The 72,089-nt window shown below is 37.6% G+C and overlaps 2 protein-coding genes and 2 long non-coding RNA genes across 4 annotated transcripts; all 4 read left to right on the top strand.

Annotated features, from left to right (window-relative positions):
• The first annotated feature begins 44,276 nt into the window (after positions 1–44,276).
• LOC103441352 (zinc finger protein WIP3-like) lies at positions 44,277–47,941 on the top strand. Its single transcript, XM_008380031.4, has 2 exons — positions 44,277–44,935; positions 46,910–47,941. The coding sequence occupies exons 1-2, from the start codon at positions 44,426–44,428 to the stop codon at positions 47,336–47,338; spliced, it is 939 nt and encodes a 312-aa protein (XP_008378253.1). The 5' UTR covers positions 44,277–44,425; the 3' UTR covers positions 47,339–47,941.
• Positions 47,942–54,900: 6,959 nt separating this feature from the next.
• LOC139194211 (protein ANTAGONIST OF LIKE HETEROCHROMATIN PROTEIN 1-like) lies at positions 54,901–56,823 on the top strand. The gene is made up of 4 exons (XM_070818589.1): positions 54,901–54,943; positions 55,319–55,830; positions 55,925–56,150; positions 56,245–56,823. The coding sequence occupies exons 2-4, from the start codon at positions 55,321–55,323 to the stop codon at positions 56,700–56,702; spliced, it is 1,194 nt and encodes a 397-aa protein (XP_070674690.1). The 5' UTR covers positions 54,901–54,943; positions 55,319–55,320; the 3' UTR covers positions 56,703–56,823.
• Positions 56,824–57,040: 217 nt separating this feature from the next.
• On the top strand, positions 57,041–58,014 carry LOC139194210 (uncharacterized). Its single transcript, XR_011578972.1, has 2 exons — positions 57,041–57,239; positions 57,337–58,014. It is a non-coding gene; the product is annotated as an uncharacterized lncRNA (long non-coding RNA).
• Positions 58,015–61,776: 3,762 nt separating this feature from the next.
• LOC139194209 (uncharacterized) lies at positions 61,777–64,162 on the top strand. The gene is made up of 2 exons (XR_011578971.1): positions 61,777–62,114; positions 63,357–64,162. It is a non-coding gene; the product is annotated as an uncharacterized lncRNA (long non-coding RNA).
• Positions 64,163–72,089: the final 7,927 nt, after the last annotated feature.

The following is a 72,089-nucleotide window of genomic DNA, read 5'->3' as shown; positions in this document are numbered from 1 at the left end:
GGAGGAAGTGCCACCGAAGACGTCAATGATGCCAGCGCCTGTGCCACATCGGGTCCTCCTAATGCAACCTTGGGAGGGTCCACTATTGCTAGAGCGGTCCTCACAGTAGGAGGTGGTGGAGGAGGTACGGGGGACCCATTGCTCGCAACCCTCTAAGTAAATATAAGGCGAGACATCTACAAAATTATAAGAGAAATAAAATGAAAATTTAAAATTTAACTATTATAGGTAAGCAAATTTAAAACTAAATGTGAAATTACAAAATAACATTATATAACATGAAGGTACAAATTTAAATTAATCCACTACAACCGTAACCTATTCTCCTAGAAACCTAACCTAATCACGCCACTAAAAACCATCCCCAACCTTAATTTGATTATATAACTATAATTTAGAAAATTAAACTAAATATAATTTTAATTATATAACTATAATTTAATTATCCAACATTCCCCTTGTTTGTACCATACTTGACCAATCCCGAAATAACTGAGTACCGGTCAATGTTATACCGTCAAGGACCCAGAAGAGTTTCCCTCCAACCAAGAGGCCAATCACAGCGCGACACGTGTCGACATCAGAAGCCAATCATAGCGCGACACGTGTCAACATCAGAAGCTAATCACAACACGACACGTGTCAATGTCAGAATGAAACTAGAAACTCTCTTCTATAAATAGAGATCATTCTCTCACAATATTTCCTAATGTCATTTGTACTAAATCATTCACTAGTACTCACTAAATGAGAGCTTGAACCTATGTACTTGTGTAAACCCTTCACAATTAATGAGAACTCCTCTACTCCGTGGACGTAGCCAATCTGGGTGAACCACATACATCTTGTGTTTGCTTCCCTGTCCCTATCTATTTACATACTTATCCACACTAGTGACCGGAGCAATCTAGCAAAGGTCACAACCTTAACATTTTCTGTTGTACCTAAGTCCTCACTGATTTTGTGCATCAACATTTGGCGCCGTCTGTGGAAACGACACTTATTCCCACTATCTTCAGCTTTGTCAAGCTGGTTTCCACCATTCGTACACTCTCTTTTGACCAAGCATCCCTCTCCAACATGGGGAGTGAAGGAAGCCACAGCACACAGAATGACACCCCTCTTGCACCTGGTGCGAAGCAACGAAAGAAAGAAGGAAAGAGGGTTGTTCTTCAAGCTAAAGTCGATGAGCTAGAAGCTCAAAACAACAAGATAGCAATGAAGAATGAGGTCCTCCAGGAGCAGTATAAGAAGCTCTTTGAAATGCCCCATGAAACTATGCGTACTCAAACACGTGAGCTTGTTGCCCCTGTGGACATCAACCATCATCTAGGTGCCCCCAACACGGAGGGTCATCTTCCTTCAACATGGGTATCTCTGATGAAGAGCAAACTAATCATCAAAACATTGATCAACATGAGACTTCTCTCAACCCAGCTGCTTCGACCCGAAGCAGGAGAAATTGAGGAAGACACCTCCTTGCAGAAGGGTTGGAAGGATCGAAAGCTATTTATCGTGACTGCCGAGACTTCCTAAAGCAACATCGAGAGAATCCCATCCACATATGATCGAAGATCAATGACCCAAGGGTTTCTAAAAGACTTGGTCCCCTCCCACGACCCAGGCCAACTACCAATCTAGGGAAGGAACGACATGTCTTAGAGGAACATGAAGGTACAAGAGACTTTGAGGTATTCCGACAGACTCGCCCTAGAAGTCAGTACGGCGAGTCCAAGGAAAAATCACACGCCCTTGCTCAAACTTTCCTACTTCCAAGAGGTGATGGAGACTTACGAAAGAAAATCCCAGTGGTACATGACTCCACTCAAGACCCTTTTGTCCTACAGCTCCTTGAGGAAGTAAATAAGTTAAAGGCCGAACGTCAGGCCAAGATACTTGACTGGAACCAACCCAAGCCTGGCCCTTTCACAAGGAGGATCCTCGACACCTCTCTTCAAGCGAAGACAAAACAAAAACTTGGTTTACAACTCTATGCTGGAAGGGAAGACCCAATTGAACACATTAACCTCTTTGAGTCCACTATGGCATATCGGATGCACACCGACGAAGAGTGATGTCTTCTCTTCCCCTCCACCCTTTCTGGCGGAGCTCTAAACTAGTATTGCAGTCTTCCACCTGAGACAGTAGACTCATTTGAGGAACTGAGGAAACTATTTGTCTCTCAACACATCTTCCAGACCGATCGCTTGCATTCTGTAAATGACTTGTACATTATTCGCCAGAAGCCGGACGAGTCACTACGAGAGTATACTGGTCGTTTCAGCCATGAGTATTCTCGCTGTGGTGAAGCAGATGACAAGACCGCTCTCAAGGCCTTCACGGTAGGCCTACGTGATTGTTTCTTCAAGTACATGATCAATGCCAACACTTGGAAGACTTACTCTAAGGTGATGGCACAGGCTTACAACCATGCCTCCGTCAAGGCAAGGATATATCAAGGGAAACCCCCTACAACCACCCCTTATCAGCAAGTAAGGAGTGAAAGCCATATCCAACCAAATGAGAAGACCTCAACCTTCCAAACGGTAGCGGTGCCTCCTCATGCCTTACTTAATACTTTGCCAAGTCAACAGACATATCAATCTCAAGGCAAAAGGAACGATTTCCATCCTCACCAGTCTCATTTTAGTAAAAGGAGTAAGAGACACTACCGCGATAACCAAGGGTATCGCCATGATAATCCCCGACCCCCAGGCAGTCAACACAGTGGGTTAAGCACGTGTCAGGATAGCCCCTACCCTGAGGTATGAGGCATACATACCTTTGAACGCCACATGCGTGGCCATTTACCCCTGCATAGCACACTTGATACCGAAGCCAAAGTCGAAGCACCCGGATTACAAGCCCACGAAGAACACGGGCACGTTTTGCTGCTACCACAAGCATAATGGCCATGACGGCGAGAAGTGTATCACCCTTCATGATCATATTGAAGCTTTGGCACGTGAAGGAAAATTTGATTAATTCCTCCTTCACCCTCTAAGGGGTAACCGTAACCAACGCCAGGTAAATGTGATATATTCCATAAGCGGTGGCACACCCATATCTAAATCTTCCAACAGGGCCATAAAAATAGTGAACGAGCTTTAAGGTCTGGTCACCAAGTGTTTCACGTGGAAGACATCAGGGGAGGTAAGTATCAAAAGCCTAACTAGGATCCAAAATGTTTCTACCCTGAGGAAGAAAAAGGTATCATTTACCTCACAACGACCCACTGTTAGACACGGGGGCTCGGTCAATATCATGTTTGCTGAAGCTTTCAGGGCACTTAATGTAGCTGAACACTTGCTCGACCGCTCGATTTCCCCTCTGATAAGCTTCTCCGGTGATATCGTGCAACCTTTGGGGAGCATACACTTACCTTTCACCATTGGTATAAGCCCTTAAACAGCTATTATTACCATTAACTTCCTGGTGGTTAATTGCCCAATAGCATACAATGTCATCTTCAGACGTACATGCATCAATGATCTTAAGGCCATCGTATCCACATATATGTTGTTGATGAAATTTCCAACCCTCTATGGCAATGGTTACATTAGAGAGGATCAACTTAGTGCACGATCATGTTACAACACTTTGGTCAAGCAACAGCACCTGCCTGTGCCCAAGGAAACCCTTTCTATACATGACCAAGTCATAAAGACCAGCCCAGACGAAGCCAACTTGGATCTTCACTGTGGCAACATTCAACCCGACGATCCTCGAGATGACTCTTTCACCCAGTAAGCACAACCCGCTGAAGAGTTGGAGAATGTCTCTATCTCAAAAGATTATCAGGATCGCATGGTGAAGATTGGTACCACCTTATCACCAGGCATTCGGTTGGCATTGATCTTATTTTTGCAAGAGAACACTGAGGTCTTCGCCTGGTCATACGAGGACATGCCAAGCATCTCTCCCGATATAATCTGTCATCGCTTAAGTATTGACCCTAAAACCAAGCCAGTAAGACAAAAGCGAAGATCTTATGACGTTGAACGGTACGAGGCAATGAAGGCAGAAGTTGAAAAACTCAAAGGTATAGGCTTCGTCCGCGAAGTCAATTATCCAACGTTGGTAGCAAATGTTGTCCGTGTTAAGAAGAATCCGACCAAGGAAAGTCTCCTACTCCAAAAGGTCTTGTGGAGAATGTGTGTCAATTACACCGACCTAAACAAAGAATGCCCGAATGATAGCTTTCTTCTTCCTCTCATAGAAAGACTTATAGACTCTACGGCAGGGTGTGAACTTCTGAGCTTCATGGATGCTTACTCAGGATACAACCAAATCTTCATGAACCCTTCGGACCAAGAACACATAGCCTTCACTACTGACAGGGGACTATATTGCTATAAAGTCATGCCCTTCGGCCTAAAGAATGCAGGAGCGACTTATCAGAGACTGGTCAATTCAATGTTCGCCGAACAGATTGGGAAGAACATGGAAGTTTACGTTGATAATATGCTAGTCAAAAGCAAACATGTTGACCAACACATCACCAACCTATTTGAAACTTTCACCATTCTGAAGAGGTATTGAATGAGGTTGAACCCCAATAAATGTGCCTTCGGCGTAGGCTCTGGCAAATTCTTGGGCTTCATGATAAGCCAACGAGGCATTGAGGCTAATCTCGATAAGATCAAAGTAATCATCGACATGAAGGAACCGGTAACTTCAAAAGACATCCAGAGCTTTACTGGCAAGGTGGCAGCCTTAACTAGGTTTATCTCTAAGGCCACCGACAGATGTGCTCCTTTCTTCAAAGCACTTAAGGGAAGTAAGAAGTACATTACATAGACTGATGAATGTGCTGAGGCATTCAAGAACCTCAAAGATTACATGAGTAAAGCCCTTTTCCTCTCTAAACCTGAGGTCGGTGACACTTTCATTATCTATCTGTCGGTATCAGCTTCAGCAGTAAGTTCCGTTCTTATTCCAAATGATGGTAATGTCGAACGACCTGTCTACTACACTAGTAAGGCCTTACAAGATGCGGAGACACGATACTCCAACATTGAGAAATTGGCTCTAGAATTGGTCATATCTGCTCGAAAACTTCACCCTTACTTCTAAGCATACTCCATCATCGTGCTTACCAATCATCCTCTTCGACAGATACTCCAAAGTCCTGACACTTCCAGGTGAATGATCAAATAGGAGATAGCATTGGGTGAGTTTGACATCTCATACCAACCAAAACCAGCTGAGAAGGGCCAAGTAGTGGCAGACTTCATCGCCGACTTCACATATCATGTTGACATTGTTTTTACGCCTAAAGAAGTGGTTTCATTACCCTCGGAAGCTTAGAAAATATAACCAACAGCCTCAAAATGGAGTTTATATGTTGATGGCTCGTCTAACCAACAGGGTTGTGAAGTAAGACTAGTCCTTACGACCCCTGACAAAGTGGCGATGAAGTATGCTCTTCGTTTCAAATTCAAGGCGTCGAACAATGAAACCGAATATGAAGCCCTCCTAGCAGGCTTACGTTTGGCCAAACACCTTGGGGTTAAACGAATTGATATCTTCAATGACTCCCAATTGGTTGTTAACTAGGTCACCAACAACTTTGACACTAAGGATAACTCCATGGCACCATATCTGGCACAAACACAATTATTGCTCAAGCACTTCCACTTCCAGATCACCAAAATTCCTCGAGCGGCAAACAGTCATGCAAATGCTTTGGCTCGCCTCACCTCAACGGTGGAAGACAAAATTGGGAGAAAAATTCAGATCGAATTGTTGGCAGCACCAAGCACCATGGCTGCGGAAGTGTGCTACTTACAACAAGGAGATAGTTGGATTACCTCGATTTATAGATTCCTTGCTCATGGCACCCTTCCAAATGACAAAGTCCAAGCTAAGCAAATTCGATACAAGGTTACCCATTACTTGATCATTAATGACCAACTCTACAAGCGGGGTTTTAACCTACTATACCCAAGATGCCTTACGCCCGCAGAGGCGGAAACTGTCCTTTAGGAAATACATGAAGAAGTCTGCGGAGATCATGCTAGATCTCGATCCCTAGCACACAAGGCTTTTCGCCAAGGATATTACTAGCCAACACTCCACCAAGATGCCATCAGAATATCCCGCTCATGTGATAAGTGTCAACGCTACGCAACTATTCCTCACTCCCATCCCGAGCCGCTCACTCCTATGATCTGCCCTTGGCCCTTTGCCCAATGAGGACTTGATTTGATCGACCCAATGCCTGCAGGGAAGGGCAAGGTTCGCTATGCAATCGTTGCAGTTGACTACTTCACAAAGTGGGCCGAAGTAGAACCCTTGGCAACCATTACTGAGGCAAAAATAGAAGACTTTGTATAGAAGAACATCATTTGCAGATTCGGCATTCCCAATGCGATAGTCACTGACAACGGGCGACAATTCGACAATAATAAGATCAGGATGTTCTGCTCTAAGTTCAACATCAACTTATGCTTTGCCTCCCCAGCTCATCCCCAGTCTAATGGACAAGTTGAAGCCATCAATAAAATAATCAAGCGAACTTTGAAAACCAGCTTGGACAAGGCTAAAAGTTGTTGGCCAGAATTTATACCCCAAGTTCTTTGGTCATATCGCACTTCGTATCGGACATCAACAGGAGAAACCCCATTCTCACTTGTCTTTGGTACAGAGGCAGTTGTCCCAATTGAGCTTGAGCAAGCAACGTTCCGAGTTCAGAACTACATGCAAAGCGAAAATGACAAACAACTTACCCTCAACTTAGATTTAGTCGAGGAATACAGAAACCAGGCTCACTTAAGGAATGTCGCCTACAAGCAACACATCTCCAACTACTATGACTCAAGGGTCAAACCTTGTTCTTTCAAAGTGGGGGATTGGGTATTGAAGAAAAGATTACTTTGCAACAGAGTCCCGAGTGAAGGAACACTTAGTCCAAACTGGGATGGACTGTTTGAAGTTGTTGGCATCAGTTGCCCTGGCTCCTACAAGCTTAGAAGCTCCGATGGCAAGACCCTTGGCCATCCATGGAACGCTAATCACTTGAAGTACTATTACAAATAAACTCATATTGTACAAGTGTTAAGCTTCAGTCGTTCGACATCTTATGTAACGAAGACTATTTGGCATGAATTCAATAAAGAGGTGATTTAGACAACTTGATTCTAATCCTCTTACATTCCTAGCAATGAAACACTCGGGTTTAAAGCATCAACATGAATGCTTCCAACATGAAACAAAGCCTAAGTATATGTCAACAAGACTATACAAATAAACGAACAGCTTCACAGTATATTCGTTCAATCATACATTCCAACACATTCATACATAAGCCAAATGTGCTTTGAAAGGGTTCAACATATTTTGTGTCATTCGACACTTGTTACAATGTGCCTAGACACCTTGCCCTTATTCTCACCAACCAAGTGATGAAATGTGAAGAAGGAACTCATCTTCATGCCACCAACCAGGTGATGAAATGTACAACCTGTACTCTCCTTCATGCCACCAACCAGGTGATGAAATGTACAACCCGTACTCTAATATCATTTGGCAACTTGCCATTCATGCCACCAACTAGGTGAAGAATGAACTCATCTTCATGCCACCAACCAGGTGATGAAATGTACAACCCGTACTCTCCTTCATGCCACCAACTAGGTGATAAAATGTACAACCCGTACTCTAATATCACTTGGTAACTTGCCATTCATGCCACCAACCAGGTGATGAAATATACAACCCGTACTCTCCTTCATGCCACCAACCAGGTGATGAAATGTACAACCCGTACTCTAATATCATTTGGCAACTTGCCACTCATGCCACAAACCAGATGAAGAAGGAACTCATCTTCATGTCACCAACCAGGTGATAAAATGTACAACCTGTACTCTCATTCATGCCACCAACCAGGTGATGAAATGTACAACCTGTACTCTAATATCATTTGGCAACTTACCATTCATGCCACCAACCAGGGGAAGAAGGAACTCACTTTCATACCACAAACCAAGTGATGAAAGCAACTCACCATTCATTCCACCTACCAGAAGACGAGTGGTACAACTTGTACATGTGAACTCCTAGCATTCACAAATAATAAAAAACCCTCAAGCTTGACAACTCAACTAGGGGAGCACTTATGCCCAACAAGAGTTATAGTCACCAACAAAGTCTTATTGCAAGCCAATAGCAACTTCAGTGCATGGCATACGAAGATCAAGCTATTCAGCTCTCTTGCATCTGCTTTAAACATTTCCCCTCTGTAACAATGCAAACACTATAACTCGTAGAAAGCTTCACACATTCTTAATCAAGACAGTGTGAAGTAAAACCAATTTATGGTGCCAACAAGAGCTTCATCAATGGAGGGCAACCATAATTCTCAAAAGCTTCACACACTCTTGATCAAGACAGTGTGAAGCAAAACCAATTTATGGTGCCAACAAGAGCTTCATCAAAGGAGTTCAACCATAATTCTCAAAAGCTTCACACACTCTTGATCAAGACAGTGTGAAGCAAAACCAATTTATGGTGCCAACAAGAGCTTCATCAATGGAAGGAAACCATAATTCTCAAAAGCTTCACACACTCTTGATCAAGACAGTGTGAAGCAAAACCAATTTATGGTGCCAACAAGAGCTTCATCAAAGGAGTTCAACCACAATTCTCAAAAGCTTCACACACTCTTTATCAAGACAGTGTGAAGCAAAACCAATTTATGGTGCCAACAAGAGCTTCATCAATGGAGGGCAATCATAATTCTCAAAAGCTTCACACACTCTTGATCAAGACAGTGTGAAGCAAAACCAATTTATGGTGCCAATAAGAGCTTCATCAAAGGAGTTCAACCACAATTCTCAAAAGCTTCACACACTTTTGATCAAAACAGTGTGAAGCAAAACCAATTTATGGTGCTAACAAGAGCTTCATCAATGGAGGGCAACCACAATTCTCAAAAGCTTTACACACTCTTAATCAAGGCAGTGTGAAGCAAAACCAATTTATGGTGCCAATAAAAGCTTCATCAAAGGAGTTCAACCACAATTCTCAAAAGCTTTACACACTTTTGATCAAGACAGTGTGAAGCAAAACCAATTTATGGTGCCGATAAGAGCTTCATCAATGGAGGGCAACCACAATTCTCAAAAGCTTCACACATTCTTGATCAAGGCAGTGTGAAGCAAAACCAATTTATGGTGCCAACAAAAGCTTCTTCAAAGAAGTTTAACCACAATTCTCAAAAGCTTCACACACTCTTGATCAAGACAGTGTGAAGCAAAACCAATTTATGGTGCCAATAAAAGCTTCATCAATGGAAGGCAACTACAATTCTCAAACCTTCGAAGCAAATTCAATTTATATGGTTCATCCAAACCTTTGACTACTACAAGGTGTGGCTTGCATCACAATCTCTTGCTCAACAGTGTGGAAGCAAAATTTGTATATGTTGTCTCTCCCACATTTTCAAATTTCTAGTTTCCCAAAAAAAAAAAAAAAAGGAAATTCAACAAAGCTTCATCAATGGACAACTACAAATTCTCAAAAGCTTCACATTATCTTGATCAAGATAGTGTGAAGCAAAATCAATTCATGGTACCCAATAAAAGCTTCACCAACAAAAGCTTCACCAATAAAAGCTTCAACTCCAAAGCTTCACCTACAAAGCTTCAACTCCAAAGCTTCACCAACAAAAGCTTCATCAATGGAGGACGACTACAAATTCTCAAAAGCTTCACACTATCTTGATCAAGATAGTGTGAAGCAAAATCAATTCAGGGTACCCAACAAAAGCTTCACCAACAAAAGCTTCAACTCCAAAGCTTTACCTACAAAGCTTCAACTCCAAAGCTTCACCAACAAAATCTTCACCAATAAAAGCTTCAACTTCAAAGCTTCACCTACAAAGCTTCAACTCCAAAGCTTCACCAACAAAAGCTTCACCAACAAAAGCTTCATCAATGGAGGACAACTACAAATTCTCAAAAGCTTCACATTATCTTGATCAAGATAGTGTGAAGCAAAATCAATTCAGGGTACCCAACAAAAGCTTCACCAACAAAAGCTTCAACTCCAAAGCTTTACCTATAAAGCTTCAACTCCAAAGCTTCACCAACAAAAACTTCATCAATGGAGGACAACTACAAATTCTCAAAAGCTTCACACTATCTTGATCAAGATAGTGTGAAGCAAAATCAATTCATGGTACCCAACAAAAGCTTCAACTCCAAAGCTTCACCTACAAAAGCTTCAACACAAAAGCTTCACCCACAAAAGCTTCACCTACAAAAGCTTGACCCACAAAAGCTTGACCTACAAAAGCTTCACCCATAAAAGCTTAACCCACAAAAGCTTGACCCACAAAAGCTTGACCTACAAAAGCTTGACCTACAAAAGCTTGACCCACAAAAGCTTGACCCACAAAAGCTTGACCTACAAAAGCTTGACCCACAAAAGCTTCACCAACAAAAGCTTCACCAACAAAAGCTTCACCTACAAAGCTTCACCTACAAAAGCTTCACACTATCTTGATCAAGATAGTGTGAAGCAAAATCAATTCATGGTGCCCAACAAAGGTTCAACCTAAAAGCTTCACCTACAAAGCTTTAAAATATATATATTTTTTCGAAATTTCGAAAATTCAAAAATTCAAAAATTCGAAAATTCAAAAAATCAAAAAATCAAAAAAATCAAAAAATAAAAAAAAAATTGCCTAGGCCTCCTTTTCTTTGGGCCTAACAACTTTCATAACAAATATATATGAAGAAGGAGTTTTGGGCTACCACTTAGAAAGGAAATGCCTCATTCGTCAACTCCCTCAATCGGACTTGGGGGACTCTTACCATATGCTACTGCACCTTGATACTTGGAAGTCTCACGACCACCCAGTGACTTGGATTTTTCAAGTCTCCAAACAAGAAGTTTTCCTCACTCGGGAAATTAAGGGAGCACTACCTCAACCTACATGCTTCACTCATAAAGCTTCAACAAAAGGAAAAATTCAAAGAACTTAATGAAGAAGACCTTGGTGTATTTAACACAATACGTTGAAATGAAGCAAAGCTTGTTTATTGATATCTCGAATAAGTTACAAATATGTACATATACATGAATCAAAATAAACAAACAAGAGGGAGCCTTCACAAAGGTTGCTCAGGAGAAGTCGCAGCAGTCGGCAGAGCCCCAGAAAGAGGAGTCACCAGAGGGTGATTATTCGGAACCTCAGTACTAGGCAGAACCCCAGAAGGATGAGGCACTGAAGGTTGATCATTTGGAGCTTCATTACGTGGTACAGCCCCAGAAGACAAAGGTAATAAATGCCTTTGGAACAAACCCATAAACCTCTGATGATCAAGTAAAATCTGACCATCAGATTCCTACAGCTGGTCGAGCTTCCTCTTCAAGATTATAGCATAATCATGTGCGAGCCTGTGCAACTGTTTATTCTCATGCTTGAGCCATCTGATCTCCTGTTTGAGACTTATCACTTCAGCCGCCAATGATTCAACTTGGCCGGTTCGAGCAAATAGGCGTTGGGCCATATTAGACACAGAACCTGCACACTAAACACTGAGAGCCAGAGAATCCTTAACAGCCAACTCATCAGACCGTTTGGAAAGTAGTCTGTTATCTTTGGGAGTGAGAATGTTCCTGGCCACCACCGCAGCAGTCATATCATTCTTCATCACAGAGTCCCCAACGGTAAGAGGACCAGTAGGGGATAAGAAGGATGGGTGCCATATTTGTCTTGAGAAGGCATGGCTACCTCTTACCAAAGTTCAAGTCAAAATGACGGTCGGATGGGCCAGACATTCTCAGAAATGATGAATATGAGGTGCAATAAATCTCTGAAGTAAAGGGAAAATTCCTACACGCAATAACTCTTTGAATGTACTTCTTGCACACAATTGGTGCCCTTATAAAAGAAAGGGCAATAGGGCCGCTAATTCAAAGATCGAAGAGGCACCACTCTCCGGATTCTGAAGAGGCACCACTTTCCAGATTTCGAAGAAGCACCACTTTCCACACGTAACATCAGCTCATCGGGTACCATAGATAGCTTTGCCAAAGATCGCTGACAAAGTTTAGACACATAAATTTTGAAGGTCCAGCTACCCTACTATTACCCACAAGGGTAAAGGAACAGCACCACTGCTTGATAACTAGAAAGTCCCAATGTGCGTCAACCTCCATGCTCCGTGACAAGGCAGATTGGCAAAAATGCCCAACCTTTACTCATATTCGAGAAAACACTCTCAACAAGATTGTTTGCTCAAAAATCGAAGAGGAACCACTCTCCAAATCTCGAGAGCCAAACTCCCAACATGATTACTTTATCAAAAATCGAAGAGACACTACTTTCCGAATCTCAAGAGTCAGACTCCCAACAGGATTGCTTTCTCAAAAAATGAAGAGGCACCATTCTCTGAATCTCGAGAGTCAAATCCCCGATAGGATTGCTTGTTCTAAAATCGAAGAGGCATCGCTCTCCGAGCTTCGAGAGCCAGATTTCCTTAGATAAAGCTTGTTTGCAATCTTCACACACAACATCAGCTTTCTAGATACCACATACCACTTTTTCAAAGCGCTCTGACAAAGTTAAAACATGTGAAGCTCGCAGCTCCCACTACATTGCTATGACCAAGAAGGGTAAAAGAATAGCATTATTACTTGCTCAAAAATCGAAGAGGTACCGCCCTTCGAATCTCGAGAGCCAGACTCCCAACAAGATTACTTTCTCAAAAATCGAAGAGGCACAGCTCTCCGAATCTCAAGAGCCAGACTCCCAACAGGATTGCTTTCTAAAAAATAGAAGAGGCACCATTCTCCGAATCTCGAGAGCCAGATCCTTGACAAGATTGCTTGTTCGAAAACCAAAGAGGCATCGCTCTCTGAACTTCAAGAGCTAGATTTCCTTGGATAAAGCTTGTCTGCAATCTTCACACGCAACATCAGCTTTCCAGATACCACATACCACTTTTTCAAAGTGTTCTGACAAAGTTAAAACACGTAAAGCTTGCAGCTCCCACTACATTGTTACGACCAAGAAGGGTAAAGGAATAGCATTACTACTTGTTGTTATGAAGACTTCTATATATGTCGACTCCATCTTCCACGGACAGGCAGACCTGCAAAAATGCTCAACCCTTCCTCATATCTGAGAGGGCACTCCCAACGAAGCCTCTCAAAATATTCAGTTTTCTTCCCCCCAATAATACCTATGCAAATCAGCCACACCAGAGCAAGAGTATCTCATATCATAAGGGTCAAAAGCAAGAGTATCCCATATCATGCTTTTTCCCTGTCTTTTCCTTTGCCCTTGTTTTTACCTGCAGGACAAGGAGAAAGAGAGCAATCAGTCAGCACTTGGAATCAAGCTTCCAATCAGGAACTAACTGCCTGGAACCCCTTGCCTGATTACTTACTTGGCATTACTCTCGAGTACTCATCTTCAATATCTTATGCTTCCAGAAAAGATACCACATCTGCCTGAGGAACAAATAGGGCAAGTGAAAAGGATACAAGGAAGCATGTGGAGACAAACGCAATAGAACACGTGCTGATTCATCTATTACTTCGTCAACAGCAAAAGTATCCCATATCATCAAGGTCGAACGCACTCTTGATTTAATGGACTTGTTTTGACCCTTAAATTCTTGAGTCGGCCTTATACTCTGGAGGAAACCAGAAAACCCTCCAGCCCAGTTCAAGAATAAGCCTGTGGAAAGTTACTTCTTCAAAAGCAAAAGTATCTCATATCATCTCTTCTCCATTTGCTTCTCCTTATCCGTGTTGCTGTTTACGACATAAGGAGAATGAGAACAATCAACCGGAAGCTGAAGTCGAACCTCCGATCTAGGTTGTTTGCTTGGAAGTCTAATTGCTTACCTTATCTGTTACCTCTTTCGGTAAATCTCCTAGCTCGGCGACTTGGGGGACTCCTACTATAGGGTTTTGTATCGCACTTGACCAAGCCCAAAACTACAAGTAAGCTTCAAGTGAAATTGATACATTACCTTATGCATCTTCATCGGTTAAAGATACCACCCCTGGATGGAGGAAAAGTACTTCCAGAGAAGATGCCACATCTACGTATGAGACAGATAAGGCAAGTGAAAATGATACCACATTTCGGTACTTAGAAGTTTCGTGATTACTCAATGTCTTGGATCTTGCAAGTCCTTAACCGAGGAGCTTCCCTCACTCGGGAACTTAGGGGAGCACTGTTTGTACCATACTTGACCAATCCCAAAACTACTGAGCACCGATCAACGTTATACCGTCAAGGACCCAGAAGAGTTTCCCTCCAACCAAGAGGCCAATCACAACGTGACACGTGTCGACATCAGAAGCCAATCATAGTGCAGACACGTGTCAACATCAAAAGCCATTCACAACACGACACGTGTCAATGTCAGAATGAAACTAGAAACTCTCTTCTATAAATAGAGATCATTCTCTCACAATATTTCCTAATGTCATTTGTACTAAATCATTCACTAGTACTCACTAAAAGAGAGCTTGAACCTATGTACTTGTGTAAACCCTTTATAATTAATGAGAACTCCTCTACTCCGTGGACGTAGTCAATCTGGGTGAACCGCGTACATCTTGTGTTTGCTTCCCTGTCTCTATCCATTTACATACTTATCCACACTAGTGACCGGAGCAATCTAGCGAAGGTCACAAACTTAACATTTTCTGTTGTACCAAAGTCCTCTCTAATTTTGTGCATCAACACCCCTAAATTAGAAAATTCCATTATCTCTAATCTACTCCATGCCTACCCCTAACCCTAATCCCCCAAATTACATTCTCTAATTAAATTCCTCCTAATTAAAAACTACCCCTAATTTCAATTGAGCCCTAATTATGAAATTAACCCTAATTATATATCATTCCCCTAAATTAGAAAATTCCCCTATCCCTAATCTAATCCACGCCTAATTTCGATGAGCCCTAATTATATATCATTCCCTAAATTAGAAAATTCCCCTAACCCTAATCTAATCCATGCCTACCCCTAACCCTAATCCCCCAAATTACATTCTCTAATTAAATTCCCCCTAATCACAAATTAGCCCTAATTTCAATTGAGCCCTAATTATAAAATTAACCCTAATTATATATCATTCCCCTAAATTAGAAAAATTCCCTACCCCTAATCTAATTCGTGCCTTCCCTAACCCTAATCCCCCAAATTACATTCTCTAATTAAATTCCCCCTATTTAAAAACTACCCCTAATTAAAAATTAGCCCTAATTATAAAATTAACCCTAATTATATACCATTCCCTTAAATTAGAAAATTTCCATATCCCTAATCTAATCTGTGCCTACCCCTAGCCCCCCAAATTACATTCTCTAATTAAATTCCCCCTACCTAAAAACTACCCCTCACTACAAATTAAGGCCAAATTATTAAATTCCCCAAATTTAGAAACCGTAATGTCGAACCCTGATCCCATATTCTAAACCCTAATCCCCAACTCGAAATCCTAATCGGCAAACCTTAACCCCAAATTGAAATCCTAATTGGCAAACCCTAATCCCCTAATCTAATAAGCCTAAATGGTTAATTAAAATGAAATTAAAAATAAAAGAAAAGAAAAGCAAGATACCTGAGAATGGAGGACGGCAGCTAGATTGACAAACGTTGAGAGAGGGAGGGACGCACGGCGTGGGTTGCGCGGGAAAGATACAAGGATACTGCGCCTGAGTGAAGGAGATAGCAGGTGAGAGAGGGGGAGGGTGGGTGGGAAAGACGAGGACGGTGGCTGGGAGGGAAAGAGAGTGCGTCTGAGAGAGGGAGAGAGCGGCGGAAAGAGGAAGTGCATGGGTAAAAGAAAGAAGAAAGTGAAGGGAGAGGAGGAGGGTTGCCTGAAATAATTAAAATGAACACATTTATTCAGTGCATGGTTTGTCTTGCAGACGTCGCTCAGTTTTTCATGCGACAAAGACATCTGTCGCACAAACCCTAAAGTCGTCACGCGTTTTTTTAAATTTTTGTGGAAATTTAAATTTTTCAAGATAAATTTAATGGCATGCCAAATATTTGAAATTGCGCTACCAAACATGAAAGTTCGTTGCGCAAATAGGCTTCGAGCGACGATTTTTTGGTATTCATCGCTCAAGAATGTGTAATAATTTAAAAAAAAATCAATTTTTTTCATAAAAACTTGAATTTATAGGACCCAACATGGTGTCCCCACGTAAAAGTAAAAACTTTGTGCGATGTATTTATATATTTCATCGCGCAAGTGTGAATTTTTTTTTTTAAAAAAAAAAAGAATTTTTTGGTAAACCCGGCATTTAACTAAATACATATATTTCCCCAAAATTATTTTATGATAAATACAATTGCATTTAATTTACAAAAAAAATCAAAATTGTATTAATTAATCCTCGTCCGAACTATAATAACTTTCACTATCGTCGGTATCATCATCTTCAGTGTCTCATTCCTCCTCGTCGATAGGTACATCACCGTCGTCGTTCACAGCCTCTAATGGATCGTATCGGGAATGATCACCGAGGTCAATTGAAATTGAACCAATCGGTATTCGATATCTGAAATGGTTATTGGACAAGATTATTATCCCGTACTGTATCCCCGCCAATTTATATCAAAGACTCAAGACATGGGTCCGCGACGTTGATGTCGTCCCCATCGGAACTAGAATCTTGGTCAGGTATAGCATACATGTTCCTATGCTCAATCCTTTGAACAACTTTCTAACCCTTTCCGGCCTTAGGGTTATCTACATAAAAAAAAATAAAAAATAAAAAAAATAAAAAAAATAAAAAAACATGTGTTGCCATACTTGCTAAAATGTAAGGGTCATCATTTGTACCAAGTTATGGTAATGTTGACTGAGAGTAAGCCATGGTCCCTTTTAACACTTCCGTGCCTATGTGGGTTTGTATCAAACCATCAACATTTAAAAAAGATAACTTGGTAATGGTCTTTGTATATCACTTGTACGCCACTGGATAGTTTGCCATAAAACTCAATGTTTGTACTTCCGCCACCACCCGGGACATGGACATCGGAGTTTTGCGTACACAACTTGTCATCACACTTAGCCCCAAAAAACTTGACGTAGTTAATATGACAACCGGAGTACAATTATGCCCGAATAGGACCGAATGCCAAGTTATATAACTAATTAGATGATTTTAATTGATTTACCTAACATGATAGCAAAAAAAATACTTCTTGTTTTAGCCACTTCAAATATATTGATGAAATTACTACAACATGTTCAATACAAACCCAAAAAACTTACATATTCAAGAAACCACCAAGGAAACAATTCACAGTGCTTCTTCGCATATATATGTGAAGGATAATCTCATTTCATCATTTGTTCATGCTCATCCAGGTAAATCATTGTTTCGTCACAATTGTTTAGTATGAACTAATCCGCAACCTCCATGTCCTTTTTGGTAAATGCCTCCCCTCGAACAGGCTCGCCAAAGGGTCGTGCGACTTGGGCAAAAGCATAAAATTTCTTTTTTCACACACCCCCATCATTATTGCGCTGAGGATGATTAAAAGTCATCTGAACATCTTTTAGATACATTCCACAAAATGTAAGTGACTCGTACGCAACTAAAGCCTCTATAATGGATCTTTTGGGCTTGGCCCTATTTCGTACACTTTTTTTAGGTCACCAAAAACCCTGGAAAAATACAAGCACCGTTAGCAAATAAATTAGATAAACACGATGTATGATGATGAATAGACATTTATAAAGAGTTTATACCTTTTTATTGGGTACATCTATCGATAATTAAATGGTCTAAGAAGCAGTGCCTCATTTGGCACGTGAACCATAACACGGATCATACTTGTGAAGAAAACTGGAGGAAATATTTGTTCGAACTTGCAGAGGACTTGGACAATGTCATGGCGCAACTGATTAATGTCTGATTTTCGCAACGACCTTGCAGTCAATTGGTAAAAAAAAAATACAGACAACAATATGATTGGCTTCACGACATCATCGAGCAACATGCACCGAATACCAAGCGGAAGTAGGTGTTGTAGAATGACATGGCAATCATGACTCTTTAGTCCTAAAGTTTTCCACCGTCAACGTTCACTCAACGGCCAATATTTGAAGCATACCCATTTCGAAACTGGATAGAAGATAGAAACTTCAAAAATTATTTTCTGTCTTTCAGTTTGAGTAAAAAAAATGGAAGGAACCTTCTCGCTGTGTCATCATCCCTATTCATCCATAAACGGGGATTCCCATTCACTCCAGATCGAGACGAGCTTTAACACTGTCTTTCATCTTGCCCTCAATATCTAGAATTGTGGCCACTAATGTGTCAAATTTGTTTTTTCTCAACATGCATAACATCAAGGTTATGTCTCAAATTTAGCTTGGACCAGTATGGGAGCTCAAAAAATATAGACTTGTGGGTCAAAAGTCAGATTGGTTGCTGGTCGAGGCCTAGTTATAGTTTTCCCGAAAGGAATGAAATCTAAACGGTTAAGCTATTCTAAAATTTGGTCATCGGACTACTCACTAAGTCTGAGTCGAGGCTCTGTTTTGTCGTCGAATCTTTGTCCTTCTCACGCCACTCATGGTCCCAAGGCGACCATCTTTGATGACCAAGATAGCAAACATTTCCGACATGCCAACCAAATGTGACATCATCCTTACAAAATAGACATGCAAAATGACATTTAGTGCTCCACCTAGAAACCATGGCATATGCTGGAAAATCGTTTACTTTCCACATCACTGCTGCCTGTATTGTGAACATCTTCCCAATATACTTATCGTTCATGCGGACACCATTTTCCCATAAATCTTTTAGCTAATTAACCAACGGCCACAAATAAACATCAATAGACTTACCGGGATCCTCGATGATCAAAAAAGTCCTCATCATATATTCTTTCTCCATGCATTTCCAAGGCAACAAATTATAAGGAAAAACAAATATTGGCCAAGTGTTGTGGTATTGGTTTAGAACCCCGAAAGGATTGAATCTGTCATTGGCAAGTCCCAACCTAACGTTATGAGTCTCAGCTGCAAAATCGAGGTACATCTGATCGAAATCCTTCCATACCTCTCCATCTGCAAGATGCCTCATCACGTCATCATCCACCTGACTTTCTTTATGCCATCTCATGCCATTTGTAGTATGCGTCGACATATACAATTGTTGCAACCTCGACTTTAGTGGCTAATAGTGCATAACTTTCTATGGAATCTTTGTCGGTCTATTCTACGATGTTATTTTGAACCTTAACTCGTTACATACCAGGCATTTGTCTAATGCTTTATTCTCCTTATGGAACAATATACAATTATTTTTGCAAGCGTGAATTTTTTATAACCCAATCCTAGACGATTCAACATATTTTGCGCACTTTTATGATCTTTTGGCAAACTATTGTCCTTTAGCAGCATTCTCTTGATAACCCCCAAAAAATGGTCTAAGCACTAGTTGGAATTTCAATAATTTATTTTGCCATACATTAACTCCACAATGGTCGTGAGCACCGAATAGTCTTCGCATCCCAGGTATAGTTCTTGGTTCGCACTTCTTAATAGTTTTTCATATTGTTCGAAAGTTTCACTGTCATCTGTTTAAGCACATCATCACCCCTCCCTTGTTTGTATTAATCAAGGGAAATGGAAAAGTGTCATTTATAATATTCATAACATATTCGTTAGGATCCACATTAGGTTCAACATATTCCATTCGTGTCATGTTTGATGACGAAGCATAGTATAATTGTTCCCCATGGTAATTCCAAGTCGTATATGTGTTTGTCATCCTATTTGTTAGTAAGTGGAATCGAACATTTTCAAAAGTCTCCCTTAAGGTGTTGTTACACCTCCTACATGGACACCGAATTCTAGTTGCCCTCGTGTTGTGTCTTGATGCGAACTCAATAAACTTATCTATTCCATCCAAGTACTCGGGTGCACATCTGTTCAGATTATGTATCCATTGTTTGTCCATAATGTCTGCGAGCACAATAAAATTGCAATCAATATGCAACTCCAACGAGATATTGTCACCTTATGCCTCCGGTTAGGGCCCTAATCCCATTCGGGAATGCACAATTATGTTACGCAATTTACAGCTCCATAGGATTAGATTTTGACGTGGGAAAATTCTAACAGCATCTCTCTACAGTTCTTCAAGTGGTTGACGTAGATATCAAAATACCTATCTGGCACTCGAAGAACGTAAAGAGATGTGACCGAAATTCTCACAATCGAAACCTAATCCTTCAACTGTAAACTACACACCATAACTGGGCATTCCCAAACTGTCCAAATAATGGGACAATTCAAGAATCAACTAGACCCTAGTCATGCTTTCACATCCATGCGTGAAATCCAACTAATCCTCAAACAAGAGACTAAGCTTTTATTAAAAATACACATGTGTAGTTAATTACTATTAACTCAATACAACACAAAACAATTTTGTACGGGACATACACTTTTGGTTTTCATCCAAAAACCAAATACAAACAATACACCTCTAATTAACAAAAAAATTAACAACCCTCATTAACAATTCACATCTAATTTGTTGTAAATTCAAATAACTCCTAATTAAAAAAAACAATATATACCTCTAACTTTGTCGTTCATCATTCACCAAGCGATAATCGTACACACCAACCCTATACACAACAAATTTAATGGCGTTAGTTTGAATTCACAACAAAGTTTTGAAATATATAAAGGAAACACTTACTGAATACAACACTGAGGAAGGATGGCAGAGGCAGCAGCTGCAAAATTTGCAGTTTCTGCCTATGCGCCTGAGGAATCTGATTATAGAGATAAAGAATTTTTGCGACAAACAAGTTGTTGCCCAAAACATATAGGTCCGAAATATGGAGCCAAATATACCCGCGTTTTTTTACCAACTTACGTGACAAACAATTTGCCGCGCAAAACATATAGATTTGAAATATAACGGTAAACTTAACTGTTTTTTTACGCCCTTTACGCAACAAAACGTTCGTCACAAGCATAATTAATTATAATTATGATGTTTATGTTGTTGGAGATATGCCCTGAAAGTTAATCTTTGGAAGAAACCTTTCAGGACAATGAATGTGTGTATAGATGACTCTTATACATCCAAAGGCAAAGATACTAATTAGGACTATCTCAATTAACGATATATGTCCTAAATAGTGAATCCATGGACAATGGATCGATGGAAGAAGTAATCTAATGATGTTAGACTACAGAGACCTTCTTCTCATAACCATCATGTCCAAAAGGTTCCTAGTGTACATACTATGTCCCCTTCAATTGGAAGGATGGAAAGTCTCATCCCATTCGTGTAGTGACACTAAGACAGGTATGTAGGTGCTCATTATGGGAATGAGTTCACTGAACACAATCGAACGAGAGTACTTGCATGGAGGTCTACTCACATGTCAAGCAAGTAACTCTAATGGTTGGAATAATGTAAGTAATCCTTTGACCTGAGACATCATAGTTGTCTTGGGGATACGTTGTTGATCATTTTGATAATGAGACGTGACCACACCTCATCTTGGGTGTGTTCTATGCATTGTTGGGATCAGTGATTTATTCTCAGAGGCATGTGAATGATCAACAAGGGATCTCTAATCCTCGTTATGAGAGGATGAATACTCTAAGATATGATTCGGGAATCTTCGGCCGAAGTATCGAGCGTAATAAAGGAAAGCGTTCCTATACGACTCAATTGAATCATATAACATGGAATAATCACATTAGGGGTTTGACATAATATATCCATACCCTAATAATGTGATTGAGAGTATTGTTTTAGAGAAGGATCAAATTACATTGTAATTCCAACTGAATAGGTTCTCCGAACAAATTCTACATTAGCTTGGGTAGCCATGATATATGGTTAGATGTCACTCATGGCTTGTGAGTTCTTCTAGATGAATAAATAAGTAGTCGTCAAAGAAGAAGGAGAATTAAAAGTAAGTTTTAATTCAATAAGTGATTGGATTAAATATAATCAATTGGATTGGTGCCAATCACCTCACTACCTTGCTAATTAGAACCTAAAATGATTGTACACCGATACACTCTTGTAATGAGACAACTAATGGATGATGGAATAAATTAATTGGATTAATTAAGTGTTATGATTAATTAGAAAGTCTAAAGAAATCATAGAAGCGATGAAAGATCGTTTTTGGACTTAAAGAAAAGTTCGGGTTAATATGGGCCCATTAAGCCCAAACCCATTGGGCTTTTATTCAAGCATATGATGACTTGAAATGATAAAAGCACAAAGCCCAAATAACACTTAGGGGGCCGGCCAAAGAGAGAGAGAGAGAGAGTCAAGTTGTTGACTCATTTCTTTGAGATATAAAAGGAACTTTTAGTGAAAAAGTTTCATTAGGGTTTTTTAGTGTTCTTTTTCACAAAAGAAGAAAAACAAAATCTCTCTCTCTCTACACTCAAAGGCCGGCCACCATAAGGGAGAAGTAGCTAATCATCTTCTCTCCCTTTTGGTTATTCATCCATCCATCTCACTACACTAGTGGGTGTGGATCTTTAGAGGTCTTCAACCTTGGAGACTAAAGGAGAACCAAGGAGCACTCATTCTAGCAAGGTGGAGGAAGCAAGGAGGGAGGCTAGGCTCAAGGAGTTCCAAGAACAAAGAGCTTGGAGGTGGTCCATCCTTGGTCTCAAGTCTAGATCAAGAGGTATAAAACTATACCTTCACTTTGTTCTTCAATAATTTCTTAGATGCATCAAATATGGACCTATGCTTCTTGAAGAGGATTTGCATGACTATAGCTTTGATATTATGTGATAACATGCTTTTGTTGCTTATGTATATAAATTTTGAATTGTATATGCATGCTAGTCACTAGAAATCCCACATAAATCTCATTATTTCCCTTCATATGTAAACATAGATCTTTAGTATCTATATTTACGTAAACTTCATAATTACAAATAAATATTCAATTATAATATTTATTTTAAAAATAATTGAAAACTTAAATAAACTAAATTAACCCATTTAATTATTTAAACAACAAAACATAATCAAAGCCTAATTAAGTCCAAATACATAACTTAGAATAAAACCTTAAAATAATATATTGTCCTAAAAAACATAAATTTAAAACTACTGCTCTGTTGGTTCTCCATTCGGCTCAACATCATAACACCACTACTTGTAACACCTCTTCAACGCCTTCTCCATCAACTTCATCAAGTCTTCGTTCGTATCATCATAAGTATAGTTACACTGTTACACATATATGCAAATAATTAATTACAACATATAACAAACAATTTCACAAAATTAATTGTTTTCAACATTTGCCACACTTACTAATAATTGATCCATCACCACCTTCTTCACGTCCTTGGACACAAATTTCCAAGAGCGCGCTTAGTAATAAGACAAGTGTTCTGCATTGCTAAACCAATCGCATGCGCAAACTCCACATATTTCATCATATCATGGAGCCCGGAGGGCATGCTCTGCTGCCGGTTTCTTTCCTCGATTCAAGCCCGAACCATCGCTTTCCTACTGTCATTATTATCTGCCATCAGGTCTTCAAAAGAATGTGAAGAAAACCGCAACATAATCTATACTTATAAAGAACACGTAACATTTTACGCGACGAACTATTCGTCGCGTGTTGTGGACTACAACCTTTGCACGACGAACCTTTCTTCGCACAAAGTATGAAATAAATGTGCAATAAATACGCAATAAATGACACGACTTAAACACCACCAACCATCGCTTTGCGCGACGAAATCTCGTCCCTCAACATTCTGCGCGAGCAAACTTTTGTCGCGTAATTAAACAATAAATATGCAGTAAATATAACAACTTAAACGCTAAGCAACCGTTTTACAATGTTTTTGCATGACGAAATGTCGTCTCGCAAAGGTTTTAGTGACAAACATTTTGTCGCATAAATCCTTGCACGACGATTAGAAATATTTATTTTATTCTGTGTCGAAAACAGTTTCTCAAAATACTAATGTCAATATTATAGTATTTTGAAAATTTGTTCTCAAGACGAAATAAAAAACATACAGTCCATATAAATTTATTCTTCCAAATTAATAATAATTCAGTGTCATTATTTAATAAACCATAAATAGACTACTAAAACAAATTACTCTAATCATCCGCTAGTCTAGCCACTCCGGGTCGCTCTGCATCACGTTCAACATCAAACTTCAACTCCCGGAAATGATACTTGAACACAACGTCAATGCACTTCATCAAATTTGCGTCACTTTTGTCAATATCCCAATTATGCTGATATGCAAAAATAAATAAATTATACATATCACTATTATATTTTATCTAAAGAACAAAATTATTATTTAACTAATTAATAATTTACACGTACAACTAACAAATCGATCATGACCGTCTTTATCTCCTTGGGGACGTCTCTCCAAGACTCCCAATTCACTCTGCATCTGTCACACACCAATACCTCGACGTCGCCCCTAAACTTTTTCACCATATCCGACTTCTCATATCCTACTAATGCATAAGTGATTCAGTAGGGGCTCTTAGAAGAAGAACTGATCAAACGCATATCGCATATCTCTTCTTTTTCTTGTCTACCAACAAAATAAAACTTATATTAGTCTACTTAAATATTTAATTAATTTACTCAACCAACAAAATTTAGTACATATTAACTTTCTCTGAACCTTCGCCTTGAACTGTCTTTGACGAAGGACCACCAGAGTCTGCCATTGCATACGAAAAAACAAACAAAAATTGGAATAATAATTCGGTGAAAGTAAAAAGTTTTCGAATTGAATTGTGTTGAGACTGAGCAAAATTGTCAATTTAAATGAATTATGGGTTCTTTGTGCGACGAAACCTTTTTCGCTCAAAAACATGGAGTAAATACCGCATTCAACACTTTGACTAAACAACTCACTCTAGTAAATGTGTGAACCTTTGTGTAACAAAATATTGGTCGCGCAAAGTGACACACGCTGAATCTGTTTTTTGGTGCCAAAATACAAGCATTCACGAAATTTTCTATGAACCTTTGCAAGACGAAGGGTTTTTTTTTGTCACACAAAATGGTTTTGCACGACGAAAGATTGTGTCGTGCAAGTTGTTTGTCCCATTAAATTATTTCCGACAAAGTCGCACAACAACCTGTTTTGCGCGACGAGTTAAAGTTTGGTCGTGCAAATAGTTTTTTCTACTAGCGTAAATAAATGTCTAGGAACATTGTTCTTGTCAACAGACGAGTTAAAGTTGACTATGATGAACGACATAGGCGTCCGACATGTCTTCAAGTTCAGGTTGTGTTGTCTAGCTCCATAGGTGCACTCCTTTGTACCCGGTGCTCATTACTACCCACAAATGGAAGTATGTCCCCCTTAATGTGAAGCACGACCTAATGGAAAAACTCTTGGTACGTACTTTATTTGTTCATATAATATTTTTATTAAATTTAATTATATATATAATTAGTAATTTTTTTTTTATAACTAACATTTGTTTTTTTTTTCTTTCTATTTCAGACCGAGTTCGATATTGACCGTGGTGTATCACAAATGTTTGACATTAATTCATTGTGGATGGCACATATTCGAGCTACGCAACTACTATGTTGATCAAGGAAGTCGTCAACAAGCTTTAAACAATCCTCCCAATGAATTTGAGGATCGAAGGGAGCAGTGGCATGGCTATGCAAGTTTTTTTATGGGTATTTTTGAAGGACAATTACTTGTTTTTTTTTTATCTGCGAAGGACAATTACTTTAATTAAATAATTGTGTTTACTACTTTAATATTAAATAAGTTGATTTAAAAAATAAACAAATTAATTAATCAAACATTATTAATGTTTGATTAATTAATTTGTTTTTTTTATTTTTAATTTTACTACTTTTACCCGACGAACCATTCTGTTGGTTTCTTACTAAACATTAATAATGTTTGATTTTTTGTAGGCACAATTTACTAAACAATTATGGAGGCCTAAGAGAGAGAGGGGTGCGACATAGATAGAGAGAAAGAGAGAGATGTGTAATTGTGGGTGTGTTCTATTTCATCACATTGTGCCTTTATTTATAGTAGTAGGATAGGTAAAACCTTTCCCTTTAGGATTACAACAATTAATAGGTAATCTACTCCTAATAGGAATATAAGATACATTCCCATATCTACTAGGATTTACACAATCACATTCCTATTCCAATAGGACTGCAACACTTCCCCTTGAGTGTGTAAATACTCAAGTAAATGGTGCATCAAATCTTCAGTGATGAAGCAAGTATAGTTGATTAAGTCGTCGGCACAATGAGCAAATGCGAGTCTCATATCAACGGAAGAATGCATAAAAAATAAAACTCACGAAACCTCGCTATGGAAAACCCAAGGTGGGGAAAAACCCATAGTCTAAGGAAAAACGTGAGAAGTTGCATTAAGTCAAAACTATACGCCTTTTGGACGCAAGTAGAATAGCTCATAAAGGTATGATCAGCTTAGGATGGGTGCCTCGTTAAAACCTAGTTAGGTAGCAAAAACCCAATGGGAAAAATGCTCCTAATCGTAGGGAAAAAGAGTACATTAAGGTCAAGTGAGTATACTTCTTGATACTCCCCCTGAGTTTGACATAACTTCCAAATGAGAACTACAAACATTGCATAGGATAGTTAGGCATACCAATTCCTCAGACAAGCTTCTAGAAGATTGACTTCGGTAGTGACGTTGTGTAGAGGTCGGCAAGGTTGTCTGGGATCCGCTTGCATAACTTCAATCTCCTGATACTTTGCTGATGTAGATGTAGACGCAATATGTCTTGGTGTTGACTTTGTTGATGTATCATGGCTTGGTCGGGTTAATACATGCGGCATAATCTTCATGGATCATCGTTGGGACTTAACGATGGATGAAAACACAACAAGTACTTCGAATATGCTCAACAAGAACTCCTAACCATGTCTCACTTGTGGCGTAGTGAAGTGAGGTGAGTCTTGGAACGATTCGAAGATTTTGCAACTAAGGTCATATCATGGACCTCCAAGATATTATTGTTGGAAATGTGCCCTAAAGCCAATCATATGATGATACTTTACGGACATTTCACATGTTAAACTAATCTAGTTTACATATAAAGGGCATAGATTATTGTTTGAGCTGTCTCATATAAATGTTATATGCTTAAACGATAAAGTCTAAGGAATATGTGATTGGGAGAATGTAATCTAATGAAGTTAGATTCATGAGACCATTCTTTCGTAGACACATCCTAAATGTTCCTGATCATAGGATTGCCAATTGGGCATTGACAGTCCGTCAAGATCGGTATGTGCTATGTCTTCTCTCAGGGAGAGTGACTAGTCTCGAGTCATTGGTGTGTGTGACATCAAGACAAGTACGTAGGTGCTCAGTAGAGAATGAGTTCACTGAACGCGATCAACGAAAAGTTCTCATACTCATGTCACATGAGAACTCATGGTTGGGATAATGCAAAGTAGTCCTTTGACCTGAGGCATCACAGTTGTCTTGTGGTTAAGTCCTTGATCTTTGATTATGTCAAACGTCATTCCATTGGAGTGTCCACGGCATCGTTGGGGTTAAGCCACTTAGTCATGGAGGCAAGTGAATACGCAACAAGGGATCTCTAACCTTCAAACTGTTTGAGGGAGAATACTCTATGATATGATTTAGAATCTCTGGCCAGAGTATGAATGAGATTTAGGAATGCGTTCCAAATCACATTCAAGGAAATCATATAAGCACACGAATCACATTGGATAGTAGACATGAATAAATAAACTATCAAACCAAACAATGTGGTCAAGAGTATTGTATTAGAGAAAGACCGTATTGCATTTGTAATCCCAAACTGAATAGGTTTTCTCTACCTCTTCTGATTAGCTTGGGTAACCATGATATGTTGCAAGGTGTCACTCATGGTTTGTCGAAGCCCTAAACGTGTGTAATCACTAAAGGGAGAATTGAAAGTAAGTTTCAATTCACAATCGATGTAAAATGGTTTTAATCGCCCACTGCCTCGCTAAAAGGAACCTAATGGATCGCACACCGTGTAAGGTGGAGAGTGAAGAAACAATGGAGATGAGTAAGAATAATTAAATGGTTTAATTATTTATGGCAAGAATTAATTAATATGTTAATTAATCAAACGAATAAGTTTGTTAAAGACCTCGGGATAGTTTTGGACCTTAAGGCCCAATGGGCTTCGAACGTCAAGCTCATTAACTTAAGTTGTATGACAACTTAATGAATAATGATTCACAAAGGCCCAATTAGTCCAAAATATCCTAATGGCCGGCCATATTGTTTAGGGTAGTGAACTTGGACTTATTTACAAGTTTGCCACTCAAATGAATAAAGGTATAAATATGACTTTATAGCCAAAATTCATTAAGGTTTTGTTTTGGAGAAAATTGGTGAGAACTTGTCTCTCCATTTCTCTCTAAAGAGGCCGGCCACCTTGGGGGGGTGCATCTTGCAATCCTACTACTCCAAGGTCACTCATATCTTCTCCAATCTCTCCTTGGTGAAGAGACTTAGAGGTTCCCTATTTTGGGAACTTGGAGAAACCTATTCTTCCATCCAAATCCATAGATTTAAGATGCAAGGAATGAAGGCCCTCTCTTTGGGTGATTAGTCTTTGCTTATGCAAAGAGGAATCTTCAAAGGTATAATTTCAACTCACTTTGTTTTGAGTTGATTAATGGTTCACCAATCTACTAGGCTTTGAATTTCTTGGTTAATGTTTTGTTTTTAAGTGCATGCTTGCATGATTCCGCCTTTAATTGTTAATTGCATGCTTATTGATGTTGCTTAAATGAACATGTTTTCACAAAATATTCCTTCAATTGTGACATCCCTAACGGTAAAGACATAACCATTTGGGGATTTTGCCTTGTGTGGGTTTGATAAGTAACCTGCGTCAGCATAACAAACAAGGCAAGCATCATTCTGAGGATTAGGGGGTTGGATCCGCTCGAGATGCGTTGGGATTTGCCCATGTACTACCTTCAGGGTACGTCTTTAATACCAATTCAGTGGTTGCATGTAGGCACAGTGCTGCATCTTTACCAAGATCAACAGCAAAGGAGATGTCCTATCTAAATACAATGAGCTAAGTACAACGAAGCGCAAAGTTGAACTTAGATATGGAATTTCGGATTCCATAACCTCTTCAAGGGTCTCATTTGCATATAACGTATGGACGATCAATGGTATACTCAAAGATGACACACTCAGGGTGTAGTTCAAATGGTAGACCAAAATACCATCAGAACAATGCTTCAACTTCGAGTTAAGGCATAAACGAGTTTTCCCAAGATCCTTCATCTCAAATTCCATCTTCAGGTGCGAGGCAGTTTTGCTCAAGCTTTTTCGGAGTCTTAGTGAGATTCTTGTTAATGAGATAAACTATAACTCTAGCAATTTGGAATAAGACTTCATAGTTTAACACGCAAGGGCATGATTCATATCCCTAACTCATCAAATAATCACGTAGACAGGTATACCACATCCGTCGGATTTTTCAATCCATAAGTGAACACCTCAAAACAAGTTAAGATGGCGTTCCGTGGTTTTGGAACTATTTGAACCAGTCCATGTAATTCTTCGGGAACTTACATGTAAAACTCTGTATCTATATCCCCATGGAGAAAACACTAACCACATTTCATAATGCTGCTATCAATCACAAAACGTTTGAGAGAAACCTTGCGCCGTAAGGCGTGCATCATATTGCACTATTTCATTCATCTCATAACGCTTCCTTTCCCACTTGTAACAAAACAGGATTATCTTGGGTAGTGTAGGAACGACAAGTCTAATACACACTTTGGTAAGGAATTTGACCTGGATTGTAATTTCGGTTGTCCAATCAGTTCTATGTTGTCACTTAGTCAACGAAACACGGTTCGATATCATCGTTTTTCATTTATGTCGGCAGCTACCATATAAGTGAAAACATCATCGATGATAATCTCATTTCAATTCCATTTAGCTTATCCAAACTAGTATACTGGACCAAAAACTTCATGTCTCGGGAGTAATCCGGATTAATCTCATGAGATGGAAATGATTTGAGACAGCGATCGAGTTTTGATTCATTGTTATGATGTATCTTCCTCTTCTAGGGAAGTGAATCTTACGAACCGAAGATCCATTGTGCTCCAGGCCAAGACAGATTGCTTGGCTATCCACCGGTGTACCGGACCATCCAATAGTGGTGGCACATCCTTCAAGGATATTGACTCGACGTCCGTTAAGTACGCCTATCCTTGCAGGCATGTTTGCAGCTGGTATATGATCTAGTCACTTTAGCTAGATCAGAGTAATGCGTCTAGAGTAACATTATAAAAACTATAATTCATTGCACTTGCTTATCATACTTATGCGGTATAGGGATCGAGATGAGACATAATGGGCAACGTCCATGCAAATTCACGTCGTTCTACAGGAACGTTGACGTTCTTATCTCCCCCTAACGGCGGGAAGACTGTCTCATTAAAGTGACAACCCGCAAATAAGTAGTAAAGAGATCATGTGCAAGGGCTCGAAGAGAGCTAGTGTGAAGGAGAATCATGATCGACAAAAGATACACATCTTACTTTGAGGACCCATAGTGGTACATTACGGCGGCGCAACTTGGCAAATGGAATGCTTACCCAAATGCATAAATATGAAAATCGTCAGATTCGTACCCAGTGATCAACTGTAACGTCATATAGGTTGGGTGGCAATGGGCCTCAAGGTGGACCAACATAACTGCGTACAAGGATTGCATGGCCCTAGGCAGAAACCGAAAACTTGGTACTTTTACCAAAATTCAGGCGATCATTTAAATTGCGCTTTATGATCACTAAGCGAGGCTCTTTGGGGTGAACATGTGAATTTAATGTTCAATTATAAACCCAAAATACATGCAATACTTTATCGAAAAACCGTCAATATAAACTCTCCAGCATTATCCAGTCTCCCGAACCTTAAGGGATAAGTAGGGTGGTGAACCCTTAATCGGCCATAAGGTTTAGCAGTAATGTTTGTGGACAAACATGTGACCAGTTTGTCGATTCATCAACCAAAACTATAAATATTTATATGGTCCACATTTTGGTTGGATTAGTCCACATATATTCCCTTGAATCCACTGTGAAAAAGGAGTCATTTTGTATCTTTGCTAGGGATGATTTAGAAATCAAATTTCCCAAAACGAGCGAGTTTTGGCAAAGTGTGCTTGTAGGCACAAGATCTTTACTTTGCGTAAAGAGATGCATCGTAGCATCATTGTTTGACCTAAGTGTCCCAAATGGTCGTGCCAAAAACAAGTAAACTGCTCAATCACCCGGCTCCAGGCTGGCCACATGTGGCATGTTCCTAGTTGGGAGACAACCCATTGGCCCCAAATCAGAGCTTCAGGTTCATTTTTGGAGGTGGTGCAAAGATATTTCACTCTATTTTCTTTAGGGGTTTCATTTATGATCATTGTCATTTCGAATATCCTTAAAAACTCAACATCATGGAGAATTTAAGGTCCCTTAAATGGTGATTCAGTACTATTCATACAACGAGGAGGGTGCCAATGCTCTTAATTAGATTGGATAGACCTGAAGTCGTTGTTAAATATGTGATTTAGGTGTAAAGTTAGTGTACGTTGTACGCATTCATCCAGACAAATAACTTTCCCACATTCCTACCTAATCACGTGTTTAATTGAATCGGTCACATGTATTAAGAAACACGATTCAATTAACTCATATTCGAGGACAATATCAATAAGATTATCCATAAGTAAAATATACACCAAACGTAAATCCAAGAACATGAAAAAATGTTCACAAAGTAAATGGTTTACTAAGGGGATTCGCCCAACAAGGCTATCCATGTCAAAATTCTGCTCTTCCAACGATGTTCAGTGGAGCAAAATTAGTCTCACATATTGACTATGAGAATGGTACACCTCAACAACATTGGTAGTGGCACGAACGGGTGCATAACCAATGATCTATTCCATCAAGACGAAAGTAGATTTTGTAGGGTTAAGGTTCGGGAATATTATCCCTTTATTCTTGAAGTTTTAGGTCTTACATGCCAAGGATCATGTTTCAGGCATGATGCCACACCTTGGCAGGCCCTAATTCTACCATAAGTTGTAAAAACAAACTCGAAATTGGATTGTGAGATAATATGCTATTCGGTGTATCCCTGCAATACATCACCATTCGATAGGCTATGACCGAACTGGGTCAAGCCATTCGGTAGATTCCAATTGAACTGGGTCAATACCTTTCTCTCACATTTGTGATAGTAATCAGATTCAAGAATTTGGTAAACTTCCGTTATCTACACTACTACTTCAGGGGTAAGTTAGAAACAAGGACGAGAAAAGTATTCTCCAGTCAAAATTCAATCGGATTTATAAACCTCAGAATTGTACTCATTAATGGACGTAATTATGATGTGTTTTAGGCAATGTCTTTCATGATTAGACAGTCCGTAAGAGTGAGCCAAAAAGCCATGGAATCCTCGATCAAGAGGTATTTCCATTTGTAATGCTTTGAGCATAAGTCTTCAAATAAAGATCATGACGGAAGCTTATTCAACTCTTCCATGTCATTCTTGGCTTCAATGGTTTCTCAGCTTCTTGATAGTCAAGTGGAGATTCACGTCTTGTACCCCACATAAAGTGGTTTTTATTAGAAAACGTCCAAATCAGGAAAATCGAACTTGTGACGGTTCGACAATCCATTGAATTTGAAGGGAACAAGATTGTGATTGGTGCTATAAGAATGAATCATCCATAACCATCAAAGTTAGAACATTCGAGTTCTAAGACATGGTTTTCATGAAAAACGTCGGGTTTTCATGGGTGTATTGTTTTATGAAAACTTTGAGTTTCAAAGGCATTAAATTTGAAACTACAAATTCAATTTAGTTTATGAACGTTTAGTTCATAAAAGAGAGGTTCCTGCAAGAACACAGAATGCAATATACAACTAAGTGTAGTGGATTTGGGTTGCTTTAGGGACTACGAAAGTAAGTCAACGGTTCAAAGAAAAGAAATAAAATATTGAATCGTTAATGTCCAAAAGTGATCTTTAGGTTAATAATTTTGGATTCATTATCAGATTAATAGACTGCAGGTCACTTTTAATTAATTCAATAGATCGGGACCATTCAGAGTCAATCGTAGAAGCACAAATAATATTAACATATGGGTTAAAATTATTTAGAATGCTAAATAATGGCATTGGATTCAAAAATATGCCCCAAAAATATGTGGGCATGGGTGGGTGTCTTAAGCATAAGACACGGCCCAAAGGTCCTTGGATGGTGGCTGCAGGCCATGGGGTGGATGGGAGAAACCCCAGCCATAGCTGGGTTTCATACTTGGACCAAGGGGGCACGGTGCAAGTCCAGCAAAGCTGGCCTGTTGGTTGTTGCGCGGGGAAGCCCAACCGCAAGGCTGGCGTCATGCAGGAATACGGGTCGTAGGGACTTAAGCCCAGGAAATATGGGCTGCAAGTGGAAAACACGGGCTAGGTTGCTGCAAGGCCCAGCAAGCTGTGTGGCTTGCTGACGTAGACAGAAGGTTAGGGCTACAGGCTATTTGTTGTTGCACAATCCCAGCAACCAAAAGGTTACGGCATGCAGGCCATAGGTTTAGGGTGCAGACAGGTTTAGGGCTTCACAAAGCCCAGAAAGCATAAGCTTGCTGGTATACGGCACAAGACAGCAAATTGAGGCGTGGGGCTTCAGGCCCTGCCTAGGTGAAGTCCAGGCCGAGGCCTGGTTTTTGCATCCAAGTTCCCCTTTTTTTTCGAAATTGTTAAGGTTTAGGAAACCTTAACTTGCTTCTAATTTAATTCAATACTTTGACTCACATATTCCACATAACAATTTAATTGTGCGATGCATGAAACAAATATATATATATATATATATATATTGACAAATATATGAACATATACAATATATATATATATATCAGAAAGAAAATATAAACATAGGGGGGTTCATGCATCATGGGGAATGTTTTCATGCTTCAAGGTCGATTCAAATATCTTACTTTATTTTAAGCGTACCTGATTGGCAGAAAACAAATAAAAGCCTTTGAATTTGTAGAAGATCCATCTCGGAAAGTCTGAATTGCATCTCCAATGCGTTGTATCACGTTCAACATAGAAAAATTAAATTGAATCAATAGCATGTAGATCAATTCAATAAAATAATTAAATAATCATAAAATGAATGATTAAAACGTAATACTCCCCTGATTGAAGAATAAACTCTCCTTAGCGCAGCATTAAGAGCGTGCTGATAACGTGTTGTAGGCATAATTTACTGAACAATTATGGAGGCCTAAGAGAGAGAGAGAGGGGTGCGGCATAGATAGAGAGAGAGAGAGATGTGTAATTGTGGGTGTGTTCTATTCCACCACATTGTACCTTTATTTGTAGTAGTAGGATAGGTAAAAACCTTTCCCTTTAGGATTACAACAATTAATAGGTAATCTACTCCTAATAGGAATATAAGATACATTCCCATATCTACTAGGATTTACACAATCACATTCCTATTCCAATAGGATTGCAACATGATTAATTAATTTGTTAATTTTTTTTTTAATTTTACTACTTTTACCCGATGAACCATTCCGTGGGTTAACTCTTACTAAACCGACGAAACTAGACGCAGAGCATTTATTAATAATTTTTTGTGTTACCTACCCAATGGCAATGTCCGTCGAATTAAAACATATTATGGGGCTTTTAGATTTTAGGGCCTAAATAAGATTCTTTTTACGTTTTAACCTGGATGGTTTTGTAAATCTAATTTAACTCCATTTTATTAAAACTTACCATATTTAAGTAATTATGGCATATTTATTATTTATAACTTACCATCCGATATTGTCTATCCGTCCATAATGAGTGTATTTTCTTGTGCTTCAATCATATAAATAGATAAAACTTATTAAAATTCAATTTCTTATAATTAGAAAAAACTCAACAATAATATAAAAAAAATCATATTTTTTTAAACAAACCTCACAGGTACGAAAGTATCAACATGTAAGTTAGTTTCGGTACGATTTATCAGTACATAAGTTTCGATACGATTGCATCATCACATAAGTTTTGTTACAAATATATCGGTACATAAGTTTCGGTACGAATGTATCAATACGATTGCATCGGTACAAATGCATCGATACATAAGTTTAGGTACGAATATATCAATACATATATTTTGGTACAAATGTATTAGGTACATAAGTTTCAGCATGATTGTATTGGTACATAAGTTTCGGTACGAATGTATCAGTGCATACACTAGTACAAAAACATGTTTGCATGATGGCAACTTGCGCGACGCAGCCAAATTCGTCATGCAAAGTATGTTTGCGCGACGCTAAACACAAAACGTCGCGCAAATGGCCTTTGCGCTAAACACATGCGTCGCGCAAAGCTGTTTTGCGTGACATAGGTGGCGTCGCGCAAAGTAAACTTTTTGGGTCATGGTGGAGTTTTGTGAGATTGAATTTTGAATTAATCTTTATTAATTTTACCTATTAAAAGGAGTGAGGCTGTAGATATATTGTTGAAGACTTGTTTGGGCTTCATTTGGAATTAGCATTTGAATACTTTATCGAGGTTAACTTATATATTTACATAGAAGAAATTGTAAGAAATGTTGGCTTCCCCTTGAAATTTCCTTAATTTGTGCTATACGGTTGAATTGAGGGTAAATCCAATGCACCGCAAGTAATTAAGAATTATATAGAAAACCTACAAAAGCCATGATCTTCAAAGCTAATTTTATCATCACTATTAAATTCTCAATGCTAAGACAATAGGTTTTAGTGCAATAATGAGCGGGTTGATTTTTGTGAGCATATGTCATACTTATGTAGATAAACAATGGCTACGATTATCCTATTAAATCCTTGTAGAAAATCAATATTGTCTTCCAATTTTAATAAAAGTAAGTAATTCAGGATTCATTTTCAATCTGAATCCTTTGTAAACTTGAAGACAACCAAAACATCTTTCAATAAGATTTTTTGAAACCAATATCTAGCCAAAATACACATGAATCAGTTAGATATTATATTCTTGACTTTTTCGTTATTTTTTAGTGGATTTTGGAGATTTTATGGATTTGAGGATTCAATTACTTTCTATTTTTCTTATTTAGTCACCAAGTAATTGAAGTTGGAGTGATTTGTTGTTGACCAATTCATCTTTGCTATCTTTTTCTTTTGAGTTTTGGTTCAATCTTTTGAGTTTTTTAAAATATAATTTCGACGCCAGAGTGGGCCAATGCGTCACACAAAGGCTATTTGAGTTTTTTCTTTTTTTTTTTATGGTACCCACTAGTGTAAATATTTTAAATTGAAGATCGAATTCATTCATTGTATCCATATAGGGTCAAGAAGTGTATCTGAAAAAAAATCATCAAAATCGGAGTTAAAATAACCGTTAAATCGTGATTTTTTTTTTTTACAACCGTCAAAAAGTTTTGTTCCGTTACTTGATCTCTGAATGTTTGTATTTTGCGATTTTTTGCATATGCGATCTTGAAGCATATACAAACAAGTTTGACAATTGGATCATTGAAATTAGTTTCATACAATGCGTTTCCCATCAAAACAATAGATTCACTAACACTTGGAGTTTATTTATACTTTCATTAAGTATAACATAAAATTTTGTGGTATCCACTAGTGTAAATATTTTAAATTGAAGATCGAATTCATTCATTGTATTCATATATGGTCAAGGAGTGTATTTGTAAAAAAATCATCAAAATCGGAGTTAAAATAACCGTTAAATTGTGATTTTTTGTTTACAACCGTCGAAAAGTTTTGTCCCGTTACTTGATCTTTGCATGTTTGTTTTTTGTGATTTTTGGCGTATGCAATCTCGAAGCATATACAAACAAGTTTATTGTTTGGATTGTTGAAATTAGTTTCATACAATGCGTTTCCCATTAAAACAATAGATTCACTAACACTTAGAGTTTATTTATACTTTCATTAAGTATAACATAAGATTTTGTGGTATCCACTAGTGTAAATGTTTTAAATTGAAGATCGAATTCATTCATTGTATTAATATATGGTCAAGGAGTATATCTGTAAAAAAATCATCAAAATCGGAGTTAAAATAACCATTAAATCATGATTTTTTGTTTACAACCGTCGAAAAGTTTTGTCCCGTTACTTGATCTCTGCATGTTTTTTTTTTTTTTTTTGCGATTTTTTGCTTATGTAATCTCGAAGCATACAAAAACAAGTTTGACGGTTAGATTGTTGAAACTAGTTTCGTACAATGCATTTCCCATGAAAGCGATAGATTTACTAACACTTAGATTTTATTTTTATTAAGTATAATATAAGATTTTGTGGTATCCACTTGTGTAAATACTTTAAATTGACGATCGAATTAGTTCATTGTATTCATATAGGATCCAGGAGTGTAGCTGTAAAAAATAATCAAAATCGGAGTTAAAACTACCATTAAATCATGATTTTTCGTTTATAACCATCGAAATTTTTTGTCTCGTTACTTGATCTCTGCATTTATGCGATCTCGAAGCATATACAAACAAGATTGACGGTTGGATCGTTGAAACTAGTTTCGTACAATGCGTTTCCCATCAAGTTCAACGGTATATATATTTACTACGTAGTTTTTAATTTATTTATTTTTTACTTATAACACTTAAGAAATTGAATGATATATATGTAAAAAAAAATTATTAGGTTTTTGATTTTAAGGACATATCCCCCGAGGTCATCACCTACTTAGACGAGACCTTCGCAAACCGGTACAAAAATTGGAAGAGCGATGTTCATGCTTATTTTGAGGAATTTAATGATCCACAGATTGCTCACCTAAAGGGTTGGCCATCCGAGTTGGAGGACTGGCCAGAGGATTGGGAATGGCTCTGCAACCATTTTACGGACCCAAAATTTGTGGTATGTACATAATATTTTAAATAATAATTCATTATTGTTTTAGTTATTTTTTTAAGTTTTTTAAAATAATTTCTTTCAAATAGTTGCACTAACATGTATATTGTGTGTTTAACAGAAGAAATATGTTGTTGGCAAGAGAGCTCAGGAGTCACAGACACTTCTCCGCCATTCCGGTTCGAAGCCCTTTTCGTATAGGCTTGAGGCACGACATCAGGTAAAATTATTAATTTTGAAATTTTATACAATTTATTTTTTATTATTGATTAATAAAATTTTCTTAATGTTTTTTTTTTTCTTCTGGAGGGTTCTAAGTTCCCAAAGATCGACGTGTTCAAGGACGTTTACGTTCGACCTAACTATGAGACCACTGAGCCGCTTCATGTAAGTATTTGTAATTGTTATTATTCTTATATTTATGAATCGTTCAAATATTATTTATGTTTTGTTATTAAACATTATATGTTTTTTCTTTATTATTACAGGTTGTTATGGTGGAAAAGGGCGCTGCTGTTCTCCACGAAGCAACATCCCAACTTCCCCCAGAGACCCCGATTGAGCACGTCACTGTACCTGAGGATGTAGGTTTTCAGATCATGACTAAGGTCTTGGATCAAAAGTTCAATCGTTGTCATGGCAAGGTTGTTTAGGGTATGGGGAAGGCAAGGGTTCGTGAGACGGGTGCCTCATCTTCCAGATCAACCAAAGGAGAGGTCAATGCCCTGAAGAACGAAGTGACAACCTTAAAAGGTTAGCTTGCAGCCCAGGACGAGAAAATAAAGGCCTAAACCGAGCAGATGAAAGCCAAGAATGAGCAGATGAAAGCCGAGAACGAGCATATGAAGGCCCAGGGTGAGCAGATGAAGGCCCAGGGTGACCAAATGAGTATGATTGTACATGCCTTAACGATGTCCGGTCTCCAAATCCAACTGCCAGCACCTGATCTTGCTCCACCTTCGACCAGCCACTTCGCCCAGTCGATACCCAGTAGTCTGATGTATCAAACCTAGAAGACTACTTATTGTAGTTTTTTCTTTTTTTGTTCGGACATCTTGTATGTACATTTTCATATAATTTATAATTAAATACTTTTTCTTGATTTATTATTTATTGTTTAGAATTGAATTACAATATTTATTAAAAATTAAATCAAAAATATTTTTGTCAAAATAAGAAAAAAAAAGTTTGCGCGACGAAGAAATTTCGTAGGTCATGCAAAGTGTCTTTGCGCGACGTAGGGAAATGCGTCGCGCAAACCCACTTTGCGTGACGTTGGGACATGTGTCGCGCAAAGTGTTTTGTGCATCGCACAAAGATACTTTGCATGACGTAGGGGTGTGCGTCACACAAAGTGAGTTTGCGTGACGTAAGGACATGCGTTACGCAAAGTGTCTTTGCGCGATGCAAAACCCTATGCCACGCAAAGACACTTTGCATGACGTAGGTTATTTCTTTGTCGCGCAAACCCTACTTTCATAGGCTTGGCGCGACGAAGGTTTGTTAGGCAAATTTTTGTGCGACGTTTTTTGACTTTGAGTGACGAAGGCCCTAGATCACGCAAAGTGTTTTTTGTACTAGTGATAAGTTTCAATACGAATGTATCGGTACATAAGTTTTGGTACAAAATATCTTGGCACATAACTATAGTACATACATAGGTACGTATTATGCATATACATATATATATATATATATATATATAGATCTATTCATGCTCAATGAAGAATATTATATATATATATGGCCTTTTTTATTGTGCGATCTTAATAATAATTGTCAAATAAATTTTTTTTTATGAGGATAAATACATAACCTACATACAAATGCTGAATAATTATTACAAATATATTTGATCATTACAATTAAATGTCAAGGACTAAAGTTTGTTTTTAATCTTATATACGGTTTTATTCTAAAACTAATATTCTTCAATGATTGAAATAGGATTTTCTATTAAATGAATTTAACTGAAGATTTTCCATCGGTCAGATCAAAAATAATTTATTGAAATCTAAAAGTAATCTTATATACAGGATCAAAAATAATTTATTGAAATCTAAAAGTAATCTTATATACCGTTTTAATCTAAGTATAGATAATATCATTGGTTTAACCAAAAAAAAAAAAAAAAAAACAAGCGTTGGCACGACCACCAAAATTTTGTCGATTAAACTTCAGTCCGTCGTATAAAACTCAGGCAATGCAAGTTTGCCCGCCGGATTGTCGTTGCAAATTTCGTTGGGTAAATAGAAGTTAACCAACAGAATCGTGTTGCAGTCGGGAAACTACATTTACGACGGTATTGACACGATTAATTTTGACTGACGAACTTCCATCGGGTAAAAGATGAAGTGACGACCCTTGATTTTAAGAGACGATTCTTGTTCGTCTCGCAATTTATTTTTTCCAGTAGTGAGTGCTCAAACCCGCTGAAGAATTTCTGGTCCCCATCTGACTGATTAAAATTCTCTGAGTCTAAAAAAGGGGGTAAAAGTTTTGATATATATGTCTAAATTTGGCTTCTTATCAAAATTTCTTTCTGGTTCGTGTCCTATGTGGACTTGAATAAATAATAATAATAATAATATTAATATAAACAAATTAGCTTGTCACATGCCCTTACTCTAATTGCCTAGCTCACAAGGTAAGTTATATGGATATGGGGAGTACCAATTGGCAATATAGAAAATAGTTTAACTTATAAATTTATGTAAGGTCTTTCTCCATATTAATGTGTGATTAATTCTCAACATGAGAAAGCAAATATAATTCAATTCCCATATGCACTGAATGTTTGGGATAAAGATGATGATAAACAAATGGCAATGAACTTCCGTCCATATATCTAACAATCTAGTACTAGAAGCAAAATCGGTTCTACAACCCTACGATATGGGAACAAACATCAGTAACTAGTAATTAATAGTTCAAAAATCTTGTTTATATTAACTGCAATGAAAAGGACAATCACGAATTAGCTATCCAAATTGTAATGGTTACAAATGTACAGGATCGAGTAATTTCTTGGTTCTCTGCTGGGGCTTGTGGATTCAAGGGTACAAGAAGGGGTACACCATTTGCCGCTAAAACCGCAGTAGGAAATGCTATTCGGACAGTAGTGGATCAAAGTTACAACGAACAGGAGTTATGATAAATGGCCTGGGTTTCAGAAGAGATGCGGCATTAAAAGCTATAAATCTTTTCTACGTAAAGTATACTCTGAAGACATCGAACAAGTATTTATCACCATGATCAGATCGAACAAGTATATATCCTATTATCCTGTAATATCCTTTACATATATATTGTTTGATGGCGTATATCTCCTATATATTTGTCTGAAATTTTGAGTATTTTAAATTGATTAAAGTTCAACTGATTACATCATATGCAAGACAATAAACAAATTGTTCTGCAGCTAAATTTGAAAATTAACTTGTAACTCCCATCAAGGCCACCTAACCACAATGCTTATATATTTAGTTTAGTATTTTTTTTTTCTTATTTGATCCTTGTAATCTTGCAGTTCTCGCTGAATTTGACTTTCAACAAAGTGTTTGAAGTTTAGTAATTACTTTTTGCGGTTTATTATGCTTTTACTTGTAATTATTTTGCAAAAATTCTTTTAGACTAACTCTAATGGTGGGCTAAAAGCCAAATTACCCTCCAAAATTTCCCCCAAACCCAATCCAACCCAAGGGGAAATTTTGGGCTAAATGCTAAATGCTAAATCAAGCCCAGATTCCCCTCAAAATTTAGCTCAGAAATCGGAGTGAGCTCCACCGAACTGAGTGAAAAAGGGCGTTTGTGCGCCAAACGTAGCCCACCCACTCGCCCAACTCGTGCGACACCTCAGACAACGAGGGCCCCGCCCATGTGGGCCTATCGGCCATGTTTCGCAACGCCTCCAACGGCTATTTCCATCCAACGGTCACGATCTACAGGTCGTTGGTTAATCCAATGGCCTAGATTCAATTTTTTTTATATATTTATATATTATTGAATTCAACGACTGAGATCGAATATAATCAAATCTAATGGTAAAAAAAGATCTAACGGCCCAAATTTAAATACAACGGCTAAAATAAAATAAAAAGTTAGTTTGAGATTTGAGATTTATATAAGGGTAATGTTATTCATATCATATTTTTATACCACCTTAGGTGACATCTGATGTGGACAACCACATCATTTGAATTAATCAGTTTTTTAAATTTAGTTCATTATTTAATAAACTAATAATTAAGAAAAATAGTTAATTAAATGATGACTGTGATATATGAGGAGCCTTTCTCCTTCATTTCCTTGGGTTTTGCAAATTTTTCAAATGATGTGGCTGTCCACATCAGATGTCACCTAAGGCGGCATAAAAATGTGATATAAAAATATGATATGAATAGCAAACGAGATTAGGCATAATATACTCGTTAGTCCACAAGCCTATCATGTCCAATGTCAGTTTTGTTCTACCCGCTATTTCAGGTCATTGGTAAAATGTCAATGTAGTATGAGAAATGTGTGCACATAGGTCAAATTCCATGACATTATTATTAATACGAAAAAGAATTAAAGAAAATACATGTACAATTATAAGAAAAATTTATTGGGATCCAACTAAACAATTTTCTCTACTAAATTTTCAAATTTTCACTTAATAAATAAGAAAAAAAAAACATGGTTGTTTTTCTCTCTACACCCATTAACCCTAATTAAACCCACCACACCATTTTTATTATGGGAAATTTTATTTAAACCCATTCAACCTCTTTTTACACCCAACTTAAAATTTTAAATGTTAATTGTCTATTTTACCCTATTGCATAATTACTATTAAGTACAAAATGAAATTAATAATAAAACTCAAATTTATCAATAAACCCAAACACTATAATTAAACCCTACGATCATTCTTTGTTTATCCTACGTTCATTCCAGCTAAAACCCTGATAGCTCTCATAGAGACAAATAAGTTTTTCTAATGATGGATGGTAATTTTGAAGTTTTGAATCCTCCAACCAAGGTATGACTCAATTTATGAATTTTTTGTTCTTTTGATTTCAATTCTTTAGAGTTTAGAAGATGAGATTGCAGGAATGCCAAGCTACATGGCTCCGTAGACATTTCTTACTGGAAGGGCTAATGTTGAGACGGATGTTTATGCATTTGGTGTTCTTATGCTAGAAGTTGTCTGTGGACAAAGGCCTGGTAATCAAAACGAACAGAACAACTACAACAACAACATAGTGTATATTGGCTGTGGGATCTTTATAGTAGAGGAAGGATCCTTGAAGCTGATGACTCTAGCATGGATGGAGACATTGACAAGGATGATATGGCATGCGTGCTGATGTTGGTGCTGTCTGTGAATGATGGGTTCACTGGCCTTTTCCTAGTTATGATCTCCAAAAGGACAACCCCATAACTATACACATCGCTTTTTGCAGTGATTTTTAGCATGCATGCATATTCTGTAAGTAACAATTGAATTATCAGCTTTTGAGTTGTGGAAAACCATGCAAAGAAATTAGATCTAAACACATCAAATTTAGCTTCTAAAAATCAAATGGGTGTAAAAATAAATCCACATATTGAATTGGGCTTTTAGGGTATATTAGGTATCAAATTTGGGTTTAAAGAGATAATAATAGTTTAGTTAAAAATCAAATGGGTGCAAAGAGTAAATTGGATGTAGAAATAGGTTAGATGAGTTTAAAAAAAAAAATTCCTTTCTATTATTTCCAGCAAACTCAAATCAAACATCTATAAAAAAAAAATTCCAAGGTCATCTACGACGGTTAACTTCTTCTGTTCTTTTCCTTCTCTTTCTCCTCCTCCCTCTTCCAACCTTGAGAAGAATATGAACCATCAAACTCTGCTAGTTTTCGGCGTCGAAATCGAACATGGGTCTGCACCATTCACACTAATTCACAGTCGTCTCTCTTTTTCCTGATTGATTTGATCCAAGTTCACATAGAGAAGCAAGACAGTGAGAAAGGAAAGCATCAATTGAATTCGTCAGAGCTTCAAATGTGTTCGCCGAAAAAAAAGAAAGGTGTCTTGTTTTGGTGGGTAGACTTATTTATTGTTTTTTTTTTAATTTATTTATTTCAGGGAAAATTTGATATTGTATCAAACAAATTTTGAAGTTGGGTGGAATGATAAAATAAATGGGTTCAAATAGAATTTTCTCTTCACCTAAGTCTCAATTTTGCATGTCATAGTCTGTAACCCCACCATTACTACTCTCTCTCACTCTCACTTTATAAACCAAACAAGGGCCAAAGGTAGAAAATGAAAGGAGAAAAAAAGGTTCCAAAACAGACAAACCAAACCCCATTTCATAAATCAACCCTATAAGTGAAGCTTTCCCACAAAAGGTCTGGATAAATTCTCTGAGGAGAGAATTCATCAAAGAGCTCTCTCTCTCTCTCCCCCTCTACAGATGGGTTTATGGAACCATCATGTGGAAGACCAAAATTTGTGCTTTCAAGCACCTCCTTTTATTGAATGGCTGAAGCCATCTTCCGTTTTTTCATCATCATCAACATCATCATCGTCTTCCCCTTGTTTATCTGAGCATGGCACTATACAATGCTTGCCTCTTTTAAGCCAGTTTACGGATACCAAGCCGGTGAAAGTAGAAGATCGCGGGGTGCAGGAAGAGGGTTTTGGAGTCAAAGAAGAGCAGATGGAGAAAGTTACAGTTGCCTTGCACATTGGACTTCCTAATAGTACTAATAGTACAGGTGATAAATCAGAAACATATGATAAAAATAAGAAGGTTTTGAATCTCAAGGAAGAACAAGTAGTCATGAAGAAGAGCATTCATGGTTGTTCGTTTAAGGCAGAAAGTAGGTTTTGGATACCAACGCCTGCTCAGGTTCTTGTTGGGCCGATGCAGTTTGCTTGCTCCATTTGCAGCAAGACCTTCAATAGGTACAATAACATGCAGGTTAGTATTAATTCTTACCCATCATCGATTTGTTTGAATAAATTTGTTAGGGTTTCGAAATTGTGGACCTTCAAGATTAATTTTCAGCTACAATCAAACTACAGCCTGAGTCAAGATACAACATGGAATTAAAAATAAAACAAAAATATAGAGTTTGTAGTGAATTTATAAATCATCATATACAGATTTACTAATTTTACTGTTGACTATGCTTAGACAAATTTTTATCATTGACTGTAAATTTTAACACAAACTGCTTTTCTGTGAGAACTGGTGGTTGTAAGTAAATACGTGTAGTAGCATATGCATACAAATATGCATCTCTCCGCCCTAAATTCTTACTTTCGTTTTGCAAGATTGTATTTTGCAATGGCTTGATAAAGTTACAATATAAGTTACAATTATATAAATCTTTGCTTTTTGCTTGGCTTCATAAAGTAGTTCGACTTTTCTAAAAAGAGACACCGGATTTTGAGGAAATTATTAATCATTAAAGTTTTTCTTGTCGAGAAGGAGAAAAGGAACGTACAGATGAATGGCAAAAGAAAATTCTTGGGGAAATTAAGCACATTATAATACTAAAGTTACTAATATAGTGCTACAGTTTAGTTATATTAATCTTCTTTTGTAAGTTTGAGGTTTAAAGTTCTACTCATATGTTAATGTACGTATTTACTTCCACCAATTCTCAAATAAAGAGAGTTTGAAAACTAAAAACTTAAATGGTTAGTTACAAGACAAGGCATTTGTTTTCACTTTTCTTACAACTAAAACTAAAAACTAAAAACTAAAAACTAAAAACTAAAAACAAAAAACAAAAAACAAAAAACTAAAAACTAACAACTAACAACTAACAACTAACAACTAAATACTGGAAACTGGAAACTGAAAATTGACAATTGAAATGATTATCAAACGGATCCTCTATTAAATACTATTGTTGCTCTCAGTTTAGGTTCATATATAGTATTCTGTCCATTCAATTTCATTCTCTGTGGACAAATAAGAGGGTAAATTTTGTCCCTTTTCATTTTAACATGCAATGTTGGTTGACCCTGAGATTTTTTAGTTAACGATATTCTACTTTAATCTAACATGACTTATTAGGAGGTGGCTTCAAACTCGTTTATTGAGCTTTCGAGTCATTCATATCTTAATCCATGTCAAAATGAGGAAGAGATTGACACCGAATCCAAAAATCTCTAGACTCTATTGTGGTACCAAATTATTTTACAAATATACAAGGATAGAACTATAACAATGATCAACCCTCTGGCTATATCATATTAACTCCCATTGCCATTTCCTTTTCTTCTTCTAGTCCCTCAATGTTCAAATCTGAACTGAAAGGTGTGGTTTTAAGAAGCTGAAGTAAGTTGGGGAAGGCTTTTGGGCTTGTAAAAGTTTACATGATATAAATTGAGGGCATGAATGAGTTGAAGGGCAATTGAAAAAGAATAAACATACAAACAATTTTTCTTATCTATGTACATTGTTAGTGTATATATATTTGGTTCATATTTTGTTGATATTTGATAAAATCGGTTAATATCGACCAAAGTATCTATAATGTTTCCCTTATTGTAGATTATTACTTGACACCAGCCAATCACTAGCCTACAACAATTTTTACGTTTAGAAGTTCTTTTTGGGTTCGTAAATACTTTATATATATGCTTGCACGCTCTTTTTGTCATCCTCTAGTATTTTTATTGTACATAGAAAAAGGAAAAACAAAACCAATCCCACACCCCTAGTTAATATCTGTCATTTGATCTTCTTTAATTCATCCGATCCGATGGCCGAAAATTAAAAATGTGTGAGAGAAGTAAAAAGGGGTGTGTGAATATCACACCCCTATATATAATATGCATGTATAGAAGATTTCTTATGCATGTTAATTTGAGTTCCATTAATGAGTTTATAAGCAGCTTTTTTACAAGTCAAAGTACGTACTGTGTATTCGGGTTACAGATGCATATGTGGGGCCACGGATCTGAATATAGAAAAGGGCCAGATTCTCTAAAAGGAACACAACCAGCCGCAATGCTGAGGCTACCATGCTACTGTTGTGCTCAAGGCTGCAAGAACAACATCAACCACCCAAGAGCCAAGCCACTCAAAGACTTCAGAACTCTCCAGACTCATTACAAGAGAAAGCACGGAGCAAAGCCATTCATGTGTAGAAAATGTGCCAAAACATTTGCAGTTAAAGGAGACTGGAGAACCCATGAAAAGAACTGTGGCAAGCTGTGGTATTGCACTTGTGGATCGGATTTTAAACACAAAAGATCACTCAAGGACCATATTAGATCATTTGGTAAGGGGCATTCTCCACACCCTTCTCTTGATGGTTTTCACGAGGATGAGAAGGAATGTGTAACTGGTTCGGAAGAGGAATGAGTTTTTATCCAAACTAGCCAAAGTAATTTGCCCCTTTTTCTGAAAAAAATAAAATAAAAGATTTGTTCCTATCTCACATGTCACATTACAAGTAACAAAATGTGTGAGAGAAGAACAACTAGGAACGAGGGGTAAACTTCTGCTAGTTTTGATAAAAACTCAAGGTGTGGACATTATGGAGCTTAATATATCTTTCTTTTGGGTTTACGATTTCAAACTATCGAAGCTCAGAGAATGAAGGTAATTAATTAGGAGGGTACGTACTATATATATCCAAGCTAGTGCTCTGTAACAAAAAATTCTCAGCAGCTTGCACACCATGCACCGGGAGCGGTTTGCTACGGAGCACTTGCTGTGTGATAGGGAGTAGTTAATAACTCTAAGCAGTTTGCTTAGTGGTTTAAATATAAATAAGTAGTTGATGATTACTTGAAGCGATGAACCGGATGAATTTCTTACTCCTATCAACACATGGTAGGTATCATGAAGTTACAATCTTTTGTAGCATCTCCCCATGGAGAAAATTTATCAGCTTCATTGTCAACTGGTAATCTATTACATGATTGTTGTATTATCAAATTGAAATGTTTGGAATCTGGATAATCTCCTCTCTCTCTCTCTCTCTCTCTCTCTCTCTCTCTCTCTCTCTCTCTCTCTCTCTCTCTCTCTCCCTGCACTATTTATTTTATTTTTTCTTTATTAATGATAAACATTTCATGCTAAAGAGAATGAAATCTTTGACTTTTCTCTAACGTGTGATGATCTTAATATCTACTTATGACTAAAATAAGAGTACGTAAGGGGTAGGGTACAAATATGAGGAAAAGGATCCTCGCCGGATCATTTTTCTGGGGATCCTAGGAATCCTGTGATCGTGATCGTTTATCGTACATTCTGCGGTCAGTTTTTGTTAAATACTATTTATATTTAATTTTAAATTTTAAATTTTGAAATAATTTCTGACCACATGATATACGATGAACAGTCACGACCACGGGATCCCTAGGATCCCCACGAAAAGGATCCAACGAGGATCCTTTTCCCAAATATGAAGTAAAAAAAACCTCTCTCGGCACACAATTTAAAATTTTAAAATTTTAAAATTTAAAATTAAATATAAATAGTATCTAACAAAAATTGACCGCATAATGTACAATAAACGGTCACAATCACGGGATTCCTAGGATCCCCAGAAAAATGATCCAACGAGAATCCTTTTCCCAAATATGAAGTAAAAAAAAACGAAGGAAGGATAATTAATTAACTAATATGGATCGCTTTTTGGCTAATTCCATGATAATCCTTAATGGCTTGCTTTCATAAATTAATAGCTAGAGAACAGTACTGCCATTTGTTGTTTAAAATAAAGGGGGAGATGCATGTAGTTTCATCTACTTTCTCTGCTTTGGTTGGCAGCATAACTACAGAAGATGCATGTACGTAGCTGTGATAACGTTAAATCATTACCAATATGCTTCAACATAAAATAGTTTTTTTTTTTTAATTCATTATTTCCAATTTTTCAGTGGCAAGGTGGACATCCAGTGTGAGTCCAATTTGGGGGCCAATACCTAATCACCCATCGAGGTTATAACATCAATTATATAATGATTGGGTGTTGATTTGTTGAGATGGATATACGTAGAAAAACTTTAATCTTACCTTGAGCATTTTCATCCTTTAGTTATTAAAATTTAAATTAATACCCAAAAAGTAAACAAAAAACCGAAATGTGTTTGTGTGAAAGGGAGATTTGGCACAGACTTTTTATAAAGAAGACGCACAAAAAAGAGTGATGGAGAGAAAAAGGCGCTTAAAAGATGTTGAAATTTGGTTTCTTGTGAAGTTGGCTTGACCAGGTAAACAAAAAAAGAATAGGAGAAATGTGAAATGGTGTTTGATTTTTTAAGATAATTAGGGTCCTCCACCATATTTTGTCGGGTGAGAGAAAAACTTGAGAGGAAGTGAAAAACTACTCCTTTTTGTCAATACGTTAGGTGTTCTGAGGGGAGGGAGGGCAAAGGGGTTGGGGGAACTTCGAATGGGTGAGAGAAAAACTTGAGAGGAAGTGAAAAACTACCCGTTTTTGTCAATACATTAGGTGTTCTGAGGGGAGGGAGGGCAAAGGGGGTGGGGGAACTTCGAATCCTGGGTGCTTAATTTCTGTTATAGCACAAGTCCTCTTCAACAACCACCCATTTTGTTTGTACATATTTTTTTAGCTATGTCCTTTCACATTCAACCATACATGTCATATATGTATACTTGCATGCACCAAAATTGGACCACTTTCAAGGATAAGTCTTCTTGGTGATGCTTTACACTTACCCTCTTAGACCGCTTAGCCTGATGTCCAATAAAGGGCCGCCAATTAGCTGAGACCAAGGCTTACTTTCTGTTCATCTTTATCCTTGCCTTAAGAATGAAAGCAAAGCCTCGAAATGTAATCACATAATCTATGGTAGCAAGCTAGGGTCAGTTAGTTAAATTGGGGTTAAGGGGTGTATGGGAGTTAAATCATATTCTATAGTACTCTGAGCCAAGTGAAATAAGCATGGTGTGAAACATATAGGCTTGATGCTCTAGGTATGTGTTAGCATAATTAGAAGGGGATGAGTTCATTTTTTCATCTCATCAGCATCGATTTAACTTATTGTATTGTTCAATGCATAACACTTTGATTAATCGTAATAATTGAACTTGAGGGTTGTACATTTCTCCATGGGCATAAAATGCTCACCCATATTAAATGTCGCATGTACCTTTACACATTTTGAGGAAGACAACGTCGCACTAGACGCCTATATTAATAACTTGTGTTCCTGATGCATAATCTTATTAAGGAACAAATGTTGGATGTCCTAAGAAGTGAGTTGGGTTAAACCGAATCATCCTTAACTCTAATATGACTCGATTTTTTATTAAGCTGACAATTGTAATAACTCTTTTTGTCTGATAACGTTAAGGTGAAATTATACATTAAAAACTTTCACTATGAAAAGAAAATCTAAAGGTAAATGTTAGGGAAACCAATATTTTAAAACACATTTTGCATAATAAATGATGTGGTTGTTGATTATTGGATTATTATATTTAAGTGTTGATTAACGTGCTTATTTCTTATTAGTGACACATCATTTGATTTGCAAATTTAATTTCAAAAATTTGATCTACTTAACATTACTCAAATTTAAAATACAAAACTAGAAGGAAAAAAGAACTATACATTAGTTGTGTCATTTTGCACATTTAAGTTATGTTTTAAGAGTTGAGCGTCATACCCATCATGAAAACTATACATTTGTTGTAAAGCCTTTTTTTTTTTTTTTTTTGAACAAACGATTAAGAGAGAGAGATAATAGGCTTAGATTCACAATGAGCTAGCAATAATGTGGTTCAAATTCAACTTTGCAAAAATCGAATCTAATACCTCTCACTTACAAGTGAAAAAAAATATCACTAGACCGTAGTACTAAGTTGTTTGGTGTAAATACTATTAATTGTGTGGTTGTCCACTTTAGATCAGCATGTAATTAATTAGTTAGTATATTTTATATATAAATTCTAAACCTTTAAACAGGCACTCTAATAACTACTTCTCCTCACAATCTCTCTCTTGTCTCAATTTCTGTCTTACTCTTTATTTTATTTCAAACACGCTATATTCAAACACGAAAGTGGCTTCGATCTGGGTGTTCGGGTGGTAACCGACGACGTTTTGTTAGACCCAGTTGGTGGCGTAAGACTGGGACTTGGCGACGGTGGAGAGGAACTCGCTGGGGAGGTCGACGGTGACTTTGATGTCAAATTCAAAAAGTCCTGGAACACGGCTAGGTTGGAGTTGAAGGCCTTGACCTACTCGAAACCTTGGATTTTCAGATGTTGCACTACCTTGTGTGCCGATAGAGGTTTTCAAGTGAGAAATAGGTAGAGGTATGACTGAACGGTGGGGCTAGAAAAGAGTGTGAGATAGGAGAAAGGGAGGTGGAGAGAATGGTTCCAATGTGGCAGCTAATAATTGGCCATTCAATGACAATTTAACTTAAAGGACCAAAAGCACTGCCACGTAAGCCAAGTTAAAAATCCTTAACAGAATAGGCGGAAACACGGCAAAGCAAATACAAAACGGTGTTTCAGGGGAAAGTGAGACAAACTGCATTTTAGGGGATAAACCGATAAAGTGACACTACGTAACAGTTTAAGGGGGTGTTGTTGTAAGCAGTGGGAATGTATGCCCGCATACCAACGGTAACTTTTTCACATGCCTAATAGTGTTGTTTTTGTTTGTTGTGTAGCAATCATCCATTTTCTTTAAACTAATCACGGATGTTATTGGATTGGTCACGGGTGTAATTTTCATTCACTGTAAATCTATTGATGTTGTTCTATAAATAGAGCACTCCGCAGATGATCAAGTGACAACAACTGAAAGAGAAAATAACTGAATGCAATAATATCAGTATCCCTCCATTTCTCTCTTTACCTATAATCCTTTTGTGTTACGAAACTAAACAGTATAATATTTTGCACCCGCTTCGCTCCTGTCTCTAGCAAAGATTATATCTCTAACTTTTGCCTATTTATAACGGGGTGTTTCAATATATAATCACTTTTATTTATTAAACAATGTCATTATGTTCCCTTCGATTTTGTTTTTTATTATATTTTTGAGTATTATTGTGAATTCTTATTTCAATATCCTTTGTCTGAGAAGCTATTTTTTTCTTTTATAAGTTGCATCGCACAATTTAAAGAAGTAGTGTACGCTTGTAATCAACTAGGGGCGTGTTTGTTTGACCTTCTTAGGGGGGACTGGACTAGACTACACTAATTGGTATTGTAGTCTGATGTTTGGTAGGGGCAAGGATTACGTTTAATGGGATTAGATCCGACTAGCACGGATTAAACCCTTCGCTAGCAGTTCTTAGCGAACCACCCCAAAAACGTCCGGATTCGTAAGACCTCCTCCCTCACGTCGTCCTCCTCATCCTCATCTCTGCGTCCTGCTCGCCGTCAGCTGCATCCTGGTCGCCCTCATCTGCATCCTGCTCCTCATCTGTTCCTCTCGTCGTCCGCTCCCTCGTCTTCACGTAACAGATCTGCTCCGAGAGTTCTCCAAGGACAGCATTCGCCTCGTCAAGCGCTGCCACAAGCCCGATCGCAAAGGTAATTCAGCATTCGGGTCGGATCTGTGTTTTCTCACAAGTTATATTCTTTGATATGCATGTGTAATTGATGAGATTTGATGGTTGATTGTCGTGTAGAATTCTCCAAGGTCGCGCTCCGGACAGCGATCGGGTTCGTCGTGATGGGTTTCGTCGGGTTCTTCGTCAAGCTGATCTTCATCCCCATCAACAATATCATCGTTGGATCTGTTTAGGTATTTATTGGATCTAATCAAATCCATTGATTGAAAATTATTGATGGAAATTGTGGAGATTTGATTGGTTTGCTTGATCGATGTATGATTTGATTAGGTTGTTTATTAGTTGGAATTCGGATTAATTTGATTTTGGTAATTGTTGTTTGTTTAATTTTATAAACGAATCAAAAGTTTCGATGAGGAATGTAGTGGTTGAGTTGCATATGTATACACACACACAGACGTTTGGTTTTTCTTCTATGCCAATATAGTTGAAATGGTTCTTTAATGTTGAGATTTTTATCAACTTTATGTTTAGATGTGTGCATCGCTCTTGGTTTTGAGTGTTTCATTCGGATTACGTTAATGGTTTGGAACGGATAGTCTGCATCGTGATATTTGGTAGAAATGGATGTGGTGAATCTGGTGATATGATCTAAATAGGGAGATCTTCTTGAGGCACGATTGATTAGTTTGAGTTCTGGTTTTACTCTGTTGCTCTATTATTCTGCTTTATGTGTCTTAGGAAATTGATACCGAATCAAGGACGTTTAACAGAATATTGATTTATAAAATTGGTCCAAAGATCTTGTATCTTGAATTTATTCGATTCGTATGTAATAATATAAGATTACGGTGTCATTTGTGTACTGTGTGTGCAAGGTGTATACAGTGTGTGTTTGTGTACTGTGTATGCAGTGTGTATGTATGCAGGGTGTATGCAGGGTGTATGCAGTGTGTGTATGTATGTATGCACTGTGTGTGTATTGCAGGGTGTGTGTGTAGTGTATGCAGTGTGTGTGTGTAGTGTATGTAGTGTGTGTGTGTGTGTGTGTAGTGTATGTAGTGTGTGTATGTATGCAGTGTGTGTGTGTAGTGTATGTAGTGTGTGTGTAGTGTATGCAGTGTATGTAGTGTGTGTATGTATGTACTGTGTTTGCAGTGTGTATGTATGCAGGGTGTATGCAGTGTGTGTGTACTTGCCGGGTGTGTGTGTAGTGTATGCAGTGTGTGTGTGTAGTGTATGTAGTGTGTGTGTGTAGTGTACTGTGTTTGCAGTGTGTATGTATGCAGTGTGTGTGTAGTGTATGTATGCAGGGTGTAGTGTATGAAGTGTATGTAGTGTGTGTAGTGTACTGTGTTTGCAGTGTGTATGTATGCAGTGTGTGTGTGTGTAGTGTATGTAGTGAGTGTGAGTGAGTGTGAGTGTGAGTGTGTGTGCAGTGTGTGTGTGAATAAGTGTGTATGTGTGTAGTGTATGCAGTGTATGTAGTGTGTGTAGTGTACTGTGTTTGCAGTGTGTATGTATGCAGTGTGTGTGTGTAGTGTATGTAGTGAGTGTGAGTGAGTGTGAGTGTGAGTGTGTGTGCAGTGTGTGTGTGTGCAGTGTGTAAGCAGTGTGTGTGTGTGCAGTGTGTGTGTGAATAAGTGTGTATGTGTGTAGTGTATGCAGTGTATGTAGTGTGTGTAGTGTACTGTGTTTGCAGTGTGTATGTATGCAGTGTGTGTGTGTAGTGTATGTAGTGAGTGTGAGTGAGTGTGAGTGTGAGTGTGAGTGTGTGTGCAGTGTGTGTGTGTGCAGTGTGTAAGCAGTGTGTGTGTGTGCAGTGTGTGTGTGAATGAGTGTGTATGCAGTGTGTGTGTGTGCAGTGTGTGTGTACTGTGTGTGCAAGGTGTATGCAGTGTGTATGTATGCAGGGTGTATGCAGGGTGTGTATGTATGTATGCACTGTGTGTGTACTTGCAGGGTGTGTGTGTAGTGTATGCAGTGTGTGTGTGTAGTGTATGTAGTGTGTGTGTGTTTGTGTACTGTGTGTGCAAGGTGTATACAGTGTGTGTGTTTGTGTACTGTGTATGCAGTGTGTATGTATGCAGGGTGTATGCAGTGTGTGTATGTATGTATGCATTGTGTGTGTACTTGCAGGGTGTGTGTGTAGTGTATGTAGTGTGTGTGTGTAGTGTATGTGAGTGTGTGTATGTATGTACTGTGTTTGCAGTGTGTATGTATGCAGTGTGTGTGTGTAGTGTATGTAGTGTGTGTGTAGTGTATGCAGTGTATGTAGTGTGTGTATGTATGTACTGTGTTTGCAGTGTGTATGTATGCAGTGTGTATACAATGTGAATGTTTTGTATTGTGTGGGGTTGATGCTGAATTGCAATTTGTTGTGGTTGTTGGTTGCAGAGAAGAGGAGCATAAACGGAAGGCTAAGGCTAAGGCTAAGGCTAAGGCTACTGCATTACAGGTGTCCTTTAATTTCCCTTTTCACATGCAATGCCTAGCAATGATAGCAATCCTCATACTAGTGTTCTTAGACACATGTTTATAGATGTATAAGAGTAGAACATTTTGAATATGATGCCTCGGGTTAATGAAAACTTTTTTTTTTCAACGCCACCTGTATATTTGTTGCCTCGGGTTAATGAAAAGTTTTTTTTTTTCAACGCCACCTGTATATTTGTTGCCTCGGGTTAATGAAAACTTTTTTTTTTCAACGCCACCTTATATTTGTTGCCTCGGGTTAATGAAAACTTTTTTTTTACAACGCCACCTGTATATTTGTTGCCTCGGGTTAATGATTTAGTTAATTTGTTTATTGTTTTTTTTTTTGTTTGGATAGATATGGATCGAAGGAAGCTTTTATTGATCTTATTGTTAGAGATGTCTTATTTGGAGACAATTTGTATTTGTACGATTCTTGTGGTGATGATGCTACGTGGCAAACAGAGACATGTTGAACGACCCACATTGACTAACCGTTCACTTATTAGACGAGAGATTAGTTTGTGTTATCTGAATGGTATAATAGGGAATACTGATACTGAATGTGTTAACGAATTGAGAATGGATAGAAGGACTTTTGGCATATTATGCGACTTACTTCGTCAAGATGGGAGGGTAAAAACTGATGGTTTGGTGTCTGTAGAGGAACAGGTGTGTATGACTTTACAAATATTAGCACATCATACTAAGAATCGTAGTGTTGGCGGTAGATTTTATAGGTCGGGAGAGACTATAAGTAGGTATTTCAATAGCGTATTGCAAGGAATTTTGCGATTACAAGGTACCCTACTAAAAGTCCCCCAGCCTGTGCCTATTGATTCTACAGATGCTAGGTGGCGATGTTTTAAGGTATGATGAGAAATTTTTTTCATTTTCCCTAAGCTTTAACTCTTCATTCCCTTTGTATAAATTAACAAAAAGTTTATTATTTTTGGTTTTTAAGAATTGCTTGGGAGCATTGGATGGAACACACATTGATGTGCATGTACCTGAAATTGACAAACCAAGATACCGAACAAGAAAGGGTCGAGTCGCAACTAATGTGTTAGGTGTGTGTTCAGGAGATATGCAGTTCATATATGTGTTTCCGGGGTGGGAGGGTTCCGCATCAGACTCTAGAGTGCTACATGATGCGATTAGTAGGCCTAATGGTTTTAAGGTACCAGCGGGTAAGACTATTACTTAGTCTCAACTTTGTAAGTTAGGTTTAGTTCTGTTTGTCAACTACAAAACACTAATAAGGTCTGTTTTTTTTTTCATTAGGTTGTTATTACCTTGTAGATGGTGGTTATACAAATGGTGAAGGATTCCTTGCACCCTATAGAGGAATACCTTATCATTTATCTGAATGGGAGGGACGAACACCTTCTAATAAGGAAGAATATTTTAACATGAAGCATTCTAAGGCAAGGAATGTAATTGAACGCTGTTTTGGCTTGCTAAAAGGAAGGTGGTCGATACTAAGGAGTCCATCTTTCTATCCGATAAGGACACAAGGTCGAATAATTACCGCTTGTTGCCTACTACACAATCTTATTAGGCAAGAGATGTCAGTAGATCCAATGGAGAATTTGCCAATAATAGAAGATGGACAAAATACAGAAGAAGGTGAATATGTTGGTAGTGTTCAAACATCGGACCAGTGGACTGCAATGAGGAATGATATGGCTCAGGAAATGTATAATGAGTGGAGAGCAATTAGGAACCAGCAACCGAACTAGCTATATGTTTTAATGATAACATTTTATTTTAGTATTCCTTTTTATCATGCATTTGTTAGATATTAGCACAATGATTGGATGGTATGCAAATTAATTGGATATTATGCAAGTTGATTGGATATTATGCAAATTGATTATTTGTATGGTATTTTCCTTCATTAAAATATTTTTTGTTTAGGTATGGATAACGATAATATTTTGAATGCTACTCAAGAGCCAAAAGGAAGAAGGCGTAAATGGGAAGCATTTGAGGAAGAAGTATTACTAGGAGTTCTTGAGGATTTTGTTGCTCGGAAGCAACGGTGTGACACCGGTGCTTTCAAACAAGGTGCTTTGGTTGAAATAGCAAAAGCTGTCAATGTTTTATGTCCTCATTCAAATATAAAGGCAAATCCACATATTGAGTCCAAGTTGAAGAAATGGAAAAAAACATATAGTATGGTCGTTGACATGATAAACACAAGTGGATTTGCATGGAATGATGTCAAAAAGTGCGTTGAAGTTGACAGTGATGACGCATGGCAAACTTATGTGCAGGTTCATATCCTATTTTATTTATGCATTAGTTATATTCTTGCTCCTATATTTGTTACGCATGCTAAATTTTAGTTTTGCTATGTTGATATAATCTTAGAGAAATAAAGAAGCCGATGGATGGAGAAGCAAACCTTTTCCACTGTTTGATAGATTTGCATATATATTTGGAAAAGATCGGGCTACGGGTAATGTAGCCGAAACCCCTGCTCAAATGGTGGAGGAACAAAGTCATGATCATGTTGGTGAAAGTGATATTGGAGGTGAAAATTTTGTTTCTTCAATGAACCAACAAAGCCAACAAAGCACCCCATCTGAAAATAGCCAAAGAAAGAGGAAAAGAGCTGTGGGAAGTTCAAGTGATGGAACCGAGGCAATTATCAGTGGACTGAAAGATTTTTATGTTGAAAGTGGGAAGAGGATGCAAATGGTAACTGAAGCTTTAGTTCAAGGTACTGCAGATCATACTGACATAGCTAATGAACTTGAAGCAATGGGTCTCTCTCCTATGGATCAAATTGATGCATTGTCTCTTATTTTGGATAAACCAAAAAATGTGGGAGTGTTCAGGGCAATCAAACCGGAACTCAAGAAAGTGTTCGTCCAAAGGCTTTTAAGCGACAACGCAAGCGGATGAGGATTTTGGCTAATGTTAACATGGATGTATTTTATTAACGTTAACATGGATGTATTTTATTAATCATACAATCTTATGTTATGACTTATAACTTAGCTTTGCACTAGTATTTTGGCTTATGTTAACTAGCCATTTTGTAAATTATAGAGATCTATTTTGGCTAATGTTAACTAATGTTAACTAGGATTTTCTAAATTATGGAGATCTTATGTACTTGTATTTGTTGAAGTTGCATGTATTGGCCACTATTATGGCGCGTTTACTAATCCGTAATCAAATTGAGAGGAATCGGATTTAGGAGGAATTTGATTGAGGAGGAATTGAAATGAGGTGGAATCAGAATCAGATTCTTGTTGAAATTGTTTACTAAAACTGTCTGGAATCGGAATACAATTCCATAAAGCTGTTTACTAATTCAGCAGAATCGGAATATAAACCAGTATGATTACTAAAATGCCCTTGTCCCAAATCAAATATTTTATATACTTTTTTTTAATATTTTTTGATATAGTATATAATAGTAACAAACTGATTTTGCATTGAGTAACAAACTGATTCTGCATGAAGTAACAAATTGATTCTGCATTGAGTAACAAACTGATTCTGCATGAAGTAACAAACTGATTATGCATTGAGTAACAAACTGATTCTGCATGTATTTAGGAGTTACTTTAGATCGATTGAATTTACTCTAGGTCGACTGATAAATAAAATGGGTCGACTGATAAATAGAATGGGTCGATAAATAGAATGGGTTGACTGATAAATAGAATGGGTCGACTGATAAAGGCAACAGTCAGCCCTTTTACACAGAATTAGTTCAATACATAAGCCGACTGAAGTAATTGGGTCGACTGATAAATAGAATGGGTCGACTGATAAATAGAATGGGTCGACTGATAAAGGCAACAGTCAGCCCTAGTTCAATACATAAGCCGACTGAAGTAATTGGGTCGACTGATAAATAGAATGGGTAGACTGATAAATAGAATGGGTCGACTAATAAAGGCAACAGTCAGCCCTTTTACACATAATCAGTTTAAGTAAAGCATTAACTTTAACATTTCCATCCTAAATTTTTTTTCTGGACTTTTACACTACGACCCCTTGTGGTAAGATTCCTGGCTCCGCCACTGGTTGTGCATAATGTGAATGAGCATAGAATTATGCTTAATGAGCAAGAAGGACATGGAAAGAAATTGTTAGGAGCATTTTCAGTCTTAACTCTTCAAGAATATATTTTGCTACATAATGTCAAGGAGTAGAAGAAATTTTGTTTTACCATTTCAAATCAAAAAACTTGATTCCCCTTGAACTAAAGTGATCTTCAAGAGGTGGATTTTGTATAATAGTAAATAAATGAAGAAAAAAATATTAGTAACAAACAAAGAGTAGGAAATAACTTCATTAAAGTTAATATTTTACATTAAAGTACATCTATCTAACCACCATAACCAACCTAAGCAAACTTGTCATACCCTGCGTATGCATCATATTATCAAATATTCATAACCTGCCTACACATCAGATTGTCAACAAAATATTCTTAACCTGCCTAAACATCATAATACCAACAAAAAGTAGTTCTTCACCATTATGGTGTCATCTAATAAGTCATTAGATTTACAAAACATTCACAATTTTCCCTGATATGTCATTATGGCAGTAAGCACGTCATAGCAAAAAACTAGCATTCACATTATTTGGACCATCACTTAGATGTCGTTATGCATCCAAGTCTGCAACAAAGTAGTCACATATGCACTCTTCCTTTCATCAGACATGTTGAAAAACACCCTCAAAAGGTCATGTTCTTTGGCCAAGAAGTTAGTGACTTTAAATAAATCCATGGGAGACAAAAACTCCATTTTGGTCAACTCACTGTCAAGTTTTTGTTGCATTTCGGTCAGATTTATATCGGTTGACAGTGCATGAACTAGATCATCAATCTTAGGTCCCACATCGGCTATAGCTTTAGCCATAATAGAGAATTGCTTGGCCATTTCATCCGCTACTCTTGTCCTTTTGCGACTAATGTTTGATGTGTTACTTTCTGCATTCCTTTGTTGTTGGGTATTTGGTACTGAGAAAGAAGTATCAAAGTCATTTCCACTTTCATCCTCACCTTCATGTTGATTGACATTGGCATCTTCAAGTCTAACTTCTTCTTCATCGTCATCAGCGTTACCAGCATGTGCACCCATAGCACGATCTTTTGCATAAATCTCTCCCAAACTGTGGTAGTGCGGAAAAGGCTTATCATACAATCCACTTGCATCCTTTTTACCCTACAAAAAAAAAACACAAAACACAAGGCGTGTAATACAATATATTAATTCTTGGTCTATTACAGGATGAAGAGGGCAGCGTAAAGAGGAAGAAGTGAAAAATCGATCTTTGAAGAAAGGACAAGAGGCAGAACAATTAATAATGGACAGGGCAGGATGTTTTGACGTGTGCTAGCTATGGAAAACAAAAAAACAATGTTAAGTTTTTCCTTTTTTCAGAGGGATGATGGGTGAACCTTTCCGAAAAGATATACATATATATATATATATATATATATATATATATATATACTCTTTTATGTTGCCACACAAGCTGGCAGATCAACAGATCATCTATAAGTTTGTCATAACTCTTTTTTCTTTACAGTATGAAAGAGCTGGTATTTAAAAAGCTATGTCTTTCATACAAGTCTCAGTTTTTGTTTATGTGCACTGTAATCCTTCTAATATCTAGCTTCAAGTGGTTTCTGAGTGTATGGTGATGGTGTCAGTAAAGAACTTGGAATTACCTCCCATGGAGGTTTTTCTTTTTCTATGTATGTTGTTAGTGCATTATCCTGATTCGTAATTAAGAAGATGATGATATTAACTCTGAGATTTTGAACTCAGTGTAATTAATCAAGGAACTGAGATTCTAAAAACAAAACACAATCAGATAAAACAAAAAATACAATCAGATATACGCAAACCTTCGTAGCCTCGTCATACGCACTTTTCTCACAAGCCAACATCATTTTCTCTTCATTCCACTCAAACCCACTGAGAGCTAGCAATTCAGTTAAGGCAAAATATTTCTTCTGTTAGGTGATAAAGTTTAAATCAAGCTACATTTGCAAATTAAACCCAATTCTATTAGCAGGTAATAGAAACAAAACAATTGTCAATTTTTTTTAAGATTCATAATATACATGGCAAAAATATGCTCCAATTAACCCATATCATGAGATTTGTAGCATTACTCTATTACACAATGGCAAAAATTTGTAGTCCTAATCTAAGCAAACACAAATCTGGTGAACAGTACTGTTTTTCTTATCCTGCTTCTTAGTCCGAGACTGCACCAAACGTTTCACTAAGTTAGTCCAGCTTAGTCCAGTCTAAGCCAGTCCAGCTTAGTCCCGGCAGCTAGTCCAGTCCGAGACAGTCCGGCGCAACAAACGCACCCTAGAAGTTCATTGACAATGATGACTTGAGTATCTTGGCTATTCTAGATCCACAATGACGTGTAGGATTACTACACATCCGAACAGTCATATTAAGACCACAATATAGCGCATTTTTCACGTCCTTGCAAGCACTACTAAAAAAATAGCTTTCCCTGACGACTATGCTGGTGAAAATTTGCGCCATGATAGGTAATTTTGTTACGACCCGTCCTAAATTTACGATATTTTAATCCTCAATACAGGAAATATCCAAAATGCCCCTAGTGGGTATATGTTGACTTAGTAGTTGAGACAAATGTGACATTATTTAGTATGTTATTACGAATGCGTAAGCACATGCAGTACAAGATTTGGAGTTAAAATGAAGCTTTTACGGAACGCTAAAGTCAGAAGCATTTTTGTAGATTTATTTTTTATTTTAGAGACTTCAATTGGTTTTTTGGGTTTACTAGGGCCCAAACCCCTCTTTTTCTTCTGTATTTTCTCTCTGCGGAGGAGAACTCTGTTGAACTCTCTCGCTTTCTCCCTTCCTGGAGCTATGCCCATTGAGCATCACCATCGCTTTCTCCCTTCCTCTCATTAAGTAGATGAATTTTCATATATAGTGGGTGTGAAATGATGAAGGTTTGAACAAGGGAAGATTCTGGGTTTTTCAGCGACAAAATCCAGATTCTGGCAAGAATCTGGCATTGCAGGGAGGATGAACTGGGTTGACCCAACCTGAAAATCCAGCCCAGTTCTAACCCAATCCCAAAACGGATCTGACCCAATCCGTTTCCGAGTTTCGGTAAGAATATTCCCTGAATTATTTCATTAGATTGAAAGGAATATTTCGTCCGGCGATGAAATATTCCGTTGATTTTGATTATTGATCGTTGACTTCCGGTTTACGCCCCATGACCCTTCTAAAGGTATTTCCACGTGTTGATTCAAAGTTCACTCCGTTTCTTCAAATTTGATTGTTTGAACACATTTCCAAGATTAACCGCCATTTGAATTTGTAGCAGGCAGAAAACCTACCGTTGGATCGTTATAAAATTGTAATATGTTATTGTAGAAGTAATGTGTTGGCCTTAGGAACTTACCAATCAGAAATTCAATTTGTAGATCTTTCGGAATAAGAATAATTTGGGTAGTTGGCTTCAGTAGAAACCACTTAACTTAGAGCATCTCCAATGAGAGTCCCTAACTAGGGACTCCCACCACCAACTTCGAGTACTTATTTAAGGACTTAAAGGAATCTTTGTGACCGTAAAGGAATATTTCCTCTAATGAGAGTCCTTATAGCAGAATCCCTAAATTTGAGGTTTTTTACGATTTTATGTGATAATTTGAGTAAGTACACATTTTTTGTTTATGTTAACCTTTTTAAAATTAATTTAACATAACGTTCTCGTACAACATTTTTGTGAACATTTTGACACAAAAAAATTCAAATTCTAACACCAAATTGTTTTCCTTACAGAAACGTAACTAGAATTGCTTCATTATTAGATTATGTACTTGCAAATTGATTAGGCACGTAGTTGGGCACATATGGAAAAAAAAAATAGGGTTCATATATTGTAATGTGCTAACCTTGTTTCTTTTATTTTTTATAATTAAACTAGGTCAACGGTGAAATATGAAGAATAATTAGGGACACACAAAGATGGCATTAGCTTACCATTAATTAAAAGAAACACATTGATTCAATACCCACTGAGCAAAACATTAACTTAGTACTTAGTTTAAAAGAAATACATTGCTACATAATTTACGATGAAGGTGATGATAGTGGTGCGGGGTGGTAGTCATAACCAAAGCTTATAGTACGAGTTGGCCATTTTTCTTTTCTCTCCTTTTTTTGGGTATGTAATCCACGCCTATGAATCTGGACTCATATGGGAAGTATCGGCCAATATCGCCTTCAAGTCTGCCTTTTTTCTCAAAACTTCTTGAAATTCTCTCATTTGTTTTGCTACTTCGCTACCTTCATTCACCTTCTTTGCTTTTCTTTTTAGCTCTTTGACCTTTTTGTTACCCATAGGCCTATGATAGATGTGGAGCCAAAAATAATCACAAGGCGACACATGGATTTTCGAACAAATAAGACAAAAATACCCTTGAGGTGTATCAGGATTCCTACATGCGAGTAACGGGCAATCATCCACAACCAAATCAGAAATGCTCAAAATAGGTAACAGTTCAAAACCTATTTCATTCCATATATTTCTTACCTCTTTTTTCCGCTCTTTTAGCTAATCAATTAGCTATCATTACATAACCTTCAAAATATTCATTCCAAAAATATGTTAATTGACTAATTAATGGATTAATTCTTAATTAATCCATTAAATTTCAATTAAGTCACCCAATTAACCACATAATATACCCAAAAATTCCAAAGGGCCGGCCACCGTTGTTGATCTCATCATATTTACCTATTTTATCATATTAATTAGCTAGTTAATTTGGCAATAATTCTATTTGCTAAATTAACTAGTCAATTATTCCCATTCTCCTATAAAAAGGCTCTTATTTTCTCCAAAACACACTTCCAACTCTTGCTAAAATTCTCTAGAATTCTCAAATACTTTTCTCTCTAAATTCTAACTTTGGCATCGGAGGTTCTTCTGCCAAAGCCCCCCATTCATCGTGGGCGCGTGAGACTCTTGGCCTTAACCTAAGGTGTTAATTGTTTTGTATGTGCAATTTTGTCCAAGATCAACGAGGAAGAAATTTGCATTCACAATATAGGTTTTGGATTTCTGTACATAATAATCGTTAAAGGACAAAATGACATGTTTGTAATTATTATTTTAGGTAATAGTTTCGTAAGGTGTTAAAAGGAAATCAGATGTTAGATAGGGTTCTTTACAAGTTGGATATTTTAAGCGTGAATATTGTGTTTAATGAAAAATGATAAATTAATTTGTAGTAATGAAAATCACCGACAACTAATGATTTAACGTGTGGACATGAGCCCAAGTTGATTCATTTACCCTTCTAGTACTTGGAGCAATCCAAGCCTAGGCTTGTTTAACCTTTAAATGAAGATGAGACGTGGCCTCCAGAAACTCACTTATCAAAGGAGGATCCTTTGCCGGCTTCATGTGTTGGGTACACATAATCCAACGTAACAGACCCATTTAGCTCAACATATATTAGGCATTAATAACTTAGCAAGAGCCCAAACTCCCTCCTCATACCTAACAAGAATTGATAGAGGAATTAGCCTAGAAAAGTTGTATAAGGACATCTCCAACCGAGCTGGTCACAGGGTTATAGGTCAAAATATAGCCTGTTTTGACACAAAACTCATCTCTAATAAAGGGTTGTGCCAAAAAAATTTGAGACCCACTAGGCCAAAATATAGCCAAATGGCCAAATGGCTAGGCAAACATAGCCAACCAGCCAGCCCTTAGAGTTGGGCCCAACTGTGCTGCTAGCTAACGTCATTTAGCTTCTTTTTTTTAAGACAAAATTTAAAAAAAAATAAAAAAAATCTACTTTTTTTCCTATAAATACGTAAGTAATTTCTCACACCCTTTTCACCCTTCCATACTATCTTGCCTCATTTTAATGTCTAAATTGTTAACATGCAAGTAAATTTAAAATATTTAATAACATGAAACTTAAAACAACATTTACCGAAAAGTGGCCCTCATAATATGTCCAAAATAGTTTAATTCAATTAACTGATAAAATTAAAGAACAAACTTAAAATAATAAATTATTGAGGGGGCTATTTTTTAGCCCTTTCGGTTGGAGATTGTATATAGATATGGCTTGACACTATTCATTAAAAAATAATTTCTTGCAGGGTTATAATCTAGACGGGGGCTAAACGTAGTCCCTTCGGTTAGAGATAGCCTTACAAAATGGTCATGCAAGATAACAGTCTTTATCGTGGCCCAACCATAGGCCAGAATATTCAACTTGGTCAAAAGGCCTCACTAAACAAGACTCTTTATTTACGCCATTTGTCATATCTCTTTGTCTCAAATATCTACTAACTTGAAAGGTCATATAATGAGGTTTGAATCACCAAATTAGGAAACACCAACATGCCTTACTGAATCACTTGTAATCTCATGCTTGCCGTTTTACACCAAATTTAGGCATCAGAGAGCACTTGGCTTACTACATTGGTATGAGGACTAACCTGTTTTTTTATTTCTTGGTTGATTGGACACCAAATAATGAGAAGTTCTGTACTACATTATTCACAACAACTTTATCTAAATTCTTCACTCTTTTTATAAATTAGATGTAAATATAAAAAGTTTAAAAAGAAGAAAAATGAAAGAGAAAGAAATTGGAGTGAAATGTGTGTGTGTGTGAGAGAGAGAGAGAGAGAGAGAGAGAGAGAGAGAGAGAGAGAGAGAGAGAGAGAGAGAGAGAGAGAGAGAGAGAGAGAGAGAGAGAGAGAGAGAGAGAGAGAGAGCGTGAGTTTTTCTATTTTATTTATTTTATTTTTTAAAGTATAGGACAATTTTGATGACATGTACCCAAGGAAAGAGAAAATAATAGTAAAATTTTTTTTGTGTACAATTACATTACTGCCCATGATTTTTCTTTTTGATATTTTTATTCAACTATGAACAAAGAATCAAATTGTATTTTTACTCGTATTTAGTTGTGAGGGTTCTCTTAATATGGTGTATAGATATCATTTTATTCGAATAAATAAATAACATATGATACAGTTAAAATGTGCAAGGTGAAAAATTAAATATCCAATTCAAATCAAATAAGGCTTAAATGTTGAAATGACATATATTACTCTTTTTTTTTTTAACAAATGGTATTATCTACACCAACGGGGAGGACGGGCTCAGACACAAAATAGGCTAGCACTAATGTGGTTCAAATTCACCTTTGGCGAGAATCGAACCTAAGAGATGTCTCATTTACAAGTGAAGAGGAATATCACTAAACCGTAGTACTAAGTGGCATATTGCTCATTTGGCTAATTTAGTCTATGCTTTCAGTTAAGTTGTCGTAAAAAAAAGACTTCTTAAATTTAGTTTTATGAAATTATAAGGTTTTTTCAATAATTTAGAAAAATATAGTAATTAGCATTTTATAAAACAATTGAACAAGATGGAGTACGGGAAGAGGACTTAGAGGAGATCATGATAATTCAACAAGGCAGAGAGACTAGGAGTGGGAGATGTTGATGATGGGCGAGAAATTATTAGATGGTACATGTGATATTCCGTTTTCAAAATTAGTATTTTATTTTATTTTTGACGTATTTCGGATATTTAACTGAAGTTAGTTCGTTAAATTCTTCGGTTTCGAGAAAACAAAGTGAGGGGTATTTCTATCATTTCCAACTTTATTCGACCTTTTCGGTCAATTCTTGAGTTCGTTAGGTAGAGCCTGATCCCATAGGCGCGTAGGCACAAACAGATCTCAATTTTCGAGTTATAACAAAGAGGTTAGAAACGTTTAAAGTGAGGGATATTTTGGTATTTAGAGCTTACCATAAATAGTAGGCTTCCACAAGTGGATACCCAGATTCTTGAAGGTTTCAATTTCGAGAAACTGTACCCAAAAGCCCAGAAACCCAACACAAGTGACCCACCGCGACCCATAACTTTCTAATACCAATTTCAGCCAACTCAAGTGGAATTTTTCGACTCCACCACCACCTTTTTAAAGCTCTCATTTCCCTCTACAAAGAACCACCTTCATCAACCACCGTATGTGGCGGTGCGAGGCCATAAAAACCGACGAAAACCAACAGTGCTCCAACCACCCTTTTCATTTTTTCAGTGAGTCGGCAAAGCGATGGCCGATGCCACCACTTGCAACTTGTAGCCCATCATCCCAGGAGTAAATCCTGACCAGAATTAACCCTATTGGACCACCGTAGGCGGCGAATCAACGCCAGGAAGCTTTAGGCATCTTCCGGCTTTATCGGAAAAATTGACCCTCTTCCATCCACTTTTGGACTTCGTGGCAGGTATAAAACTTGTTCCTCTTATTGAGATATATCTTCTTGTAAATTTTGGTAGAATTTGGAGTAAGTCGAAAAAGTGGGTTTCCGGTTGCCGGAAACCACCACACGCGGCGATGCGTGGGGGAGAATCTGTTTTCATGGATTTTGGATAGTGAGACGTTCTTGATGTCCTGAGCCCATATCCAAAGACTGTTCATTGAAATTCGAAACGATGGTTCGATTCTTCAATTTTTCGAATAAGTGTACCGCTGTATAATTTTAGTAATTGTCAACAATCCAACCGTTGGATCGTCATGTAATTTTGTGAGCGCCTTATTTATCAATTTTTGGAACTTTGAGAACTTACGGATCGGAGGTAGATCTTTCGGATTGAATAACCTTAGATTGTTGACCTTAGTGGACCTTATCAACGGTTAACGCTCTAGTCAACATGTTTTACTCTAGAGTGTCGTTTATCTTTAGTTTGTTGTTAAGGCTTGATGGAGCTTAGTTGGCTCATCACAATGATGTGTCGTTCTCAGTTGACGTGCATCTCGATTTACGTGCAAGTGGCACTTGGCCTCATTTTACATGACGATCTTATTAAGTTTCCTAAGTGGGATTTGTGTGTTGTATTAGGTCCCTTGGAGCGGAGTTGGTGAATTCGAAAGTGCAAATAACCCAGGTGAGTGATATTAATATTATGTTATATGGTTATTACCCATGAAATTCATTGTTATACACTATGTGGATATGACATGGATTTCCAAATGATTATTTGGAAATGTGTGCTACTATGCTATGTTTACTTGATGGTGCTATCGAAAATATGTATATGCTATGCTTGAAAAGATTATGATATGTGAGGGCTAGTAGAGGACCGCTAACGCAGTACATGGGGTAATGTGGGATATATTGGAATCTGCACCATGTAGTAGTGGTACATGGATGGTCCTGCTTGGTTAATCCGCAATGGCAGACCATACTATGGGATCATGCTTGGTTAATTCTCGATAGGCAATCCTTATTACTTTGGTATGACCATACATACATAATTCAGGGTGATCCTGCTTGGTTAATCCGCGATAGGTGTTCATTACTTATTAGTATCCATAAGAGTGACTCTGCTTGATTAATCCGTTATGAGGGGTCACTACCTACATGGTGTTCTCAGGAGTGGTTCTACTTGGTTAATCCGCAATGAGGGACGACATCCTGATCAGTTACTTATTGTAGGGTTTGGCCGAATTGTGTCTCTCTATAGCCCTAGATTAATTTTTATTACATACATGAAAGATGAGATTGAAGGCATGTGTGGCTCAATTTAGAAAGTGACAATTGAATGAAATAGTTTACATGATGGTGTTGGCTAAAAGAGATCAGATCCAGATGTGACTCATTCCTACTCGTAGTGAAAAGACTTAACGATGAAAAAGATTCCAATCTCATTCCTACACGTGATAGTATTATTAATGTGGTCTCATTCCTACACAACTTCGAGTTATGTGATGACTAGATGTTATCTTGATAGACGTGTGGTGAGATTCGATATCGAATAACCATTCCTATACGTAATAATGAGGCGTATGGTGGTTATATTAATAAATATGAGACAATTAGACCTTTTTGATTATTCGAAAATGATGAAAGGTGAGTGGTGAGTCACAATCCGAAGAGAATGACAGAATAATAGTGATGGTGATCACATTGACAGTTGATACGGTATATAGGAGGAAGTGTCATGTGTGGACGTAGCACTACTTTGACATTTAATCATTTGATGTTATTTATATTCACATCAATGGTATTATTGTCACTCACATGAGCTTCGTAGATTATCCGGGTTTGGCTTTGCCTGGTACGCCATTCCCACGATGTAGGGTTATTTTGCAGAATAACTGGTAGCGGTTAGAGGAGAAGATTTCAGGTGGTGTAGCTGTAAGGACAGTGCACTTGAGAATATGTATTGCCATCCTTTGTTGTAAGTTATTCCACTAAAGCTCTAATGTATATCATATGTATGAGTCTCAGTGACTCTATGTATTCTATATTGAACCGCTACTATCCTTCCGTCACGCGTCGATTCCGAGCATATCTTGGGATCGAGGCATGACAGTACAGTATTACCACCTAGAACTGACAACTGGTAGTACCCACCAATAAATGCATGACATGTGGTAAATTAATTAATAGATTAAAATTGATGGCAGGGTTTTACATGATTCTAACTCCGTTAGGTCTCTGCCAAAACCAAAATTGATGCCTGCCTCTCTTCCTCCTCATTTTCCACCAAAACTAATTCCTCATATCCCACTCTCCTATTTCGCCAAAACTAAAAACCTTCGCCCCTCCCTGTTTACTTGAATCTTATCCTAAAACTAAAACCCACAAATTGCAAAACCTAGAAATCTCAAGCTACAGGTACTGGAATTTTTTTGCTTGAATCTAATTGCAATTGCAGGAATAAGGACTACAAATACATATTCTTATTTAGCAGAAGCAGTGTTCTAAAAATCCCCGCCTAGCACCGCTAGGCCCAACCTAGGCGCTAGGCGACTGGTCACCGCCCCGATTAACGCATAAGCGCTTGAAAATTAAGAAATGACGCATAGACCTGCTGAAGCGCCCGCCTAGACCACCTAAGCACCTGCCCAGCCTGCCCAAACGCGCCTAGGTTGAAACTCACTTAGCCAGAAAATAGATAACTTTCATTATGCATTTTATTTTTTTTCAATAAATTGTAAGAGACTTGTCGAATACTTAAATAAGCACACATTATTGCTTGTTCCCCATGTTTTCATTATGTTCCAATACTTCATAATATATATGTCATTCTACTTTGTAGTTTACGATGAAATTATATATATATATATATATATATTAAGTATAAACATACACTTATTTACATGAAATATAATGGATTTAGTTAAATCCACCTAAATCCTGCCTAGCTGCCAAGGCGCTAGGCCCCAGCTCGCCGCCCGACTAAAGCCTAGCATCTTTTAGAACCTTCAACAGAAGAAACGTCTCAGAATGTAGGTTTTACACAAAGAGATTGCTACAATATTGGGAATAAGGAAAAAATGGGCGTGTTTGAAGCGGGGGATGCTCAAAGTTTGATCAACCTTTTCAAACACAAGCAACAAGAAGATCCTAGGTTCTTTTACACTAACAAGTGGATCGAGAAAATCGAATGACAAATTGTTTTTTAAGAGATGGAAGGTTGCGACTTGGCTATGAATGCTAGGTGATGTTGTAGCATTTGATACTACCTATCGTACCAAAAAAAACGTATTGTTCAGTTATGCTTTTTTATTGGATGAGAAAACAAAAACGTGTAGTTGGTTATTTGATACCTTTTTAGAATCAATAGGAGGTCAGAAGCCAAAGACAATATTTATTGATCAGTGTCAAGAAATGGCAAAGGGCATAGAAAAAGTTTTTTTTGACATGGCACATATCTTAGAATTGTGCAAAAAAAATATGTTAAGTCTTATTTTAGACGTGTTCAATATATGGCTTAAATATTGTCAAATAGAATTGGAATTCCAACCGATTTGGGATGAGGTAGTTGCAGAATTCAACCTTATAAGTTGCTGACAGATGAAAACATTGTATGCCCTTCGTGCCAAATGGTGTTCTGCATTTAGCCACGATACTTTCACATGTCGGATACAATCTTCACAAAGACCACAAATAACATTTTCCACCAAATTTCTACCAAGACAATGAGACATTGAATTTGTGGATCATTATGATAAGCAAGCAGCAAAAATGCGTACAACTTAATCAAAAAAATCTTCTCATTGCAATCAAGGTTTCCCTTTTAGAGTTGCCCAAATGAGTGGAATTTTGAAGTGTTAATTTACGAAAATGCCCTTCGAGGTAAAAACGTTGACTTTTGTTGACTACATTGCTGTGACATGTAAGATTCTTTTTCTTGGCATATCCTTGAAGTACTTGTCGCTGCGAATGCGTGGGCGCAAATGAAATTGAATTTGGAGCTAAAACGAAGAATTTACAAGAATTGGAACAATAAGACATTTTGGTAATTTTACAAGTTGAGATATTCTCCACCTTGGGCCACTCCTAGAGTGACACGTGGTAGATTTCCTTCCCATTTATGGGGTGCCCATTTTCCCTCTTCAGTTACTTCTTTCTCTCTCTAGAACTATCTCTCTTTAACTCTTTCTCCCTCTTCTTCTTTCCCGTGACACACATTTTCTCACCTTCAGCTCTTATCTCTCATCCCAGCTACCTTTCCTTCTCTTTCTCCCTCATCTCTGCAACCTTTCTCTCCGAACACGCCCACACACCACATCCTTCCTTCGGCGAGCCACCCTACGGACCACCATTTTTACCAACCTTTCCCCCAACAAATCGATGTCAGACTCTCGAAATACCAAGTTTGGATGATGTCTCTATCTCTTCACAGTGGCAGTATCACTGTTCAAAGGTTTCTTCGGCGAGTCATCGCCGTCTCCAACGACAGTGAGCTTCAGAAACTCTCCCAAACTTCCTAAAGTTTGTATTAGAGTATGTTTAGGATGTTTTTTTTAAGTTGTTTAGGTGCTATTGGATCGCAACTATAACTCATGAGAAACATTTCCAAATTTTCCAGCAAGGTCCGGCAGCTTTCGAGCCTTTTTTGGACGATTTCCAACCACGGCGAGGGACCACAAAGGTATAATCTCAATCCTTATTTCCCTACCTTCATTTTGGCTTTTGAATCGTTGAAAATGGTTAAGTTTTGACCGTGATTAGAGCTCGGAAGTTTCACGGGCAAAATCCGGTGTTCTCCTTCATTGGGTCCGGCGACCAGTTATAACC

Source organism: Malus domestica, chromosome 03, assembly GCF_042453785.1.
Source record: "Malus domestica chromosome 03, GDT2T_hap1".
NCBI classification, from domain to species: Eukaryota; Viridiplantae; Streptophyta; class Magnoliopsida; order Rosales; family Rosaceae; genus Malus; species Malus domestica.
The sequence above is the reverse complement of the archived record's forward strand: the minus strand, read 5'-3'. Positions and strand labels throughout refer to the sequence as shown.

What these genes read in the sequence shown, in the direction of transcription:
- LOC139194211 (XM_070818589.1), top strand. Translation starts at nt 55,321, where the DNA reads ATGGATCGAAGGAAGCTTTTATTGATCTTATTGTTAGAGATGTCTTAT. An exon ending in CTAGGTGGCGATGTTTTAAG is followed by an intron (nt 55,831 to 55,924) that starts GTATGATGAGAA and finishes TTGGTTTTTAAG; the next exon opens with AATTGCTTGGGAGCATTGGA. An exon ending in TGGTTTTAAGGTACCAGCGG is followed by an intron (nt 56,151 to 56,244) that starts GTAAGACTATTA and finishes TTTTTTCATTAG; the next exon opens with GTTGTTATTACCTTGTAGAT.
- LOC103441352 (XM_008380031.4), top strand. Translation starts at nt 44,426, where the DNA reads ATGGGTTTATGGAACCATCATGTGGAAGACCAAAATTTGTGCTTTCAA. An exon ending in ATAGGTACAATAACATGCAG is followed by an intron (nt 44,936 to 46,909) that starts GTTAGTATTAAT and finishes TTCGGGTTACAG; the next exon opens with ATGCATATGTGGGGCCACGG.